General features: G+C 32.8%; 3 protein-coding genes and 1 long non-coding RNA gene across 6 annotated transcripts; 3 read left to right on the top strand and 1 right to left on the bottom strand.

The window, feature by feature from the left end:
- Nucleotides 1-19,291: 19,291 nt before the first annotated feature.
- LOC148603503 (prostaglandin E2 receptor EP2 subtype-like) lies at nucleotides 19,292-27,444 on the top strand. Its single transcript, XM_088552670.1, has 2 exons — nucleotides 19,292-20,290; nucleotides 25,493-27,444. Exons 1-2 carry the CDS (start codon nucleotides 19,478-19,480, stop codon nucleotides 25,760-25,762), a joined length of 1,083 nt encoding a protein of 360 aa, XP_088408796.1. The 5' UTR covers nucleotides 19,292-19,477; the 3' UTR covers nucleotides 25,763-27,444.
- A 665-nt stretch (nucleotides 27,445-28,109) lies between these two features.
- LOC148603502 (inositol hexakisphosphate kinase 2-like) lies at nucleotides 28,110-36,843 on the bottom strand. 2 transcript variants are annotated; one of them, XM_088552671.1, is made up of 6 exons: nucleotides 36,781-36,843; nucleotides 34,761-34,988; nucleotides 32,304-32,421; nucleotides 30,746-30,837; nucleotides 29,793-29,968; nucleotides 28,110-28,545 (listed from the first exon to the last, which is right to left on the bottom strand). In XM_088552671.1, exons 2-6 carry the CDS (start codon nucleotides 34,945-34,947, stop codon nucleotides 28,123-28,125), a joined length of 996 nt encoding a protein of 331 aa, XP_088408797.1. In that variant the 5' UTR covers nucleotides 34,948-34,988; nucleotides 36,781-36,843; the 3' UTR covers nucleotides 28,110-28,122. The 2 variants fall into 2 exon arrangements, with proteins under 2 accessions (XP_088408797.1, XP_088408798.1); XM_088552672.1 differs by lacking the exon at nucleotides 36,781-36,843 and adding an exon at nucleotides 35,134-35,221.
- LOC148603501 (CD209 antigen-like protein B) lies at nucleotides 34,979-44,954 on the top strand. The gene is made up of 5 exons (XM_088552673.1): nucleotides 34,979-35,033; nucleotides 40,113-40,201; nucleotides 41,346-41,439; nucleotides 42,354-42,567; nucleotides 44,817-44,954. The coding sequence occupies exons 1-5, from the start codon at nucleotides 35,024-35,026 to the stop codon at nucleotides 44,824-44,826; spliced, it is 417 nt and encodes a 138-aa protein (XP_088408799.1). The 5' UTR covers nucleotides 34,979-35,023; the 3' UTR covers nucleotides 44,827-44,954.
- Nucleotides 44,955-47,315: 2,361 nt separating this feature from the next.
- LOC148603500 (uncharacterized) lies at nucleotides 47,316-68,346 on the top strand. Of its 2 annotated transcripts, XR_015916616.1 has the most exons (5): nucleotides 47,316-47,429; nucleotides 56,892-57,014; nucleotides 57,481-57,610; nucleotides 58,384-66,731; nucleotides 68,174-68,346. It is a non-coding gene; the product is annotated as an uncharacterized LOC148603500 (long non-coding RNA). The 2 variants fall into 2 exon arrangements; XR_015916615.1 differs by having other exon boundaries at nucleotides 57,481-66,731.
- Nucleotides 68,347-72,089: the final 3,743 nt, after the last annotated feature.

The following is a 72,089-nucleotide window of genomic DNA, read 5'->3' as shown; positions in this document are numbered from 1 at the left end:
AATGGTCTAAAATTATTGACTAAAATGTTTATTTTTTCAATATAACTATCATGTGGGTGACTGTGACACATGCATTCCTGTCAAAATTCTTCAAATATTCTTGCAAAATGTATGAGTACTCACACTTTTAATTTCTATGAGGAACTGAAATTAATGACTGAAATGCTAAATATTTCAATATAAATGTCAAATGGTAGCTGCGACATATTAGTTTGAGTCAAAATTCTTTAAAAATGTCATTTTCCTGCAAAATGTATGAGTGCGCACACTTTGAATTTCCATTGGGGTCTAATATTAATGACTAAAATGCTAAATTTTTCAATAAAACTGTCATACAGTAGCTGTGACACATTAATTTTAGTAAAATTCCCACAGTTTTTAAAAAAAGTTATTCTCACTTTCTAACTTTTGACTTCTCAACTCTTTACATTACGTTGCAATATGATAAATTGAATTCTCGTTTGAAAGAACTTACTTGTAAATCTTTTTTTCCGATTCGAAAAATAATGCTGTTCTTGGTTACAAATCCACATAAAACATCGCAGAAGGTAAAATGTGCTACAAAAAAATGAGATATGCTTTATTTCCTGTCTGATAACATATAAGTCACCTTTGAAGAAACTATTTTCAACAAGAAGTTGGCATTTCAGTGGGCAATAACTGTGCTCCTTTCCTTGCCAGAGTTCAAGATAAGGGAAACTACAAAAAACGGCTTGCTCAATATTGGACCTACATCTCAAATTTGACAACAGAGATCATTTCAGCACTAAGATTAATGATAAAAGAGACGAATTCAATTTAAATATTATAAATTTATCTTACCTTGTGCAACAATATACCTTCATCTTCTGCATATGGTGTTTACATTTACAACTGATTTGCAACGCTAAAGCAAGTACTAATTACTCTGATTTTCTTGAACGCCAACAATATTTGCGTAACAGACTCCTGAATCAGGGATACATGTATGAGGACATACGTCTCAATAGTCTCTTACCAAATTATTTTTAGATATCAGTCCTTGGTTGAAAAAAACTCTTCTAAAATAAATAAGTAATGAATGTTTTTTGCAAATTGTTCTTTGTGCTGATGTGACAACTTATTAACCGATTATGATATAATATCAAGTAAGTGCTATTTAATCACCACCGGTATATTCATGCCGCAATGGAAAAGGGAGGGTTTAAAACCTAGATTTAAAACGATATAAAACCATTTCGTTTGAAATGACTGTACCAAATCAGGACCTTTGCGGTACCACATGCTCCGATGGTGTAATATATATTTTGCCAGATTCATTTGGACTTGAATTGATTAGTGCTCGGTAATTTTGTTGTTACCCTTTTTTTTACGATGTTCTTTCTCCTTCACATAATTTTCGATCAACTCCGAAGGGCTGTCTAGTATACAGCAAGAACGGTTCATAATTCCAGAGAACATAATTGCACGTGCTTTTATGTTATTTTTTGTATGTCCTTTTTTAGTTTTGTTCCCCTATATTTTTTTCTTTTTCTTCCTAATTTTAAATTTATTCACAACTTTCCTTTCGTAGTAGAAAAAAGCTTTCGTGTCATAGAGGCTAACTTTACTGCCTTTCATTTTTAGAAAAAAAAATGTAAGAGAAATTAGAAAGCGCAAATGTTTACATTTACATGTGTTAATTATATTCCATACATATCTTGTTTTGTATTTTATTTTGGAAACAGACTAATGTGTCAAGCAAACGACATTGACAATAATAATGCACGAATGATTTGATCAGTAAGGAACGTATGCCGATAAGCTAACAAAACATTATACAGAACAGAACTCATAGTTATTCTTTGAGAGGTTTAAAACAATCTGAAGAAGATATTAATTCCTTCATTTCATGTGACGTACTTAATGGGAAAAAGCGGTATGATTCACATGGTGTTCAAATGTAAAATTATTTGTAATTGTAGGCGACATTTCTGAATATTATCTTCTTTAAAACGTTTAGTATTGTGTGGTTTGAATGTAATTATTGGTGGGTTTTAAATCAAGATTCAATACCCAGGTGGAAGGTATAGCCTTCCTTCGAAATTAAAATAGTATATTTCCCTTCTCAGTCCTCAGACCCCAAAATATATATGATTTGTAGAGTAATCCAATTGTTTAGTGCAATGATCTGTTGAAGAGATATTTGTATTTAGCAGTATACATGCATTCCATTTTTTACAGTTTACAAAAATGTACCTATGTACCATGTACCGGTGCACCTGGTCCATGCTCCCAGTTTTTAATGGAGTCAGAGTTGTTCATTTACTTTTGTTTCTTTGTATGTATTATTTCAATTACTTTATGTTCTTTGTTGTGTATGTCTGTTTTCCATGTCGGGTCTTTGTCCCTGGATTTTGATTACCGCTATAACCTTGGTTCCCTTGATTACTTTTTTATCTAATGTTTCTCGTATTTATGACATATTGCTTTGACCTTTTATAAAGAAGCAACAAAATAATCTTTGTCGATAAGATGTATTTTGGGCAATTTTTCACAAATATGTATGCATATAAGTTGTTTTCCTATGTGATGACATTGTTAACATTAGCCAATGAAAACAGTAAGGTTGTATAGGCAACTTAACATGCTATATTTGCAAAAGATATTTCTCAAATAATGGTCTTATTTCATGAGTAAATGATTACTATGTTATATTGTAGAATGAGGCTGTCTCAACAACCCCTGCATATTCTTGCTATATACTGATTCGCATAACTCTGATTTTAATCAAAAGTGTAAGACATGGATGCTGAACTATTATTATTACATGGTTAAGATAGTCCTTTGTTCGCTCGTTACATCGTGAAACTTGCTGCAAACAATTTTAATTTATCAACATATTTTTGACAGTGACAGACACATTGCCTTGAATACGTCTAGCACTTAAGTGTAAGTCCCTGAAAGAATCAGGCAATGGGTGAAATGTGGTATGAAAAAAACTAACATTTTGATTGTGTAATTTGACTATTTGCTCTATCAGAATCAATGTAAACAGACAAGATTTTTCATATCATGCTGGTCCATTAAATTACAATTTCATTGAAATGCCCTGCAAGTGAACATTTTAAGAGCTAAAAACGCTGCATAAAAATCATATTTCTAATATTCTATGGAACATTTTCTATGCAAAATCAGTGATGCAGATCAAATAATGGTCTTTTCGAAAAGAGAAAGCATTCTTGTGTTAAATTATTTTGTCTGATTTGTGGGGTTTTGACCTGCATGTCTCTTTTTTTTTCTCATTTTGCCTGATCTTTACAAATTTTACACTTAATAAGTGGAACAGCAAACAACCATTTTCACTTTTTATTATGAATTATACGAAATTTCACAATTTGAACAATATTAATTACACAAGTAATTCACTGAAATGCTACTTATTTGCTAAGAAAATATTGACACTTGATGCATCAAAAAATAAAATAAAGAAAACAGAAAATATAGACTTGCACACAAAAGGAATAGAAAGAAATACTATGCCATAAAAACTGAAGATAAGGAAAACGAGATATCATACACGAAAACCGTGAGAGACTCAAGTACTCCTGGAAGGGAACCATGTTATGTTCTACTAGCGGCATTCGTCCAATTGCAATTAAGTATAATTCGCTAAGAGTTTAGATACAATATTGTACCTTCCCGACACAGTGTGTCAAGTTGAAGATTTTTTGTTGTTCACTTTTTGTCATTATTTAATTATTTCTTCATATGTCTGTAAAGCAATCGTGAGCAGAAAGGCTAAGCAGAACAATAGCCATCACACAAGTCCAGTATTCAGTATTACTACCAAAGTACAATTCTAATAAAATTATCGAAAAAAATAAAATCCAATTCATTTATTTATTCTCATTCTACCAAATATTCGTTGTTGATACAGGCTCACGGAAACATATCTAACATTCATTATTAATATTTTTAATGTACCATCCTGATTTCTTCATATTGGTTTGTGAAGAACGAAAAATATTGCAAAGCAAACCATTAATTTATCTCCGTCAATATTAAAAATACATTTCCATTTACTGATAAAATAAATATCATTGACAAATTACATTATGTTCAAAGTGTTTGTTTGTTTTATATCGACAGTTGTTCAAACACTTTCAAACTTATATGTATATCACAGAAGGATAGATACGACCATATTGTATATCATTAATAAGGTGTATGTTGAACATAATCAAAGAGAGAAAACTCTAGTTTATCTAAGAAATAAATCACAGAAACTCAATTTAATTATAGGCCATTTATGTCGCATAGTTTTACCCTTAGCGATAGCGATGGACAGCCCGCAGTAAAGCAAAAATAAAACGGAGTTACTGAGATTTATTTCGATTCTGATAAGACCAGTTTCTTCACATTTTTGAAAAGACGCGCCTATGTGTTGCACTAAATGGTGACTGCTTTGTACTATAATTCCGTTGTGACATTGTGACATACACTAAAATTGCGTAAAAATTATCAATGACGTCGCGAAAAAGACCATTTTCGGGGATTTGATACATCGCATCTACCCCAAAGAACTTGAGATAAAGGATACTACTGACACTGTAAAGCCAGCCTCATATCTTGACCTACATATAAAAATCGATGGTAAAGGAAAAATATTCACCATACTTTACGACAAACGTGGTGACTATTCATTCCGAATTGTGAACTTTCCTTTCATCTGTGGCAACATTTCTTCAGCACCTGCGTATGGAATGTTCATATCACAACTCATACGTTATGCCAGAGCTTGCCGAAACTACGCAGACTTTTTGTATCGCGCCAGAACTCTAACAAATAGGCTTCTGGAACAGGGTTATGTTACAACAAGATTGAAGTCATCATTACAGAAGTTTTATAGTCGTCATCATGACCTCGTGGATCGTTATGGTGTATCCATCAGCACCATGAAAACTGATTTATTTAACGGTTCATAGTTTTCCTTTCCTCGTTTGTCTATCCCGGACTTGAAAAAGCAAAGGACGCTTTGCCTACCGGTGCACCTGGTCCATGCTCCCAGTTTTTAGTGGCGTCCAATTTGCTCATTTGCTTTTGTTCATTGGTATGCATGATTTTAGTTACTTTATGTTCTTTGTTGTGTATGTCTGTTTTCCATGTCTGGTCTTTGTCCCTGGATTGCATTATTTTGATTACTGCTTTAACCTTGGTCCCCTTGATTACTCTTTAAGAAATGACCAAATTATAATTTGATATAAATATTATTTCTATGGGATAATTTCAGGGTATGACAGTCAAAAAATCTTGAAGTAAAATTTTGAAACAAGTAGAGCTAACTTAAAATGCAAATTTAGCTGCAAATGCTAATTATAATAAATATTAAGTATTGTCTACGGGCGTACATGGAAAGACATAAGGAAAGCACATTCACAAATTATTGAGGACAAAAGATATATATTCAACCCAAAAGATAACTTATCGAATTCTTTTGAGAGACTTCCACGCATAATATTTTAAAGGGAATACCATATAGAAGGACGGGAAAATAATCACTTCTGCAAATAACATTTTCGGAAGTTATGGCACATAGTGTGACACTTTCCCGATTTTCTCTTCGAGGAACAACGACATTGCATCAAGATCTGACAAATGTACGTACTAATTTCAAAAGAAATTTTGTAGTTTATAATATCTTTACTAAAATGAAACTATAATTGAGCAATTAGAGTTTTCCTTCACCTACTTGCTAATCAATCCATTCTTTGTGAACTATCTGTCAAAAAAAAACAAAAAAACAAGAAAACAAAAACAAAAAAAAAAACAAAAAAACAAACAAAAAAAGATACATGTATTTATCACTAATTTTGTAAGTTAATTATCATATAATATTATTTACAGCAAATGTCAATAACAAAGCGATAGACACACTAATCAGGAAGAACTTTTGATTAATAACTAATTGTAAACAGGGACATGTCCAGGATGTTTCGAAAAGAGTGTGGGAACAAAAGCGACAAGGGGCCGTCGTAAGATTATAGAAGGTTATTTAGTGTGCAACACGTGATTGAGGTTCTTTCTCCGTTTACTGAAAACTACTTCTTTCAAAATGAAAGACAAAAAAGTGATTAAAGTCCACTAGAAATGAACCGGAAATGGTATACACCATCATGAAGCCGCCATCGAATCGATTATGTATGTCGGCCATATGTTGTCGACCAAGATACCTAGTGAACAAATGAGGAAGGCTATGACACTTGAGACAATTCTGTTTAATGATTAAAGGAATGAGACTGAAAATAGTTGTTAGATGTTTATATGGAAACGTTTGAGTTAATGTGGATGATTTACATATTTCGATTAATTACCTAGAAACAAATCACAGGTGGATAAGGCTAAAAACCACTAATTCCACTTTCCATAGGCTTCTATGCTAATTTCACAATATTCAATGGCTTCTCTGGACTTTACCTTAACTTTAACCTGCAGAGGACTATATATCAGCATAATTCTACATATGTCAGCTCACAATCCTCAGAATGGCATGTGGGGTTAGCAGACTTGCAGTGCAGTACTGGTCACCGGAAGTGAAGGGTCTATAAATAGCATAGGAAATCCCAGTGTTTTCACAAGATAGGGGTATATTTAAAAATCATTATGGAGATTAGGCTTCACATCACAAGAAGCAAAATGCACCTATAAAATGTACAGAAATGTTTTTCCTTTCAGAAACTGTTTAAATTTTTTAAATAAGATGAGAACTTTTTTCACAGCACTATGAGGAACAGGGGTAATTTCTGCGTAGGACTATTTTTGCGTACGTTCCAAATGCTCATTGGTTGAATTGGTGGTCTGTAACCATAATGCAAACGGTAAGAATTATATTGTTTAAAACAAAACACACAAACAATGTTTAAAACAAAACAAAACAACAAACAACAAACTAACGAACATGCAAACAAACAAAAACAAAACAAAACAAAACAAAACAAAAACAAAACAAAAACAAAAAACAAAACAAAAAACAAAAAACAAAACAAACAAACAAACAAACAAACAAACGAAATGATTACACGATACGTCTGGTAATGAAACAGTTGCAAGTATAAAGAGTATTTATTCAGGAATATTTGAACTTGCCTGATGATGTATTATAATTCATAGTATTTTGTTATAATAGCATTGATAAAATTCAACGATATTTTGATACATTTTACCTTAAAAATTCTCAAATATGACGGTACAACGAGATCAAAATGAATCAGAACCTGGCGCCACAAAAATTTAAAAAAAATTACTTAAGTCTGAGAACATTCTTAACTTCCATGGAAACTCCAATCAGTCTTTGAAATTGATGACGTCATAAACAATAATCAGTTTTCAGACTTTTTTTTAAATTTGTGGCGATGAGGCCAGACGTATGATACGTTTAATATCAACACGTTTCAAATGCAAACGAAAAATAATGACAGTTTTGCGTTTAAAGTTTTAAATATTAAAACCGGGAGAAAGCACGGGCAACAGCGACTTGTGCTGTATATGTTCAGAAGATGTTGCTCGAACACACAATCAATTATGTTCCTGTCAATTTGTTCAAGAGATGTCATGATAGAGTCATAATTTCTTTTCATAGAATTTGTACTATGGAATGAAAGAGTGATCAAGGGAACCAATGTTATGGCGGTAATCAAAAGAATGTAATCCAGGGACAAAGACCAGACATGGAAAACAGACATACACAACAAAGAACATAAAGTAACTAAAATTTTACATACAAAGTAACAAAAGTAAATGAGCAACTCGGATTCCACTAAAACTGGGAGCATAGACCAGGTGCACCGTTAGGCTAAGCGTCCTCTGCTTTTATAGAAACAACCGCCGAGTTGCTCATAAAAAAAGTCAAGTCCGGTGTAGACAAACGAGGAAAGGAAAACTATGGCCCGTTGAATAAATCAGTTTTCATAGTGCTGATGGATACACCATAACAATCCACGAGTTCATGATGAACTGAATGTGTAGGAAAAAAATCATTGGACAAGGCAACACCAAGAACAAAACTTAAACAACACATGGAGAAGAAAATACAATTTTAAAGAAATGAAAAAGTTTGCAAAAATAAACAAACAACACTCACCCCACGAGAAACTAGAGGTCGGCACAGGTGTTTAGTAACGTAGATCTTTTTTTGTGCTAATCTAGCAGGGTAAAAGCTAACCATCTTTTCCGAAGCGCCGGGTGTCATTACCTTTTTTTGGGAGTTCATATTCCTAGTGTTTTTTTTTGTGTTTTTTTTTTTGTGTTTTTGTTTTGTTTTTTTACTTTTTTTTGTGAGGCGTCTTGTTTTCCATTCTCTACAGTTTTTATGTGTAACATTTTTATTCAAATTGCTTCATTGTGCATGTCGATCGACTCTGTTTCATGTGTTCACGCTTACTCCATGCTGTTGATATTGCTGACGCTTCGGTATGTTTTTACCTTCTTCAGGAAAACCAAAAATTATAAAAAAAATATTAATATTCAACTATGATACTGTCGCTGCATCGCCTTGATCTCTATCGATATATCTTAAGTCTCATTAGTAATAAAGAACGTAAAGCGTGTTGTCTTGGTGATTAAGTATTTTCATGAGTTAGATTTTATTTATCATTTCATCGAAATAAAATTTTGCTTTTCTACGATTTGATTGTGCCAGAAAGATTATCTAATAATTCAATTTCGAATAATGGAGCTTTGTAATAACTGTTTGTCTATAACCATTACGAAAACAACTTTGATAAATCAGACACGTTGCATTTAAAAATCCATTTTCGTATATTACATTGTTGCATATGTTTTGAAAATGTCGCTAAGGATAAAAGAAACATGCATGAAACCATATATTAATCTTCATTGTGAACAGAATTGAGAAGATTTATAACAGTTGTAATAAATAATGTTATTTTTTTTTACATATTATCACAAAGTCGATATCTACTTTGAAAAATCATGATAATTCAAAGAAAATTAAAAAAAATTACCTTTGATTTTATAAGAAAAGGTTTTAAATTGTCTAATTTTCGTTTCTTTTGAATAATCATTTGCAGTTACATCTGAAACATTTACAGGTATTTTATAGTCTATTTGTAACATTATGTTAGTTACATGCTTTCACCAAGCCCGTCTACACTTAATATATTTCTTTATTTAATACGAATAATATTGAATATTGCAAAGCAAAAAGGGAGGATCAGATACTACATTTTACATGGCGTCAATGATTATACCTTGAATAGGAATAATGAACAATGTCTGTTATCATAATCTATTCTGTATTTCAAAGCTTAAATTCAAAATCATCAATTGATATTGGTTTCCACAGATTCGTTAAACCAGACTGATAATTTCTTCCACTATTGTTTGACACAAAGGTATAGTGGCAATTAATTTGGCTATTATTCTCCCTAACAAAAAACGTAACCAACAAAATTCCGCAAATATTTCAATGACAAATCAATACCGATTATTTCATATTCCTATACTTCATCTATTGTGCCAAAAATTTTTAATTACAAAAAGCTATAGCAGAAACTCGAGATTGAGGACTTCAAGGCTAAACCACCTGACTGCTCTTGCAAAAACTCTCCATTCAAATATGGTCCTTCAGGTCACGTCTTTATGGCAGATTTAAGTATTATCGAAAACGAATCTCTGCGCAATATCCTTTCTAAAGGTCCCAAGTACCGTAAATCATGCTCCATAAATTGAAATTATAACTTTTTAATTCTGAGTCTCTGTCAAAGTGGGTAAAGGCCGTGAGATCTTTAATTTTGAAACGTGTGAAAGTTTAAGATATTCAATGAGTGTCAAAACTGAATCACTTTTCAAATACACCTATGTAGCAAAAACATTGTCCACTATACATGACACATATGTTATCGTACCAGCAGACAAAGCCCAAAACAACATTATTTTTGTTTGCAAAACGTATTATATCCAATGTTTATTATTTGAGGTAGACGTAGATAACATAATAGCAGTAATAAGACCTATACTTGCAAAGACGATGATTGTGATTTACCGTCTATGTAATTAATTCCTAAACTCCACAAGAACCCATACAAAAACGCCCCATAGCTCGATATGCAAAATGTATCACCAAACCTCACTCAAAACTTTTAACTTCTACACTCACAGAGAGTCTACAGTCCTACCACAAGACGTGCTACTCCCGTAGTAATACTAATGCAAAGATTATTATCAGAATATAAAAGCATTAATACATATGATTTGTCAACTTTTTATACTTCGTTTTCCCATAATTAGTTAAAATCCCGACTCAAAAAACCTTTGAATCGTTGTTACTCCAAAAATGATGGTACACCTAGATACAAATATGTAGTTCATGGTAGAGATCCCTCATACACTGTAAAAAATAATTCCAAAACATCTTCCAATTATACAGAAGAAGATATTTTCAAAATACTGGAATTTGTGATCGACAATACATTTGTCTGATGTGGTGGACGCGGTTTTTAACAAACGGTCGGCATTCCCATCGGAGCAAATTGTGCTCCTCCACTTGCTGACTTACTCCTTCACTCTTATGAGGCTAATTTTATAGTGTTCTGATCCTAAATAAAGATATTCAGTAAACTGTATTCTTTAATCTCAGTTTTCGCTATGAAGATGACGTATAACCGTTAAACAATCCTAATTTCGGGGATTTGATACATCTACCCCTAAGAATTTGTGATAAAGGAAACTACAGAAACTGTCAGCCTTATATCTTACATATACAAAGAAATCGACGGTAAAAGAAAACTAAACTTTATGATAAACGTGATTGATTTTTCATTCAGTATTGTCAACTTTCCTTTCATCTGTGGCAACATCCCTTAAGCGCCTGCGCATGGAGTTTTCATATTACAACGCATACTTTACGCCAGAGCTTGCCGGAAGTACGGAGACATTTTATATCGCCCAAAACTTCTTACAACTAGGCTTCTGGGGTATTTATGTTGCTTCAAGATTTAATTGATCATAACAAAAACTTTATTGTCATCAGAAACTCGTGGATCGTAACGGTGTATCCATCTGCACCATGAAAACTGATTTGTTCAACGTGTCATAGTTTTCCTTTCCTCTTTCGTCTACCCCGGACTTAACTTTTTATGAACAACTCCGCGGATGTTTCTAGAAAAGCAGAGGACGCTTACCCTACCGGTGTATCTGGTCCATACTCCCAGTTTTTAGTGGAGTTCAAGCCGTTTTTGTTACTGGTTGAATGCCATGTGAGCTATTGCCATCACTTGCTTCCATCGTCGTCGTCGTCTGTCGTCGTCAACAATTTTTCAATACTCTTCTCCTCTGAAACTACTTGACCAAATTAAACCAAAGTTAGTATGAATGTTCGTTAGGGTATAATACATAGAATTGATGCGGGGATTTTGATCCTTCGAAAAACATGGCTGCCGTTACTATAAATAGAACATAGAGATCAGACAGTAGTTTATCGCTTATATCTCCAAAACTGTTAGGTTTAGCTAAATTCTGACTTAGTTAAAGTGTACAGCATAATGAGATCTATTTGTGGCCATTGTGTTGTTGTAATCCATTAAGTAATGTTTGAGTTATTGCCCTTTTTCAACGTTTTTGCTATTTTTAATGTTGTTCCTTTCAAAAATCTTCTCCTCTGACACTAATTGACCAATTGTAACCAAACTTGGTACAAATGTTCCTAGCATATTTAAGTTACAGACCACCAATTCAACCAATGAGCATTTGGAACGTACGCAAAAATAGTTCTACGCAGAAATTACCCCTGTTCCTTATAGTGCTGTGAAAAAAGTTTTCATTTTATTTAAAACATTTAAACAGTTCCTGACAGGGAAAACATGTCTGTACATTTTATAGATGCATTTTGCTTCTAATCTCCATAATGATTTCTAAATAGACCCCTATCTTGTGAAAACACTGGGATTTTCCATGCTATTTATAGACCCTTCACTGCATTCCCACATGCCATCCTAAGGATTGTTAGCTGACATATGTAGAATCATGCTGATATGTAGTCCGCTGCAGGTTGAAGTCAAGGTAAAGTCCAGAGAAGCCATGGAATATTGTGAAATTAGCATAGAAGCCTATGGGAAGTGGAATTAGTGGTTTCTAGCCTGGAACTGATGTGGGAATTTTTGAACCGTCGAAAAACATATCTGCTGTTTTTATCGCATATTTCTCCAAAACTGTTAGGTTTAGCTAAAGTCTGACTAAGTAAAAATGTTCCGCGTGATGAGATCAATCTGTGGTTTAATTTTCGTTTTAATCCGTTGAGCCATGTTAGAGTTACTGCCCTTTTTCAACGATTTTGCTATTTTGAATATTATCTCTTTCAAAATCTTCTCCTCTGACACAACTTGACCAATTAATACTAAACTTATTATGAATGTTCCTTGGAGTATTTGGAGTATTCTGCATAAAATTGATGTGGCGATTTTTGATACGTCGAAAAACGTGGCTGCCGTCTTTAAAATAGAACATAGGGGTCAGACAGTAGTTTTTTTACATACATCTCCAAAACTGTTTGGTTCAGCAAAATTCTTTCAATAGCTAAAATAATCTTTATTGTTTGGACTACAAAAGTCTTCAGAGATTAAAGTCATCAGACGATTCCTTGTAAGAGTTATTGCCTTTAAAAGGGGAAAATGACTTTTTTTACAGTTTTCAACCAATATCTTGAAAAATGTAATATATAGAAAGAAACTTTTAATTGCTGAAATGATCCTTTTGATAAATTCTACCAAAGTCTCCTTGAGTCAATGTTGTTGGACAACGTCTTGTTAAATGTTAAATGTATAGTCCCTGATAGGCAAAATTCAACCAGGTGAGCAATTCAGGCTCCTGGGAGCCTCTTGTTATATATTATTATAGTTATTTTATGTTCTTTGTTGTGTTGGCTGTTTTCAATGTCTGGTCTTTGTACCTGGATTACATTATTTTGATTTCCGCTAGAATCGTGGTTCCCTTGATTACCCGTAGCCATTAAGTGGATATTTTATGACGGTAATTGTTTTTACCCGAGCTATAACCGTATTCAAACTATAAAACTGTATTACATTTTCAAATGAGTCCTTGAATTAAATGAAATGTAAAACATAAAAGCGATGCATTTCGGATATGAAATGTTGTGTTTAAATCAAATGTTCATTCTAAAACTCATATGGTTATAACTTCAAATGCAAACATTTCCTATTAGAAGTACAAAAGTGGACAAAGGAATATATGTGTATTTTTTTATGGTTACAAAAGCTTAGACTGTATCTAACAATCGATCGAGTTCTGTGTATGAACTGTGTATTGACTCCTATTTCTCTAGTATTGTTTTGCTTTATTTTGATATTTAGAATGGATAGCAATGAAGATCTTACATTCAACTTTAAACATGTCATTGAACTATTGAAGGCAAGGCAATATTTTGTGCTTTAATAGACGGACATTCTATGCTACAAAACAAGAAAAAAGTAGGTAAATATTCAGTACACGAAAAATTAATATATTCTTTGTTATTTTGGGGCCAGGTGCAACCTGTCTGCGTTTTGAGGTTTCATCGTTGTTCATTGAAAACCAATGAGTGGCCTTGAGATTACATTTGTTATCTCGGTGGCATTGTTGTCTCTTTGACATAGCCGCTATATCCATTCTTGTTATATCTTATAAAATTATCATCACTTAAAAGCTTTTCGTCAACACATAAAACAAAACACAAAGTAAGTCTGTTTCATCACACAACATAAAGCGATTGATAAAGACTTTTTTATGAAAAAAAAGTATCAAAGCAATGCTAAATGCCATTATGAAACTGTTTATAATTAAATCAATTGCCTATATCATTTGCGTTGTTTTCTATACAAAGAGTAATCAAGGGAACCAAGGTTATAGCGGTAATCAAAAGAATGTAATCCAGGGACAAAGATCAGAAATGGAAAAAGACATACACAACAAAGAACATAAAGTAACTAAAATGATACATACAAAGTAACAAAAGTAAATGAGCAACTCGGACTCCACTAAAAACTGGGAACATGGACAAGGTGCACCGGTAGGGTAAGCGTCCTCTGCTTTTCTAGAAACACCCGCCGAGTTGCTCATAAAAAGTCAAGTCTGGGGTAGACAAACGAGGAAATGTGAACTATGTCCCGTTGAATAAATCAGTTTTCATGGTGCTGATGGATACATCATAACGATCCACGAGGTCATGATGACGACCATAAAACTTCTGTTGTGATGACTTCAATCTTGTAGCAACATAACCCTGTTCCAGAAGCCTATTTGTTAGAGTTCTAGCGCGTTACACAAAGTCTGCGTAGTTTCGGCATGCTCTGGCATAACGTATGGGTTGTGATATGAACACTCCATACGCATGAGCCGAAGGGATGTTGCCACAGATGAAAGGAAAGTTTACAATTCTTAATGAAAATTCATCACGTATAATTTGGTCAATAGTTTTCCCTAACCATCGATTTCTAATTGTAGGTCAAGATATGAGGCTGACTTCACAGTGTCTGTAGTATCCTTTATCTCGAGTTTTTTTGGGTAGATGCGATGTATCAAATCCCCGAAATTAGGATTGTTTAAAGATAATACGTCATCTATATAACGGAAACTGAGATTGAAGGATCTAGCCAAACGATATTCTTTCTTTCTGATCAAATCAGCTATAAAGTCAGCCTCATAAGAGTGAAGAAATAGGTCAGCAAGTAAAGGAGCACAATTTGTTCCCATTGGAATGCCGATCGTTTGTTGAAAAACACGTCCACCACACTGGACAAGTATGTTCCAGCATTTTGTAAACATCTTTCTCTGTATATTTGGAAGATGATTTGGAATTATTTCTTACAAAGTATGAGGAATCTCTACCAAGAACTATATATTTGTATCTAGGTGTACCATCTTTTTTGGAAAAACAACGATGTATAATGTTTTTAATTCGGGATTTTAACTGAGTATGGGGAATAGAAGTATACAGTGTTGAAAAATCATAGGTTTTAATGCTATCATATTCAGATAATAGTCTTGAACTGATTGTCTCTAATAGATCTTTCGAATTTTTCAAAGTATAAATAGTTGGAAACGTTCTATCATCGTCAAATATTTTTATTTATTCATTTTGAATATTGTTGTTTTCTTTCAATATTCCTTACCAGTTGATGCTGATAACGCATAGCTTTAACACAACATAATGCTTTATCTCATGGTCTAGGACACGTAAATCGCAGTACTATTTTCAATAATAATCTGAGAACGTATTCATTGAAACATCACTGTGCGTGGAATAAATGAGATGTTTAAAGTTGTTAGACTACATGATATTAATTAAATACAAGTTGTTGTAGATACAAAATGTGCCGTACTGTCATACCTGAAAACAAAATAACAAACAAAATAAATTTTCTGCTTAAAACTTACAGAAGTACTCAAAAGCATACAGACAATCCTTAAGTATGCGTCAAATTTCATGAAAATAATGTGATAAGACTAGTTTTACGTCACCGCTGACATGCACCTGTCTACAGGTAGGGTATGCTGATCATTAATACTTTTGTTTGTTTGTTTGTTTGTTTGGTTTTTTTTTTTGGTTAGTTTTTGTTTTTGTTTATTTATTGTTTTTCACTTTTAAGTTAATTTGTTTTGAAGCAGTGGCATCGCTCTGTTAATATTGTTATTACTTTTGATATCGGGGCCTTTCAGAGCTCACTTAATGTTGTGTTTACCATACTGAATACCTCTCTGGTGATCATTGTAAAAAATTACTATTTTTTATCGGGGTTATGCAATTGTGAAGTTGTGGTATTTCACCATATCTGTTCCCTGTTCTATTATAAAATAATAGGTTGCGTAGCACAAATATGGGAAGCTGCTATATTAAGATCTGCAGAAGAACTAGGAGATACCTTTAATCAACTATGAGAAGCGTTTGAATTATTTCATTAATGAATTTAATAATATATCTCTGCCAACCTTATTAGAAATTTAGAAGGGCAACCCGTCAAGTTAATAAATAATGTGCTTGTTTAAAACAACTGGATAGAACTAATCAACACGATAATTTCTCAAAGTTAACGAAGAGATTTGCCTTTTATTCAATCTTACTAGTAATTATACAGGTATGCACTTAATAACCATCTTATTACAATTGAATGCAGGTTGTTTTTTTCCAAATCGAAGAAAGTAATTGAAAAAAAATGTTTCTCTCAAGTGCATACGTTTCGTACAAGGAACATTAATGTAATTTAAAAAAGCACATTTTCTATGACATGTAATTCGTATGCTTCGTTATTCAATATGGGTCAATATCATTACTATTAGTAATGATCCCTGTAGCTCATTGGCTAATTCTGAACTCAGTAAAAAAATCCTATAAAGTTAGGTTAATTCTGCAAATTTAGTCTCATTTGGTTGGAATAAAGCTATTTTGAGGCAGTCAAAACAGAAATTTCAAGTATATTTCTTTCATAAAAAGTACGTATTTTTTTAACACTAGATGTGTGAATATTTCAAAGTGCATTGGTGTATATTGTCACAAAAACCAGTAGCCATAGTATTATACTGTTTTCGTACAAATCAGAGATGCCCTTTCAAAACTAATATCTACATATTTGTTTTATAAAATACTATCCACTTGGAAACTTCCACAATAGGAGAACATCCATGGCCAATAGGGTAAAATATTAACACCCTTTTCGATTCATTTTTCTACATTTTAATTAGTTCCGAATGTTCGCGCGAAATTAGGTATTTTGAAAATCGGCCGGTTGATGTTCATGAGAGATTCTAATACGACACGGGACTGAAACATTCCGGGTAACTATCTTCATTTAAATGACATTTGTTTACCGTCACATATACTTAATCTGTCTATGTATAAACCCTTTACTACAATAAATGAATTTATCCATCAAATTTCAACTTTTAATTTTAAGTTTTACAAAATTAGTAGTTTAGCCTATTTTATGTGCGAAACAACTCGCCTTAATGTAACTGAAAAGTGCGCCATTAGATAAACGTCATTTCCGAAGTATTTTTCATTCACCAATATTTATTACCTTATTGAATCATATCATGAATCCAACTTATTATTTACTAAAATAGTATTTTAAAGCAACCAATCTATAAAACTCAAACAATTTTCTTTCCGACAACTACCATGAACAAACGTCAGTTTTGTCATGTCACTTGTTCCTAAAAAGGGGATATCAATATTTATACGTACAGCTATTTTAAAGATCAAATTCGAATTGCCACTTTTTTTACCGAAAAATGTGGTGAAGAGAAACTTTCTTTGCGACTTACATAAGGTAAGATTAAATTCAACATTGGCATTAATTAACTTGTTGTAATAATTGTATTTCGTTCGCCTTTTTGTCTCTCGGATGGTATTTCTGCAACGACTTGCAATTGTTCCAAGAACATCACACACGCCCAACTGTTGCACCTATACATGTAGTCCATGATTCAAAGTTTAGAACGAATTCCGGGTTTCGTATTCGATTTCGTCGTCTATTTAATTTGAAAAAGAGTGGTCTATCTAAAGACTTTAACCGGGCCAACAGTGGTATTTTAGATGTATGTAAAAATATACATAACATTTACTTGTATAAACAGCCCCGTGCAGGTCCGGGTGTTAAAAGAATAGGCCTGCAGCAGCGCTAAGCTTGTCGTATAAGGCGACTAAATAGTGCTCAGAAACCTAGCCGGGGGCTAGGAGCTCTGCCCACAGAGCAACTGGGATGTGTGCCCCAGGTGGTGGAATGGGGTACCCCTGGCATGTTACATGCTGGGGTTGTCAGGCTATAATACGGAAAACCTGACCGCAAACCATAGTGGTGCACCGTGTTGGGAAAGATGCCACGTTCCTCGCACGTTAAAGAACCCTGCTGTGGTATTCGATAGGAGTAGGAACCTTTGCGCTCCGCCACAGGAGGCTAAATTGCCCGACCTTGCCCATCCCCCTTTTTCCAGTGGCAATCGAAATTTGTCGACCCTGTTGTCCTTGTGACCCATCCTTTTTTTTTCATTTCATGTTCATTTTATCATCCATTTCATGTTCATTGTCTGAATATAGCTGAAATATTGCTGCTCGGACGTTAAACCCCAACAAACAAACTTATATAAACAAATTTGTGTTGAATACAAATTTGCTATATTGTCTTAACATTCGCATTTGTCTACTGATAATATTGTCCCATTATTACTTTTTGCTACATTCGCAGTTGACAAATAAGCGATAAGAATGTTATACGCAAAATTCTTGTTCTTCAAATGAATGCAAATCATTACTATAAACTACAAATATGTTCATATGTTTTAACAAATCAGTGAAATTGGCAACCATCGAAATTGATAGGCTTACAGTACTGGATATCGCTTTTAATGCGTCTATTCAAGAATATAAATAAACTAGTCCTATTAGAATCGGAATAAATCAAGGAAGCTCCATTTTGTCATTCTTTCACCACTTGTTGGTCATTTATGTCGCATCACAAAATGCGAAACTAATGGCCAACCCGTGGTAAATCAAACATAAAATGGAGTTTCCTTGCTTTACCTCTTAATTCATTTACTTCCTTTCGTTTCAATTAAATTAAATGAATGACTATTTATTTCTTGACGTAAATGGTTGTCAATAGGACTAATGGACATTTACAACAATGCATGTAGATATGTTAGACAAACATATTATATGTTAAAACCTGTATAAGCTGAACCAAGTTTGGTCTTTAAAATTGGTTCGGCTCGTGTGCAAAACACGAGTGACAAATACAGAAAACAACTTTGGTAACACTATCTTGACATCGGAAATAAAATATTTTTAAGCACCGTATAAGAGTTTTTTTTACTTTGGACAAACAATGGTGGTGCATTTAGTGTTTATATTAAATAATTCATAAGATGGTGAATAAGGCCTCCCTCAATATTAGTGGTATGGTTAAAGAAAATTACATTTTAAATTTAGTCTGTATAAAATCTGTTTTCGAAGCAAGTTCAGAATAAACATACAAAGGTGGTTAGTAAACATTGCATGTTATGATAAAGATGATGCACATATTTGCACATTTGTGAAGATTGTGATGCTTTAAAGTTGCAGTATAAATAAATAAAATATCATAAAATGTCAAAGCAACTAAGCAAAAACATAAATAGCTTTTTCATATTGTGTGTTTTTTCTGAATACTTTATTTTCGACTAGTTTATCAAGATAATTGAACCCTTGATATTGTATCGGTAAAGAGTACATATAATATTGTATGATGATTATAACTGCTCGTGTATACGCATTTAAGCGCTAACATTTTACATTGAAAAATTTTCAGCGCTATTGTAATCACTATAACTTCGGAAGCCATTTATAGATTTCAGCTGTAATGGAAATCGACGAATGCTTGTTCGGAATACATCAGGGGAGGACATCACAATTGGTATATATTCAGATGGTAGTAACTGAACAGTGCATTCTTCTTGACAAGCAGGGAATTCAATAATGGATGCGAATAGCACAGCCTTTCCTCAAAATGAAACATTAATTGAGAAACCAAATATGGCTTTATCAAAGTCTTTAAGCACGTTTGATACAATTTATATATCACTGTTTTTGATATATATTCCGGGAATCGTAACTAACATTATTTGCATTGTTATTCTGAAAATTGAAGAGAGAAAAACTTCAATGCCAACAAATGTTCTTTTACTTTGTCTATGTACAACTGATTTGGTTGCCGTTTGCTTGTCATGCTTCTGGCATTTAAGTGGACGACTTGGTTTAGAAGTAACACATGCATTGTGCGCCGTTAAAGGGTTTCTTCACCCTCTAATGCCACTTTTGACTGGAACAATAAGCCTCTTAATGGCTGTTGATAGAGTAATGGCCTTCTGTCAACCGTTCTTTTACAGAAGGAATATTACTAAAAAAACCTGGATAATCGGATTTAACATTATTCTTTTTCTTTTGTGTTTAATTTCCGTCTTGCCTCATCTAGGATATGGATCAGTGATGACAGAAAGTTACCGAAGAGGGAAGATTACTCGCAGATGTAGCGTTTTTACGTACCAAACTGATCCCAAAAAGAAGGTTTTTCATTCAATATATACTGGTGTTGGACTTTTCCTTATTGTAGGGATCATTGGATGTAACCTTTTAGTAGTTGTGGCTGTCCTTCGCCTGCGGAAACGGACTGTGGCTATCCAAAAGAATAACGACAAACAGCGAATCCCTTCGAAGTCGACAGAGATAAGGTTCGCCGTAATTGTTGGAGTCTTGGCATGCGTGTTCGTGACATGTTGGCTCCCGTATAACGTGAGTATTTTGTCTTAATTCAATATCGATTAGTTTTATTTTGCTTAATTGTTTTGATCCATCTTTTTTGGCATTGTTGTGTTGTAGTATTTGCATACAAATATTTGTTTTCAGTTTACGCGTTGTTTCATATCGTGGTTACTACACTATATCAAAATTAATGAATATAATCGATTATATATTTTCTGTATTTGTATTTTTTAGTCGATCAATCATCAGTGTTTCTGTTTTTTACGCAGAATTAACTTATACAACTTATACATGGGGAGACTCTTTTCATATGTGAAAATATGCAGATATAAATATCTAAAGCGATAACACTATACTCTATGATCATAACTGCATCTGCATTGTTCAAATACGGATTGAATAAAACTAAACCTTTTCTGGTAAAATAAGTTACACAGATAATCGTCTTTTTAAAGGATAAATCAATTATTTACTTTTCTCGTGTTTCTACATTGTACCTTTTGAATGTTGAAAACCTCACAATTTACCCTTTCAAAAACATCATATAACCTCTATCTGTGTATTTGATAGCTCGTTACTAATTCTTATATCGCCTCATTAGACTTTTTTCGGGTTTTCTTATTTCATTATCTCCTCATTCCCTTCCCACCATCTCAAGAATAATCTCCTCAGTGCCTTTATTAATTCATTGGTAAGAATGCTTTTTTTCTCCTTGCTTCACCACCTCACAATTTGTGATTAAATTGTTCGTCACATGACAACTTCATATCTACTTATTCCTTATCTGTCTCTCATTCACATTTATTTATAGCCTTATCTTCTAATTATTACAATCATCATTTTGCGTTCCCGTTCATTAACTCCTTATTTTTACATATTTATTTATCTCCATATTTCAATTTCATCATCTCTGAATTCTACCACCATTAGCCCGTCATTCTAGTTCAACTCCGTTTTCCCGGTTTCGTTGTCTCCTAGATTTTTTTTCCATATTTTCTTAGTCCCATCTGCATTTCCTTTTCCTTGAAAATAAATCTCCTGATTCTACAATCATTTTTTCCTCTTTCCCATTCATAACCTCTCTGTTATAACTCAGTCATTAGGTTCCGTATTTTTTTAATAATATATCTCTGCTTTTTGTTCGTTTTTTTTTTTATTATTTCACATTCAATATTATCTAATTTCATCTGGTTTTTTTTTCAATTTCCCAATCCAACGATTCCCGATATTCATTTAATATTGTTATTCCCATTTACTACCGTTGTCCTTTACCATGTACGTATTTCAAATTTCATTGTAACTTATTTATAATCAGATCGTTTTCCATTTCGCGGTCTTTTGTCCCCATTCATCTAATATTTTTCATTTCTAACTGCATAATTTCGCATTTTTTGATACTGTTAATGTTTTTGGATTGAACGACGATTAATGTTGGAGCTTGAAATTCATATATTCTATCTATCATTATCAACTCAGCTCATTACCTATTCAAAAAGTATACTTCATTGTGCTTGTAGTAGTATTTAAAAGAGAAATGAGGCTTCTTTTTGAAAAGTATTTAAGGTTTTTTTATAAACTACAAAGACTGTTTTTATAAACTGTCGATCTAGTCTACTTTTGTCTTCATGTCTTGTAGTGATTTATTTTGAAGTCGACATCCACTTGTCAATTGACAAACTACCTTCTCTTATCCTTCATTCATTTATTCATTCAATTATTCACTAAAACTCATTTTTAGGAACATCACCATTGAATATTTCCTTTTCCTAGACTTCTTACAATTAGGCATCTGAAAGAAGGTTATGTTGCAACAAGATTGATGTCATCATTACTGAAATTTTATGGTCGTCATCATGAACTTATTGTTTGTTACGGTGTATCCATCTGCACCATGAACACTGATTTGTTCAACGTATCAGTTTTCCTTTTCTCTACCCTGGACTTTTGATGTGCCTTTTTACCAGAGGACGCTTACCCTACCGGTGCAACTGATCCATGCTCCCGGTTTGTAGTGGAGTCCGAGTTGCTCACTTGCTTTTGTTACTTTGTATGTATTATTTTGGTTATTTTATGTTCTTTGATGTGTGTGTCTGTTTTCCATGTAAAGACTTTTTCGCTGGATTGCATTCTTTTGATTTCCAAATTTTGATGTTATTTATTTCTTCAGTAATATGAATCATTTTTATCATCAAAGGGGAATAATTCTATCATTCTATTGCAACTTTGAGCTCAGTTTTCAGCTTCCTCTGACACTTCTTAGACAAATAAAATGTGTCAATTCGTTTTCAATAGACAATAAACTATGTACCCATACAATGTATTATTAAGTTCGTAATTTTTTCTGAGCTTGATTCATTATTTTTTCAATTTACCCAATTCATACCTATCTTAGCATTAAACAATTCACCATGTCATATCCTGTACAGCCCTCAGTTCCAATCGAAACATGATCAATTTTTCACAAGTTTTCTTTTATGCATGTGTTTTATTTCAGTTTATTAAAACTTATATTTATTTCATAATATTTACTTTATATCATTTCAGATTTTAAGTAATTTTAAAATGTACTCTTAAACTATGTTCATTGATTAATTTCAGTGCATCGTTTTAGGCAGAATAATACATCAAATACCATAGCAAATTTACACAGACCAAGTTTGCATTGAGTTCGAATAAATTGCTTAAATTTACATAACTTCTGCAAATATTATGCAAAAATACACTTCACTTGCCAACACCAATTTATTACTTGTAATATTGACAATATCAATGCGGTTTGTTTACATGATTACCAGCAGACATGTTGACATGGGTAATCAAAAGAACTACAATACCAGCGGTAATCAAAAGAATATACATTTGTAACCAATGATATAGAAAATGTACAATAAATCAAAGTAAACGAGCAACACGCACGCTACTAAAAACTAGGAGCATGGACCATTTGCACTGATAGAGAAAGCGTGCTATGCTTTTTCTTTTAAACACCCGTCGAATTTCTCATAAAAAATCACATCCGATGTAGACGAAACAGGAAAGGAAATGTGTGTTACTTTAATTACCGAATAACTTCATTTGTAAATGAATTGTTATATATAAGCCATTTGTTTGATTACTGATCGTAGAAACATCAAAGGAGTGGGTAAATGGATTTCATTCGTAATACAGCTGACATGAAATGGGTGAGGAAATACTTCCGTCTGTTGTCGACTTGAATTTTTGTAATGAAAGTTGATGATTAGCTTTGTTATTGTTATTGGTGTCAAAAGTTTAATAGTGGCACAATAGTTCATTTATAAATTTGGGTCAAAGTTTATGCAAAAAAACAAAACAAAACAAAACAAAACAAAACAAAACAAAACAAGTTCTTAGTGCAGATATACTGTAAAATGCACGAAATATTAAATCAGAGGTAACTAACTCACTATGTTCTATAAGAATGGTTAACACTCGGGCAAAAACCATTTTCTCCACATTCGTTTGCAATTTATTTTGAATTTTTTTATACTGCAAATTTCGATAAATATGATCAATATGATGTAAGAAAATCTGATAATCGTTACTTACCTTCAAAGGCAATGAGGCCGTCCATTGCACGATGCATGAATACTGTGGAGACATAAGTTACGTTGCTTTTGGCGGAATTTACCAAAAATATGAACTGTAAAATACCGATGTAAGGAGACCGGAGACAGTAATTGTAAACGAGACAGAGATTATTCATATGCCGTTAAGGATAAGCGTAGACATGCAACGATGGGTTTGATGGGTTTGACTTTATTAAGTAGGTAGTGAAATCCAAGATGGCAGTGTGTTTCCCTTTTGTTTTTTTAGTGTATGACCTTGTAGTAAAATGTAAAAAAAAAATAGTTAAAAACAGCATTTTAGTACATGTTTAGTGGTTGTTACCCATCATTTTTAGTGCTGGTAATTTTGATGGTATTGTCATTCTTTAATATGTTATTAACCAGCTTTCAGTAACATCGAACGTTCTTTAAGTGGGTCTAAATATGTTTAACATCACCAGAAGATGTTAAAATTTACATTGAATATTTTGGATAACTCGTATAACTTTATGAGCATAAAACTCACAAAACTTTACGAGCATAAAACTCACAAAGTTCAAGATCAAAACAGATTCAGACGCTGAATTACGTAGGCTGTGGGTGATTGTACCTTTATCAAAGGCACGCATAAGCAAATGGTAAGGAGCCTGAATTAAAATAACAAAAGGGGTCTTTTTATCAAAATTAAAAGTAAAAATTAACTGTGGAAAACACAATTTAAAAAAAGTCAAAATATAGTAGTACGGCGTATTGATGTATATCATGTAGTGCTGTACTAGCCTTAGACCAAGACCTAAACATGAATTATTTTTTCTCGTTTTTTCCATCTGGAGAAGTTGTTTGTAATTTCTTAATCCAAAAGCTTTCCCGAGATACTCTTTTACATTTTGACCAGTTTTTATTATGTTTTATGATCGTAACAACAATGTTGTGGAGATCCTCCTGGGTGTGTCCGGTGGATCTAAGATGGCGAGTTAGAGGGAGGTCTTGTTTAAATTTATAGCCACTGCGATGACCATTCATATGCCTGTTGAAAGGTTGTTGTTTCTCCAACTTACTGCATACTACATCGGCACTGGCGAAGGTATATTTTCGATTTTGCAAGTCACGTCGCAAAAAATGGCAAATTCCTTTCCAGTGCAGTAGCTTTTAAACGTATTGGTGTGCGATATCTGGGTACAGGTCTTACATCTTTTATCTCCACATGGTCGACACTGGGCCGTTGTATTTTGTATGGGCTGAGATGAAATCTTTGCTCTTACTAGGGTATCTCTTAGGCTCCTAGGTCTACGGAATGCCAGGACCGGAGCCCCAGGAAAGAGCTTTGAGAGCTTAGGATGTTTTTGAATGTCTTTCCAGTTTGAATGCAGTAATTGAGAGATTTTCCCAAAGGCTGGATGGTATGTAAGCACATAAGGAACCCTTTTGTTCTTCTTCTTAGGTTTGTAATCGATGAGATCTTTACGGCTGACGTTGTTAGCACGTTCAGATCCCCGATCTATATCTGTTGATTTATAGCCACGCGATAACAAATGACCATGGAGTTCATCTAGACGTTGTTGGTGGTATTGTCAGATGAGCAAATAAGCCGAATTCGAAGTGCCTGGCTGTATATATGTTACTCCACACATGCACCTGTCAATAATTTGTCTTTTGTATTTTTCAGGTTTGGGTACTGTACAAACTTCTTAATATTCCAATGGAATACAGCGTGGTGTCTAAAATTCATTTACTAGGCGGCTTCAACTATTCAACCGACCCTTTCGTGTACCTCATAATAAGAAAATCGAACAGGAAATTGCTGACCCGTGTTTTCTGCTGTCTTGGAACACGAAGCAATCTAGACGTTTCAGTTCGAAGTGACTCCACCAACAAAACTTTTGCAACAGCAGCCTCAAGAAGTCATTTTGATTCGACCATTGAAAGCTCAGATTGATGAGTATATGGCAGACAGTAGAGAATCACTGACTACAGAATCAATTGAACAATTTGAACTTTTTGAAGTCTTACATGTACTGTAACGTAGATGATTTCATATATACAGAGTTATGTTGCTACAAGATTGAAGTCATCACGTCAAAATTTGTATGGCTGTCATCATGACATCTTGGATTGTTATGGTCGCTCCATCGATACAATGACGACCGATATACTGCGTCATACTTTTCCTTTCCTCTTTTATCTTCCATGGACGTGAAACTATATAAACAACTCAGTTGGTGTTTCTAGAAAAGCAGAGCAAGCTTACCCTATCGATGGACCTGGTCAGAGTTCGGTTGCTCATTTACTTTTGCATTTTTATGCTTGCTATTTTGTTTAATTCTTTCCTTTGATTTGTGTGTCTACAGTATTACTTTATTTTAGTCGTTTGCCATGGGTTATTTTTTTTTTTGGTATCACTTAGAATCTTCGTTCAGTTGATTTCCATTGTATTGGTAATATCTTAAAAAAACCTAATATTTTATTAGTTCATCGTCCTTTTAGTACGCCACTCTAGTATGCTCTGATTCATATGACTATTGTTATTGATGTGTAATTACTCTTGGCGTACAATGTACTTACAACACAATTTTAAATGTTAGAAAAATATTTAACACTGCCAGAAAAATATCAATCATTCCCGGGGAAGATTTCATAGTCTTGCACGCTTAGCATATTTTTAATAGTATATCTCACCCATCGGTGAGATTTTTAGAAGCTTATAACGCTGAGAAATCTGAGACACTCAAGAGTAGATTTAAAGTTCTCAGGCGAGGCGCTTTCCCGAGTAACAGAATATTGGAATCTTACCCGAGGGTGTCTTAGCATTTTTAGCGCTTCATGATTCTTTTGTGATCAACTTCAATATGTAGAACTCATTGAAAATTTGTTGGTTATTACATGTACAAGATGTCATAATCCTTTTAATGTCACGCATTTTATATCATCCATGAGTTGGAATAACAGGTTCTGTCTCGAGAATAGATTAAAGATCGGGTTATATTTCACTAGTTTGAGAAATTCAAGTTTTTTTCACGAGTGAAAGAAAACCCCATCTTTTATCTTCAACGAGTATAGATAGTAAGTACATGTTTCTTCTGTGAAAACATTTATACTTTGTTCGCTTCTTCTTGAGAGCGCCGCCATTTCCGGAAATAGTATATAGTGACGTCAAATTTACTTCTGCCTTTCTTTTGAATATGTTTACAACACATTTTTAAGACATTTCATTGGTTGGCCGAGCGCGCGTGACCTCGTCTTACACGGGTGGTTTCAACTCGCGAGTTACCATTAACAGAAGAAGACAAAATCTCATATTGCTAAAATAGGAATATTCCTTACGCTTTAGTGAGAAATATGATGCTTAACACAACCGATATTCTGTCTAGTACATAGTCAATATAAATCATATTTCCGATTTTTTAACGTTGTTTTATCAATTTATCAATGATGCCAACATATTAATTTGAAATGGAAATATTACATTGTTCATAGTATGTTCACTCTTAATCTGTCAGTTCTTGGAAATACGGTATTTCAAGTACATCATGCATAATATAATAGTTGTTTTGTTGATAATATATGACGTCATCTGTGAAATATTTTTGCAATAAATTGCTTGCAGTGTTGCATATAGAGCACCCTTTTCTTTCTTGTGTATAAATATATGTTATGCAAATACCAACGTCAATGAAGATCTGCAAATTTTTGTAGGTCACGGTCACGTGGGTTTATGAAAAAAAAGCAAAACCATATTATGGTATCAAATCAATGGACCAATTCAAATATACTTTCTCGTATACATTATTGCGGCGCCGCAGCGTACTCATAAAAAGTCTCGACCAATCAGGAACGTCATGAACATTAACAATCCCAAAAATGCCACAGATTAGGAACGTTAAGCTCAATTGAACAGTAACCAGGAAGCCCAGGTAGAATTTTCGTTCCACAAATTTCTCTAAAATATAGGATCGGCTATGATATTGACCAGGGAACCAGATTTCATCGAACAGACACTCCATTATTCCTGTACAAGTCCAACGGCAGAGCCGTATTTTATTGTGCAAGTTCACAGAAGCAACAGTCAACACGGAGGTATGTCACCCTACTTGACCACATTTTACTAAACCCTACACCCCCCTTTCGCCACACTATCTCCGTCATGTTGTCTGTCTTTGGTTTGGTGCGGTCGGGCTCATTCGTCTGTTTTTTTGGATGATGATTTTGAGAATATGGTTTTAATTTTGTGAGGTGTTTACACATGTTAATATATTTAACGTCATTAGCAACACATTTTAAGAAAGTATATTTACATTTTTATGTAACAAAATTATCCATAACTGCTGCTAAGTTCGTCATTCCAAAATGGATATTTTCCTTTATATGTTGAGGTATAAAATCTAAAGAACAATCATGAACGGGTACTGCCTTTTCCATATCAATCAATCGTACACTGGGGCATAACGTATGACCTTTGTGTACTCCTGTTACGGTATTGCGAACACGTGCATCCACTTTATAGTCATAATAAAAGAAGAGGGATGCTGCCAAAAACACAAAATCTGATTGGCCAGTTATTGCACTATGAATATTTCTAAGATTAGTGGTCAAATCTCGTATATCACTTTTAGAACAGCATTCAAAGAAGTTTTTCAGAACGTTTATGACCTGGTTATCGTTCAACGACATCCCATAATGTTTGTTGTATTTCGTCATCTTGCCATTCTCTTGGTTGCAAAACTGAAATATATCAATTCATGCTGGAGAATAACTATTGAAATTGAACTCACATCTGGAAATGACCCATTCAACTTGACATGCTATTGTTTAGCATAGCTTAAGCAATGAGCATTTTATACCGAAATGGAGAGATAAGGATTCCAATTTATAGTCTCAGATTTTTTTTTAATTATGGTACATTCAGAAAACCATATTCGTTTTAGATAAATGTGTCCATACAAACTGAGTGTTTTTCAGACATGAAGATAGAAAGATATCACAAATTTGGATCACTTAAACATGACATATATCTTTTAAACAAATTTCCTGCAGAATTCCTTCGGTATACAATGATTTGTGTCTTGTTTGAATTATCTTTCTTTATGGGCATCCAATTCATAAAACATCAAACCAGAAGGTACACATATATAAGGGGTCAATCCACCCCTACATACATGTGTCACTTTCAAACTTCGTAGGGATATTTTCATCGAACTATATGCATTTCACAATTGAATGACGGGAATAATTACAAATATTATAGAATAACTGTAATGACCAAACTAATAATGTGTCAGTCAACCATTTAAACTGAATATGCAAAAAGAAAAAAAATATCAATACATGAACACAGCTTCACATTCCAGTCTTCAGCATATGTAAAGGAGAAGTTGCTCTGCGTGCGGTGATATGCTATATATATATATATATATATATATATATATATATATATATAAGGGTCTGAATATTCCCAACCATGTTAGGACTGTCAAATTTGCGAAGCAAATTTTTGTCGTTCCCTCCGCGGGACTCGAACTCGTACCGCTGTGACATCTATGGCAACACCGCCTGCACTAAGTCCAGCGCCCTAGACCACTCGGCCAGCTAGCCTAGGAAATTGTTGGGAATTTTTCAGACCCTTCTATAAGTTTACGTTATCTTCTCTGTATCAATTTGATCCGATGGAGCAGTGTAGTGATTAGAGTCGTCACATTCTGAGACGTTATATATGTGACGACTCTAATCACTACACTGCTCCATCGGATCAAATTGATACAGGGAAGATAACGTCATATATAACTGTCTTAATCACTAAAGAATATTTACATTTTTGTTGGCTATGTTCACGACTTTAAAATCACATGTAGTGATTGATTGACTTACATAAGGTACAGGTATGAATGGTGTGATTAACTCAGTTACTCAGACAAAAAAATTTGGATTTGGTTTTGATGTTAAACTCGCTTTAAATTGATATATATACATACTTGCATTCCACACAACCGGAAGCCCAAAGTACGACTGGTTGAATTATTATTCTTTCTTTCAAGAACCAGACGTTTCTGCTCGTCATCGCATTGTCCATGATAAAATCTTCCTATTTTTATATCTAAGGCACATGGTTTGTCGTAGTATGCAATCAAATTATCTAAAACCAGGAATTCTGAAGTGTCAAGGAAATAAAAATTGTAATATAAGGGGAATTAATCGTCCATAAGGGAAATATCATTAAATTTTGTTTTATATGAGGAGGCTATAATCAAATTTGAAACTCTAAATAATTTTTATATCAAAAGAAAATTTTTGGAGCTTTGGGCCGGAGAAAAATAGCAGGACCTAAATGTCTAAATGTTCTCAAAATAAAAAGGCGGAATAGAAAATTTTATCATACCTCCACCGCCCCCTTCAAATGGTTGCTACTTTCTTACTGTCAAAAGCTGAAGGTTGTTTAACTTTTATATTGCCAGATTATTCAGCATCGTACCCGAAAAAAAGGTCAAACAGAAGTACTGTAGCGTAAGAGAAATGTTATTTTCTTAATATTTTGTAGGTTGAAAAATTGATTGGTTGATAGAAAGACAGTAGTTTAACGTCCTGTGCATTTCAAGATGAGAACGATTATCAAATCAAACAGTCCCTACATTTTACTAGACCGACGTACTGAGTCGAGTTTTTAATGTCCTACCACACAGAAAGAAGGCATATAACCCAGCACAGACACTATATTCTGACTCCATAAAGTGACTACAAATTTATAGCATTTGATATGATCCGATCGGGAAACGATACAATGGTCACTCGTACTGCAAGCAGGCTACCATGAGATGCCCAAGGCAGTTTCAAAATAATGAAATACAAAATAAATTTTTGTTTGTTTGTTGCAGTTATACCTGATTTTTTACTGAAGCATCCCATGCTTATGCTTTATTAAAAAGGATACTCTCTGAGTCTTTGTTCTTCCAAAGAGATCCGCATTGTATATGGTGGGTAAGGCGAGATTTACTCCAATCTTCGGTGTCACTGAATGTGTCCCTGTAAATGAAAAACAGAATATAGTACCGTTTATTCGAAATAATATAAAATTATGAAAACGCAACCTATTAACAAACGGACAAAAACGATTCCAGGAGTGTTTCCACTTTCGAACGACACAACATAACATAAGTTACAAAGGTAAAATCCTGTTCATACTTAAGTAGTATAGGTCGTACTACTAACATGGTTATTAATGGTGTGGCTCCTTTAGCCCTTCAAATTCGAAATTCGTAAGCGATATCTGAAATTTTATTTGAAAAACGCACAAAGGGAATTTCATAAGGAATAACCTCTTAACAAAATTTCAAAAGGAACACAGGAAGGTAGTGCAAAAGAACCCAAAAACAATAGGGTCCTACGCAATGACCACAAAACATATGGTGTTAAGGTGTTAAGGTGTTAAATTTTCGGAAAGATTAAACAAGTTTTACTCAAGTTATCGTAAATAACGTCAACAACGACGATGACAGGCTCATACGTCCGAAAAACAAAACTTAAAAAAAAAATAAATAAATAAATAAATAGCCGTTTTCATATTTACGGAATGCAAGCAATTTTAGCAAAGGACGCAACCCACCAAATACACGAGAACCTGGTTGGCCGCCTCATAGGGGAAAGGAAGAACAGTTAACATTTTTTCTTTGAAACTTAAACTGTTAAACTTCGGTAAGTACTGAAATGATGAAATGATTTTACATAAACTATTTAAAAGTACCCAAGTACTTAGTTTGAATTTGAAGTGTACTTTTGTTCATTGCTCCAACCGAACAGTAAGGTCTCATTAACCACACTTCCAGGTCAAATGGCCACCCGCCCCCCCCCCCAAATGTGGTACCAAAAACACACTGAACCGAGATCTATGCATTGTAAGTGCAATATTTGTGTTTATTATGATTAAAAGTAGTAAAAATTAAGCTGAGAATGTCGTGTTTGTATTTACTACAAAAGTATATGAATATTATTTACATGTGTGAGTAATTTGCCTCCATGCTGTCAGCAGAAAAGGTAAAAATGCGGATTTTCAGTGTAATTATTTATTCAAGTAGATTTTTTGAAGAATTTCAACAATCATCGTATCATTAACATAATGATTTTGAAAGCCTTATTTTCCAAGTTTTACAATGGTTTAGAACTTTAAGATGTCATTTGTCCTGAGAATTCAGTGTGAAACTTTGAAAATTACTTTTTTAACATGCAAAGTAATGGAAACGTTAGAAGTGGTTAGTGAGACCTAAGTCAGTCTGTCGGGTTGGAAAGTTACTTCTCTTTGCTAAAAAATTTTTGAAAAAAAAAACGAATTTAAAGTCGAGAATATGTAAAAGGTCTATTGCGTGTAATTGGTTTACCTGTTGTTGATTGATTGATTGATTGTTGTGTTTTAATGCCACATCACGGCAAGAACATTTAATGAAATGAAAATATTAAAAGCAAGATCAAAATCTCTTCATAAAATAATGGTTTACCTGATGTTAATTTCATTTTTACAGCTAGAGCTATCATGACTATTTAGCATTGATACAGGAACCGATGCATGCAGTTTTGTATTGTTGCCTCGTGTAACACACTTCACGTCAACCTCTCCTGAAAAATAAAATAGACTAACGTCAGTCCAGAAAAATAGTCCAAATAGTTAGAAGGTACAATGGGAGATAAACCACTATATATCTTTTTTTCCTCCCTGTATTGACTAACAAATACCTAAATGATGAAGGGTCACATTTCCTATATTCCATGAATCATATGAACCGAAACCGACATAAGTGTACATGTTACGACGTATATTGTTAGTAACAAGACTCAGGGAATCACTTCCCCCTTTTTGAGAATAAATTCTGTTAAATTTGATGCAACATTTTGGCAACAATTAGTTAATAATGCATATGTGATTTCTGAAATACTAAATATATTTTGTGACCTCAAGTAAACAAATATACGCGAATATTTTTTCACAATAATTTAACTACTAACAATGTTCTGACTTATTTTATGCTTTTCCTTTTTTCATGTTACTCTCTTTGGTAGATTTAAGATTGTCGTAAATTGACATTTGTTTCTTCCGATTTCCAGCCATTTGTTTTTTGTTTTGCATACACGTAAACTAGTACGTACGTATTTGAAGAAAACTCTTAATATATGATAATAATGCCTATGTATTCTATCTCATTAAGTAGCTGTCTTTGTAAGAATCATGCAAAATCTGAAAAATGTGATACACCCTAAAAAAAGCTACATATTTTTATTTTTGTGATTAAGTTTTTTATGGGTCTATACTATGAAATGTGTAATTATTCATTCAAATCTGCCTGCTCTTAGGAGATAATCAACATTGAAAATCCAGTAGATTCTATTGTATTTGAGCGTCATTTACAGAGTTATCTCCCTTAATTTTGAAATCTACAGTGCATTCTATACCATTTTTATCTCCTAAGAGCATGGGTTATATGAAAAACCACATGTTAATTTCTGTTTACTATGACATTTCAAACAAAGTATCAAAAAGAAAAAAAATTGTAGGCTTTTTACCCATGAAGCACATTTTGCATGATCCTTAGCTGGAGTGCTACTTAATACTTTAGAAGTGAAAATCATAAGCCGACTAAATCTTTGTAAAAGTGAAACTTGTAGTGTAATTGTTTTTTTTACTGAAATAATGACGCACGTTTGGTATTTCTGCGTCATTTTGAATAATACCATTCCTTCCCATGTATATTGTATATTTGTATGTGTGTAGAAAGTGAGAAGTTACAAACTGAATATTCTCTGTCGCCCTCTGTTATGCTATTCATAGAAGTAAACTTTATTTGTTAACTCAACCAAAGCGAACACAGAGAACTGCTTTTATCATTCATCCAACAGTCATACGAATATATATTGTAGGTCCTTTAGATATAATTGTAATAAGAAAGTGCTTACATAATCAACGATATAATTATGTCATTTCTGATTATTACAATAACGTGTAAATGCATTTACATGTATATGCATGTAATTCAATTTATTATAGCTTAAAATGAAGCCAAGACACCAGACATCACTGAACACAGTTCTGTCAATATCAATCAACGCTGATCACTAGCAAGTTGATTGTACACCAAAATGAAGTATATGAATCATGTACATGCAGGTATATACGCTATCTTATTGATTTTACATGTATGTGAATACAACAGATGGTGTTATTATATTCATGGTTTATAAACTTTGCAAATCCAATGGCTTTATCAATTTCCTTTTTAGTCATCACTACATGTATTTATTTGGGGAATTCTTTTTAACTACGTTTAGCTTGTGCGATAAATAAAACTGTCTATTCCTGACTGGACAATGGGGTTATCTTCCGTTCAATTTTCATGTGTCAGGTACATTGTACATGTTACAAAGGCAGACAAAGATGTTTGAAAACCTTGGGAGAGTGAAACTATGTATATATACATGTAATATGTTACAGCGGAAAATATTCAGGAAGCAATAATAGCATTCATAGCTATCATAGTTAAATGAGTTATTAAAACAATTCGTTATCTATCTTAGTATCAACATGGCAGTATAATATCTATTTCCATGGTATCAATAACACAAGTGAATATAATACATATTTTATCACATTTCAGCGCACCCCCTCTCTGTGAATCTCTAAATCCTCAACTGATTTATCTCTGTGAAAATGATACGTAATATTTTGGTACGCCGTAAAAATGTACACCATAAAAGGGTCTGCTAATCACATGTCAAGGTAAAATATATCATAAAAAAAGACTGATCTGCTACATGTTAGTCCTCATTATATACATGTACTTGTACATTATCAAATGTAGTTTAAGTCAATGTGATATTGATCTCTCAAAAAAAAATCAATACTACTACATGTATATAATCTACAAGTTAACTTGAGTGGAAATATACATTCTACATGTACTTACCCCTATAACATGGTACATATGGCTTTAACAACTCCGGTACATTGTTGTAGAATATCCTCTCGGACTCCTCGCACGGTTTACAAATCAAATTTTCTGTCAATAGCAAAATGCACTTGTGTCCACCAACCTGGTGTTTGAAAGTTTGACATATAATGTCATTAGTACCAGCCGACCCGAGAGAATCCATATCCGCTGTGATACATTAAATCTGGGTTTATCTCCCTTCAACTAGAAAGAATGGAAGCTTTTTCTAAGTATTTATAATGGTAATCGGTTAGTATGTATAGTCAATCATTCCTGTCGATTCACGGTCAGTAGATCAGAGAAATTAACCCATTACACACTAGTGGACATTTTAATGTATAAACCTCACCTGGCTGTTAGTCAATACACAAACTAACTAGACTGAGTTGACATATTTACAGTATTTATACAAAATCCCACACGTACTCCCGAGAGGAAAGATTACAAGTTTGAATGTAGTGAGATAAAATCAGTTTTTTTCGCTTGTGATTTTCTATCTTTAGGGTTATAATCTATTGGCAGTTGTTATCTTCTTCTAGTTATATACAAATCGATCGAAAATCAGGAGACTCCGAGACATACGTTTTTGTAGGCAAAAAAGAAACTATAACTTTTCTTGTAGCTGGATAATGTAAAAAAATGTTAGTAAATGAATGCTGCGGACAGGTATCAAAAAGTGCTTTAGTTTTCGAGTTTAATGGGCCTAGAGGGTATACGGCTATATCATATGTCACTGGCAAGATAAATAAATGTATTTTTTGAATATCGTTGTTATCAAACTGAAAAAAAGGTAAAGTTTTCTGCTACTTTGCATTAATTAGAGGAGAAGTCAAGGATCAATCGACCCCAATACACTTTGATAAGTAACTTAAGTGAAATCGTTTATTGTAGGTATTGGAAAATAAGTAACATGCAAAGATCACATGTATAGAATTTCAAAAATATGAAAAAGAACTTTCTTGCGACAAAAGTTGACTATTTATACTTTACCACTTTTAAGTTAGAAAAGAATGACATTCAAAAACTACACTGATTTATCTATTCATTGACATATGTATAGCCGTATACCCTCTAGGCTCATTAAAGTTCGAAAAATCCTTAGACGTCCGCTGCTCTAATTCTCGTTATATTATATGATGTCATTATAGTTTCGCAAATACATGTAGAAGTTTCAAATAGTTTTAATAGAAGAATTGAAGATATACATGTAATAATCTATCACTTCCGGTTATTATGCATGTATGTAAATATACATATGTACACAAAAATGTATAGCATGTACATGTATAGTAGATGTTTTGAAAGAAGGGAATTCAAAATTATTCAGACAATATCAAATTAAAACTTAAACAATGATAAAAGATTGTTGAGTCAGTTTTATATGTACGTACATTTGCATATGAACATTCTTTTCCCAAGTTAAATGAAATATTCTTGTTTCGTTGACTACTTTGATTTGGATTTCATAAGACTAAATGACTATTCAAGCGAATATTTCAAACATAATTCATAAATCAAATTAGATTTTATTTTTGGTTTTTGAATAATGAATATTAAAAAAGATGTAATGAATACAGTGAAACCTATCTAAACGGAACCCTGAATAATCCGAAAACTTGTATAAACCAGACACTTCTTGAAGTCCCTTTGTATCAATTTTAATATATTTTAACCTGGGGTAAACCGAACAAGTTTAAAGTCCGAAAGGGGTTCGGTTTACACAGGTTTCATTGTAATATGCGTTTTTCACAATACTGACATACACCTTAGAATGTAATTTCGGCACTATTAGTGCGAGATGCCTCTGTATGTAGTAATTAAAGAATGATGATGATGAAACTCCGCTATAAGTTACCATAACGCTAGTGGTACAGATACTCGAATCTACCATGGAGCTAAATTTGCTAATTGGTGGCCAGAGGAAAAGATTTCCGTGGGTGAACCTGTGGAAGGATCATTACTGCATTTCGAGCATCTTAACTTAGCGTTTAGTCACCTTGGAGCATGAACTCTGTGCTGTTCTTTGTCTTTCTTTCTTCTTATTCATTGGAGCCTGCGTGATTTTAGTTAGATTTGCAATTGATCAAACATGTCATGAGTTAACTTTTAGAAAATTTTACCCTGAAGCCAACGATACGTACATCGCAATGTAATGTTCTTTACAGAAGACAAACTCAGAACAAATAAACTTAAAAATTGCTTCATAAATAATTAACACTCAACAAATACATGTAATAAAGATATTCATTAAAATATAAAAACTGTTACATGTTATACAACCGTATGTTAAAGTTCCCTAGACATATATATCTTATCAAGAAAATGGTAGTTTTCATAACAAGAAATAACAGACACTTGTCTAGAATTTATTTAATTAAATTTGTACCGAAATTTACGATAAAACACACATTCATTCAAAAATGTCAAATAAATTTGATTGAATTGCAGATACAATGTAATGGTTCTATGCACTTATTTAGTCAAAGTTTTCACGAAAAACATGCATCAGAATCTATAGTGAATCGGACAAAATAGGAAAGTGAATTGTACTACACCTTTTAGCAGAAATAAAATAATCATCAGAACGGATTCTGTTTTAATTGATTTAAATATAGTAATAAAGCTTGTCTTTGATGTATAGGTACGTACCACAAGGCAAACATTACCTTCTGAATAATGAAAACTCAATCAATTTTAATGACAATCTGATAAATAATTAGCAATTTCTTTAAAGCCCAGAAATTAAATTCGTTCTCTTACTACTTGTTTATGCCATGTTTCAGAAAAGTAATTAGCAACTTCAACAAGCGAGCCAGATTATATAGATATATATGTAACTTATGGTAAAGAAAACGAGAAAAAGTGGCATTTATTTCTGGTAGACATTAGTCATGCATAAATACAGATTTACTTGTTTTTTAACTATTCAACATCTTTCTACGAATTTATTTCTATTAGTTTATGGAGCACAAAGATATTTTAACTTTCAAAACATCAAAATGGCGGGTATCACAGATTTTAAGGATGCGTCTTCTTTAATTGAATGTGCAATGGTCATGCAAAACTCCTGTTGCTTGATAACTTATGAAAGAGCTAAATCCATCTGTATGTGTGGTCCGGGTTGTTTCGTGCCATTTGTGAAATCTAATGGATCCGTTACTTTACAAAAATCATCGGGTAAAGTATTTTTTAATGTACACGTAGATCATAACATATGTTTAAATTTGTATATTGTATTTTTACCGAGCGAAATGTATTACAAGTACATGTAGATATAATATTTGAGTTACATGTATATAAAATGGAGACGTGTGAATCATAACATGCCTGTGAATTTTTCACATCCAGTACAACAGATCCTATGATCTAGAGGAGTGAATCGTGGTAAATTAAAAAGTACAAAGACCAGACATGGAAAGCAGACATACACAACAAAGAAAATAAAGTAACTAAATTCATACATACAAAGTAACAAAAACAACCATCAGATTGGCAAAATGCTTTTGTCACACCACTGTTCAAAAAAGGCGGTCGGGGTAAACCATCTAATTACAGGCCAGTATCTTTAAAACCTATCTGCTATAAATTACTAGAGCACATAATATTTAGCATCGTTATGAAACACCTTGGTGCCAATAAGATCTTAATAGATACGCAACATGGATTAAGGAAATCTCATTCATGTGAATCACAGCTCTAACTAACAGTCGACGACCTTGCTTCAAGCCTGAACAAAAACCAACAGGTGGACGGGATACTTTTGGAGTTTAGTAAAGCTTTTGATAACCTCTCTCACCAACGATTATTGACAAAGATCCAGCACTACGGTATCAGAGATAAACTCAATATCTGGATAAGAGATTTCCTAGAAGAACGAAAAAAAGAGGTTGTACTAGAGGGCAAACATCCAGCATCATCAGATGTCACATCAGGTGTCCCTCAAGGAACTTGCCTTGGCCGCTATTGTTCCTTCTCGTTATAAATGACATGCCAGAGAACGTATCATCAACAGCGAGACTTTTTCCAGACGACTGCCTCTTATACCGGAACGTGAAAAACATGGAGGATGCAAAGCAACTGCAACACGATCTTGACACTCTGCAAAGATGGGAACGCACCTGGCTGATGGAATATAATCCCGATAAATATGAGGTCATAAATATCACCAAGAGGTCATATGTACGTTTCGACTACAACATCCATGGCAAGTTTTTTACTCATGTACCACATGCCAAATACCTGGGACTTACATTTAGCACCAACCTGAGTTGGAATAAACACATAGATAACATAACAAAGAAAGCCATTCCACCTGTGCTTTTCTGCGACGAAACATCAGCAGTTGTAGCAAGCAAGTCAAAGCCCAGTGTTATACTACATTAGTGAGACCAAATGTAGAATATGCTGCCACAGTATGGGACCCTCACACAAAACAGAACACCAACAAACTGGAACAAGAACAGAAAAGAGCAGCACGTTTTGTGAATGGGGACTACTCAACCTACAGTAGTGTCAGTAAGATGATATCAGACCTCAAATGGCCGTCATTACAATATAGACAACAAAACATGATAGCAATAATGATGTACAGGATTGTCAACCATCTGATTGCAATTCCATCGCAACAATACCTCACACCAGTCATTACCTCCACAACCAGAGGCCAGTCAATGAGGTTAATCATACCCCACTCAAAAATCAAGACGCATCAGTATGCCTTCTTCCTCTTAGCCATCAGGAAATGGAATGCCTAGTTTTACCCACACTAGAAGTGGGAATCCTGACAGCAGAGTAGACGAACTTCGATTTTAACTGTATCTACAGATTCTTTTAAATGTACAGGCCTTTGTCACTGTATGTAAATAGTGTACATAGCCAAGTTCGACAATACTCAGACATTTGAAGGATGAACTTTATAGGAAGAAGAAGAAAAAAAAGCTAATGAGCAAATTGGACTCCACTAAAAACTGGGAGCATGGACCAGGTGCACCGGTAGGGTAAGCACCTGGTAATCAACATTTATGTTACAACAGAATGATTCTTTTTTCATGATTTCAAAAAAAAAGAAAGAAAAAAAAAAGAAAAAAAAATGTTATGCAATGCATTCGAGCAGCGGCAGAAAAATAAAACAAGAAAGGGTTCGGCAATATTATTTCATGTGTCGAAGTAATCCATGGTAGTCAAGTAAATTTAGATTTTCTTCCAGCTTCTTATTTAATGTACATGTATATGTATATTATTTTCAGAGTATTGTCCGTCAGAATTTGATATACCTGAATATTAGTTCCAAGGCATTGTTCGTCAGAATTTGATGTACATGTATATTAGTTTCAGGGTATTGTCCGTCAGAATTTGTGAAGAATCTTGATAATTGTTTCATCTTTGATTTCTCTCCGAAATTATGGAACGAAGCAACGGTAAGTTTAGTCCATACGTGATACTAATTAAGTACACCTCTGTCTTGAAACCAGACAGAAGCTTATGAGTAGTGATTCATACTTTTCCTAATTCAAATTTTGTTTTGATATTCGAAAATTGTACAAATGTATGTCGCCCACGAGAGATTTGTTATGTTCTACTACAAAAATGGTATCATGGGAACATTTTCCGCCAGAATTTTTATACTTCTACCAGTCAAAATATGTCACGATGTATTATAGCAGATCCAAGTACATGTAGATACATGTAGGAAGAGTTGTTTTAGTACCTACAAATGTGTTTGAATAGCTTCATTAATAATCTTGAGATATGGCGAATAACTCCGTGCCTGGTTTTTAGACAGAATCATACTTAATTAGTTAATACATTAACATAATAGCGTTATAACGTTATGTTTGCTTTCCATAGAAATGATCTTTAACTTGCTAAAGACTTATTAATATCAAGTTGAAGTTTATACTAGAAGATCTTTTCAGGATATTTTATTATATTGGACAAACAACGCATGTTCTATGAATTGATGGTCGTGAACGTATCATATTTGACACTTCATATTAAGGAGGTAGACCTAGGGTAAGGGACATAACTTTTGAAATCAGTGATATGTTTGTATCATATTCAATTTCACCAAAGCCTATCAAGCTTTCATTTGAAGCAAAATGAAATCAGTCCAAGTTACTTTGATGCAAATAGTTAATAAAAATGTTCCAATAATTTGTAAGAGTTGTACCCTTACCCAATGTCTACCTCTTGAATCAGGTCATTAAACATCAAATTCCACCTGTGTACTGGCAGCACATTCTTGGACCAGTAATTTTTGCGTCAGTGGCTGAGTTCTATTTAGGGAAAGCGAACAAGTGACTAAAACTTGAGCCGATGGAATGTTTGAAGTAATAGATTGCCATGAAAATCAATAAAACAACTCATTCTTATGTCAATTTCAAGATGAAGGTAAAACATAATTTTGAGTTCATATAAACTATATGACGTACATGCACTGTTTATTCTATAGCGTTAACTTCCATTGTAGCAATATGCAATAAATTATATATACGGGTATGGCTATTCTGTTAATGTATCAACATGAAACCAGTAACTCGTCATTTTCTTATTTTAATTTAGGACACTTGCTTAAACAGGAGCACGATATTAGTTGAACCTAAGTCAATTCAAGATATTTCCTTTGTAAAGCAACGGTCAATAGCATATAACCATGGTACGTGATCTGATTATTACAACTTAGGAATAAATTTTATATACAACTGTGATCGATATTTAAATTTTCCAGGATTACTTTTTTATTCTAAGTTATCAGAAGTCTGATTGTGTAAATCTAAAGGCAAATGTTGTTAAAAGGGAAATCAACAAAGCCAGAATTTCTGGAAACAATAAAGAAAACAAAAACAAAAATGATAATAATAAAAAGGAATTACAAAACAATACATCAACAATAAAAAAATAAATAAAACAAACAAACAACAACACACAAAAATCAACACCCAAAAGCAAAGGCACGAACAAAAAAAAAAAAAGTAAGATAAAAAATGTTATCCCTCAAATAAAAATCGTCATTTTATCAACCGATGAAAGTTACTGTGATACTTTCTGTTCATTATTTGATACCATTTATGTGTTGGAGTAATGTGGTAAAGAGAGAAATGACAGATGATATTTTACTAACCTCTTATCCAAAGTGTCAGAAGTGACAGATCTACAAAAAATAACAATCTTGAACTGTCATAGAAATGTTCTAAACATGTCCTTGAACTTTTCTGCTGACGGATTTATGTCAATTTTTGTGAGAGAATGGAACAAATCTCGTCTGAACTGTTTAAGTTGAACTAAATCAAGTTTACAATTCTACACACATAAGTGCATTGAAACCTCTTTTTAGGATAGCTTCTGATCATGAAAAAGTCATTAATTTGAAGAATTTCATTTCATATGTAATTTTCATGGGACCATTTATTTTGCAGGCATTTCAGCTACAAATATCCGTGTTAATGTTTTCGAAATACAGTACAAATTATAATTTTTATTTTCTATATTGTATTGTATTGATTTTTGTTTAATAAATGATTCATCATATTAATTGTTCCATTTTTTTGGTTCCGTTTATCATTACCATAGGATTTTGGTTAGGTGGCATTAATCCTGTTGGTTCCATTACGGGTTGGATATGGGGAACCAGTTATGAAGCTATAGAAACTGCCGACTGGGGACCTGGACAACCCGAATTACCGCTGGAAAAGACCTGTATGCGTATTAGGGCGAAAGGGGAATTCTTCTGGAGGTCAACCTACTGCACTAACGAGAAGAAGAGAACGTTCATTTGTCAGCGGCCGTAAGTATTTTAACTAAGACGGTATTAAAAATTAATATCAATAAATTATTTAACATTAATTATATGTAATATGAAAAATGGGTATATCAAAAAGTTTAAGATCGCATGTTTATCGGAAACAAAATAGTGAATCAATGTCTCTAGACACGAAGAATATTTCTTATCTAATGGTAATAAGAGTAACACGGATTCAATCCATATATTACACAATGACGATTCTCTGATACAAGAATCCTCTGTTCTACTATACATTTATATTTAATATGCATCTCATCAAATTTATCACAAATTTGTTAGGGTGACGTTCAGTTCGACAACCGGAAGTGCGTTTAGGACTCAAAATATGACCCGTCATAACCAGTGACCTTTGTCCGGTCTTTTTCGATGCAATTTGCTACTTAAAAAATGACGCTGAAATGACTTGTCATCTTAATTAATAAATAGTTCTAAATCTTAGCGACCATTTTTTAAAATTATTTTTACACTGCAATAAAACAGAACTGTTTTAGTCCTTCAATTTCTTTTTAAACCTTATTTTTGCACCAGGAAGTAATAATCCAACGTAATATAAGCATCATATGCTTTTTCTCGAATAAGGTAGACAAATATTCCCTTCCGGATTTATTAAAATTTGGCACATTAAAGTTTATAGTTTTGGCTATTATTTCATATTTGAAGAAATAAATAATGGGTTTTCAACTGACTTTGGAGTCCTAGACAATTTCAAAATCTGTTGATGCATGTCGAGGTTGTTAACGATATGTACAGCGAATGCATGATTTAGCTTTGAAAATGATATGTCGATATTTATTAAGTTGTGGTTGCTATTAAACGCAGTCACAATACCAAACATTTTGAAATATTTACCCATAATAACAGCAAGATTCTGTCAATTTTGTAGGCTTTGCACATAAAGGATATTGTAAAAGTCGTACAGTCCGTTCAGTCGCATAACGGTACAAAAAAAAAAAAAAAAAAAAAAAAAAAAAATAGTGTTTACATTGAGATATTGAGTGTCACAATGAACGACGAAAGGTTGTTGTTTTGAAGACGGATACATTTCCGTTAATAAAAAGATTTTAAATAAGGTACAAAAATGTTCTTTCCTAGAAATCATCGTATTTAGGCTTATCAAAACTCTCAAATCATAGAAAATACCAATTACTTGACTGAAGAAACTTTTCGGTTTTTACCAAGCGTACTAATAACTATGCATTTGAAAGAAAGAAAATTCACTAAAAAATAATTTCTACCAATTTACCTATAGTACGTGGGTTGAGATCAACACCCCCCCCCCCACGGTGCACCCCTAACTCATCAACCAAAATATGATTTTCAGGTACCCTTATACCTCCCAAAGCCATTTATATATATATATAAATTCTGAGAGACGTTGTATATATATATATATATATATATATATATATATATAAGGGTCTGAAAAATTCCCAACCATGTTGTTAGAACTGTCAAATTTGCTTCGCAAATTTTTGGTCGTTCCCACCGCGGGACTCGTACCGCTTTTTTGGCTTTTTAGCCCTGTAGGATACAAATATAGGCTTATACTGGAAAAGAATCCGAGAATATTTTTTGGCGACAAATTTATTTTGAAATGGGAGGTACAAAGGTACCTAAAAATCACCATAGAGGGGGTTGCACGGTTGACTCTCCCAGCCCATAGTCTACTATTGGTTTCTTACCTGATGGCATTTTAGCTGAAATGCGTTGTGAATGAAACGAGAAGAGGAATAATATTTTTATGAAATAGTAACAGCTTCTGAATTTGCGAAAAACAAGATTCGTCGTACAGTACGGATAACACCACCCCTCAGCAACCAGCTGTGGTTAGATGTTTCCGGTTCTCCAACTGTTTGAATGGAACATATGACGTAGAATATTTTGTGTGTATGACGTCATAACTTGTGGCTTGTGCATTTACGTTTTTTTTTTTAATTTAAATATTGATCGCAGGTCTGTCTTACCTTTAACTGAGACAGTTTCATATAGTTTTTCCTACAACCAGTTGAAAGGAATAAAAGTTCCGTGAAATTTAACTCCGCCAAACAATTTCCACACATTATTTGAAACAGATCCTAATATAGGAGTCCTAAATATAATTTTTACAGGAGACAATATTTTTAAGTCTAAAATTATCCTTTGAAAAAAATTATGACCTGTGTATACTTACAACATGTTTTAAGATTTCTTCTCATAAAGATGCTACATTTATGTTTTGCTTCATATTTCAGAACATTATGAATAAACTACGTGTCTTCAGCGAAAGTTTCTATCAACAATGTTGTGGATGTGAATATATATATATATATATATATATATGGACTATTGTTTTATCAGTTATATACCATTTTGCTAACTGCAATATCATTTTTTAGGCTTGTTTGTGTTTTATCCTGAACGTTTTATGGTATAAAAATGATGAAATTCATTGTTAAGTTTTGTTTTTATTTTGATTTACAGTAATATAATGTATTGAATTGGAGCAAGATACATCGATTAAATATACCTCCTGAAAAGTAGAGAGATATTAAAAGTACTATTCTATATAATTTTCAGTCATTTACAATAGCGGAAGTAGTTCATAAGGCACAAAACCCGCTAGAACAATCAATGCGTTTGTTTGGGGTCTCTATACACTTTATGATAAAGTAACAATATATAGTCATATATAATGAGAATGGATATAGCGAGAATTTCATATTGAAAACAACCCCCCCCCCGTGATTAAATATGTCAGCTCAAGGCTACCTATGGTTTTAATGAATGACAAGGAAACCATCACACCACGGACAGGGTGCAGATGGCGCCAAAACCTATACATTCATATCACTAAAAATCAACTGCATCAAAAACTATAACTCTTTTCCAAGTACAAAGTTTATGTACACTCTGTGTAATTTTATCTCAAAAGTGTAACAACCGATAGATAAGCATTAAGTAAAATGTGGGTTTTTTTTACATGCAAGAATTGCCACTGTCTGATTTGTTTTTATAACAACTGCAACTTAAATATTCAATTGATTTGTTATCCCCGTGTGTAGATTAAACTTCGGTCTTACATTTTTAAAGTATGTATTTGACTGATATTTGAAGTAGTTCTGATGTTTCATAGGATCGTATTTAAGGATGTGCAATATCCGTTGATTAATCACCCCCCCTCCCCAAAAAAAACCAAAAAAAAAAAAAAAACAAACAAACAAACAAACAAACAAACAAACAAAAAAAAAAAAAACAAAAACAAAAAAACAAAACAAAATAAAACCAAAAAAAATCATCAGTCGAAGATATCACAGGAGAAGAATTGAACGAAGGGTGTTATGACCAATTGCTATTCAGAATACACAATTAACACATTTATGTCAAAGGTTTAAGTTTTATTTTTGTATCCAATGAATATTGAAAGCTTTCACGAATTTATTTTTGCATAACTTTAGAAGTTCAAGTTCATATATTTATATAGGCAAACTTCACAGTGTTTGTTGTATCCTTTATCTCAAGTTTTTGGGGGTGATGCGATGTGAAAATTCCCAAAGGTAAGATTGTGTAAAAATAATACGTCATCTCTATAGCGGAGACTCAGATTAAAGGACCTAGCTAAACTATCTTTCTTTTTTTGGATCAGATCGGCTTTAAAGTCAGCAACATATGAGTAAAGGAAAAGGACATCAAGTTAAGAAGCACAATTTGTTCATAGGAATGCTAACTGTCTGTTGAATAACGCGTTCACCATACTGGACACATTTGTTGTCGATAAAAAATTCTAGTATTTTGAAAACAACTCCTTGAATACAATTGGGAGATGATATGGAATTGTTTTTTTAAAAAAAATATAAGGAAATCTCTACTAAAAACTAAATGCTTATATCTAGGTGTACCATATTTTTATTTGGAGTAAAAACATTGTATAATGATTTTGAGTCGGGATTTTAACTGAGTACGGGGAATAGAAATACAGAGCGTTACATGTAGTGCTATTGTAGTCTGATAGTAATATTGAATTAAGTATTACCAGAAGGTCTTTCAATCCACATCGAATAAATAACATTACGGAGGTAACAAGTGTCGTAGTAGGATTGGGGACCCTCTTTGACAACTGCGAGAACAAAAGTTAAAAATTTTGAAAGAGATCCAGCTATGTAGCGTTGTTTGTATGGGTTCTTGTGGAGTTTAGGAATCAACGGTAGATCATAATGGTCGTTTGTGATAGAAATACCAAACGAGAATAGCATAGATTAAGGTAGAATAGAATAAACATACAAAACATAAAAACATTTCACCCAATACAAAACCACTTCAATTACAAACACAATAAAACTAAAATCGCACAAAAGAATTAAAACTTCTTTCAAGACATTAAACAGAGAACAATAATAAAAAAACCATGGCATATTTCCAGCATTACTAATAAGTGAGTTAAACGTAGATATTTAAGTTTTTTCATATGAAAAACAAAATATTTTCAGCGCAGTTCCCTCCCATGCATATTTGTAAGGGTTTTCTATCTACACATTTGCTTATCATTGATTTTCGTTCGTAAATTTATTTTAGTCAAAGGCGACAGTTGTTTTCAGTATAACAAAGCGATGAGTTGTGTTTCTGTTTTTTGAAATATTATACCTGGACAAATATATTTTGTTAAGTGCATTTCACTTAAAATGAAATAAATATTTCCTTTTTTTTTCTCATTTCACTAACATGCAAATTAATATAAGTTTTTTGTCTAAAGACATGTGAATGATGTTTTTCACGTAGGTGTTTTTTTCTTGCAAACTAAATGTTGATTCAAAATTATGAACTTAAGATTTGAACGCTGGTTAGTATGAAGGCTGTTAACAATTGACAAGGTAACATGTTTAATGTTATTATATTATATTATATTAACCCTTCAAATGTGTTTTTTTTTTTTGCTTTTGGAAAGGATCGAGAAGTAAGCAAATTTGTGTCTATTAATTTAATTTCATTATTTACGTTGCTTACAAAGAGAATGTCATATAAAATATCAGCTATTTCAGAATAGGATTTCAGGTTTTGGAATCTTACTTCAAAAACTTTGATTTTAGTTACAACGGATGTTACGAATATTTACGAATACTTAAAAAAAATATGTTCGCAAAGCAAGAACCACTTCTAATGTATAAAATATACTTCTAACGAATTTTTCAAGTGGGTATTATTTTGCTCTTTGCAAAACAACAAAGGCGAATTTTGCTTATTCGTGGTCAATTGATAACAATGTCCCAAAAAGCATATGGTGATTGTACACAGACAAACTATGATGTGTACTTATTTCTTTGAGATTTGTTGCCATGAGCTAGTCAAGAACTCTACCCTGTTTTCTATGGAATTCATGCTGGTTATTTACTCTGTGCTGTTCCCTTTTTTGGTATTTCCGGCATTGTTTTTTTCCGCAGATTTCCAATCGATTGTCTGATTGATGTCGCTATTTGTAGGTGTTTAACTCAGCAGCGATATCATGTTTGTCAGAAGGGTAATAATAAAGCAGAAAATTTGGCGAATTTCTGATAATTTGTAATGTTTTAGTTTACAATGAATTGTTTTTTTTTCAACTATCTTCGCCTTGAAATCACAAATCAAAATTTTACTCATATGAAAATGTTTTTTTTTAGCAATTTATAGATGTAATTTCTATTTGTACCTCACATATGGACACTGGTTTATTCATAAAGTGGTAAGGAGATCAGTAATGCACAGCACTGTTAGATATTTTCGTAGAATGACAATTATTGTTTAGCACTCGAGTGGAGTACATAATTAGCAAATCCAAATCAAGATGAGCAAATACTGTTATCCGTAATCTTTTACAACATGTTTTTTTTGTCGAACGTTATATTGATTGTTTTACCTCTTACATAATCCTATTTTTTTGGGGGGATTTTATACATCACATCTATCCCAAAGAACTGAAGATAAAGGATACAACAAGCTTGGTTGATTCAGCCTCATATCTTTACCTACATTTAGATAAGATAAGATTGGAGAGGATAACTATTGATCAAACTATACGACAAAGGTGATGGATTCAGTATCCATGTTAAATTGAAACGAGGTTGAATTTATCATTATATTACAATTAATCTCAGCTTGTTTTCAGTTTATTTCTAAATGAATTGTTTTGATCGCTAATAAAACTTTTTTCAAATACTTGCCATTTAATTTATGTCGTTCAGTACTAGAATTTTGATAAACTTATTTCTCATTCTTGCCTCCAAGATCGAAATATTTTAATTTTTATTTTTCTACACGCAGTTTGTACTGTAAATATGTTCATCCACTATCTTGTTTCTATGGTTATTTTCGACCCGTGCAGGTCCGGGTGTTAAACGAATAGGCCTGCAGCAGCGCTAAGCTTGTCGTAAAAGGCGACTAAATAGTGCTCAGAACCCTAGCCGGGGGCTAGGGGGCTCTGCTCACAGAGCAACTGGGATGTGTGCCCCAGGTGGTGGAATGGGGTACCCCTGGCGTGTTACATGCTGGGGTTGTCAGGCTATAATACGGAAAACCTGACCGCAAACCATAGTGGTGCACCGTGTTGGGAAAGATGCCACGTTCCTCGCACGTTAAAGAACCCTACTGTGGTATTCTCCCGGAGTAGGAACCATAGGGCTCCGCCACAGGAGGCTAAATTGCCCGACCCTACCCACTTCTCCCTATTTTCAGTGGCTATCAAAGTTTGTCGACCCCATTGTCCTAGTGTCGCATCTCTTTTTCATTTCATCATCGTTTCATGTTCATTTTGTCATCAATTTCATGTTAATCGTCTGAATATAGCTGAAATATTGCTGCTCGGACGTTAAACCCCAACAAACATCTATGGTTATTTTGAGATTTTACCTCAAAATTGAAGAACAAATCATTTCCCGCAAAATATCTGGATCCCTGCCAATTCAATATTTTTGGTGGCATTTCTGATATTGGGTACCAGTTGTGACGTTTCATTTGGAACTTTCTTTCACTCGAAGTAGGGTAGAAGTATAGCGGGAAATCATGGTATTTTAGCTTTTCAACAACAAATGGAAATATTTCGATATCGAAAGGAAGAACTAGAAATAGTATTATTATAATTGTAGTACAGAACAAGATGAATCGAATAGAAAGTTTATTTGAAAGGAATTAATCAGTAATAGACAAATTGTTAAAACTACAACTGAAAAAAGGCTGAAGTGTATACAGTAGTTTTAACTTCATGAACGCGTGCCATCTGCACCATGAGAAGTACATGTAATTTGTTCACCGTGTCATAGTTCTCTTTTCCTCTCCCGTATACCCCGGACTTGACATTTTATGTGCAACTCGGAGTTTGTTTCTAGGAAAACCTTGGATGTTTGTTTTACCGGTGGACCAAATTCATGCTCCTAGTTTCCATACCAGATGTAAAATGTAACAGAGCATGACCACTATACCCAATACGAATAAGCGAAGCTGTTTCCGGCGAACAGAACTGATTTGCATATTGAGGTGGGGTTAAACAGAATGATTTTTGAATGAAGTAGCTCACATACCATCTGTGCAGGAATTCGGTATGATTGGTGCATATCTAGACTATAATAGATTTTCCGAAGATCACTTCAGTTAAGAGCTTGTCAAAACTTGTTAGATTTTTTGTACCTCTCACAATTTTGCTTCTGACAAAGGGTTATGTTTCGAGTGGATTAAAGTAATCACCACAATCAGTGTTATGATAAATTCGTGCATGGTTATGCTGTAACCATCTACAACATGAAAACTGATTTTTTTTCGTTTTATGATAGTAATCCTTTTCTCTTTCCTTTATCCTGGAAGTGACATTTTAAAAGAACCTAAGCGTGCGTTTCTAGACAATTAGAGAATTCCAACTCTTTCTGTTTACTTGGTCAATGCTCCTGGGTTTTATTGGCTTTTCATTTCCTTCTGTATCTTTATAATTGTTATTTTTGTTAATTTCATGTTCTTTATTGTGTGTATCTGTTTTCCCTGTCTAGCCTTTATCCCAGGAATATATTCTTTTTATTTTCGATCGAACCTTTGTTCCCTTGATTACTCTGTCAACCCTATTAACTCACAATTTAGCGAGAGACTCTTTAACAAGCTTTTATTCTGCTTACTAATTGTAGAAAGAAAGAACATCAAAACAGTCATAATTCACGTTATCATATGAAAACAAATGAAATTGAACCATTGTATTCAAACTTTAAAAAATGTTATAACTAAATTTTAATGACTTTGCATTTAAATATGCATTCATAGCAAAAATATTCATTGCTATCTATATTCAAGAATTGTAAATATCGAAATAGGTATTCTGATTAAAAGAAAAACAACACATTTTAATATTAAATACTAACTGTTTTGATTTTATGATAGTCATAATCAATTTTTTTCAATTCAGAAAAAAAATAACACTGCCTGTTCCTGCTACAATAATTCAATTCAACTCAAACTAGATGACTATTCTAATAGACAGTAAAACGTGAAAAAATTCTCTTTCATAAAGTGTAATTATAACTTGGATAAGTAGTAGAAAGTTGTAAGTGTCACCGTCTCTAAAATTTGATACTTAAGCGCAATGTCATGATTTTGTTGAGAATGTATATTTTCATTACTGATAAAATTGTATAATCTTGCAAGAGTAATCAAGGGAACCAAGGTTATAGCGGTAATCAAAAGAATGTAATCCAGGGACAAAGACCAGACATGGAAAACAGACATACACAACAAAGAACATAAAGTAACTAAAATCATACATACAAAGTAACAAAAGTAAATGAGCAACTCGGACTCCACTAAAAACTGGGAGCATGGACCAGGTGCACCGGTAGGGTAAGCGTCCTCTGTTTTTTCTAGAAACACCCGCCGAGCAAATTGAGCTAATTTTTTTTTTACAAAATACAATAATGGAAGAGAGAGAGAGAGAGAGAGAGAGAGAGAGAGAGAGAGAGAGAGAGAGAGAGAGTCTTTTTTCAATTTTACCCCTTTACCGTAACAAATTACTTTTGTCTTGCCTAACGAAGGATGGAACCACAATTGTGACAACCATTTGACAGAATCGATTGAAATTAAATCAATCGATTAACACTTAAGTGTAAAGAATTGTTGTACGATGACGATACTTCCCAAACATAGTTTTGTGAAAAGAACTATAATTTAAAAACATTGTATCAAATTGATATATATTTGTGTGCAAAGAAAGATAATAGAATAGAAAACTATGCATGCTGTTGGAGTATTATTTCACTACAAATAAGTTGTATATAACTTAGAGCGAGTATTTCGTTTGTTTTTGAAATTGTAAAAAGAAATAACATGTTGTTTGTTTTCATTAGATTTTTCAATTCTATTATTATCCTTCTATTTTCTCTTCAGAACTATCTAGGAAACATGATAACCCCCTTTTTGAGCTGTACCTGAATCAAGAGTATTTTTTATTTTCTGGTATACTCAGCAAAAATACTGAAGACCACTTTAAATTCTGGGTTTATTTAATTTCATATCAGAAAGTATTACAAAATAAAAATTACACAAACAAATACAAAAACAAACACTTAATACAGTACACATAACAATATCGCATATCGTATAGCTCTGGATACCATTTCTCCTTAAAATATATTAAAATCAATACCATACGTATCTCAAGTCACTAGAAAGCTATGCTGCATACCTAAGTGTACAAATCGTGACATGCTGACGAATGATAATCTTGTTCTTTTAAACTTGTCCATATAAAGTTCTACATGAGAACATGAGCTATCCTTAAAATAGAAAACCGACGCATTTTCTCGCTGTGTGCGTCTAATACATTCAGATGTAGAACTGTGTGATCACTGTACTAAACGTCGTAGTTTACTTTTTTTTAAATTGAACCAACAAATCTCGAATTGTACGGTTGGCATCAGTTTTGTACGGTTAAAAGCTAGGTTTGAAGCTCCATCGATTTACGTTGCTATAGTTAAGCATCAAGATTGTCTTTTGGTATCAAAGCGAACTCAATAGCAACTGAATAGTAACAGACAATGTCAATATTCTATTGACTTTGAGTGACAAAAAATAAACTAAAAATATGTTTCAGAAGAATAAAACGGCGACATCTTTGTATTTGTTTTTCTCTCGAAATCAACAGAAATTAATCGATCGCGAATATAAATGTGTCAGTTCCGTTCTAATGTGAAAAACTGAATACTCAATATCTCTGTTGTTGTATATATGCGAAATATTTCTACCAGTCTCATTCTAGATTGAACTACGTTTTGTTAGATATTTCATTTTTTTCACGAAATCTAACTTAATATATATAATCAAGGTTTGAAAGCTTCAACCGAAAATATTTAGTAATGCACCTTTCTAGGATATTCGGAAACCGTTTGCACAACGTATATTAAACGTTTTTTGCAAGATTACCAATGTGACTTAAGTTCTTAGAAGTTCTTTTTTCAACGAATTTTTCCATCATCAAACCCAAACAAAGAACATATACTGAAAAACGTAACAAATGCACCATTGTATAACCTGTATAAAAATAGTAAATACTTACTAAGATCACCAAAAAGGTCTCCAATATGTGTAAACCCCTCTTTAAAGGGCTCTGTGTGGGTCCGGGTGTCGAAATAGGCCAACAGCAGCGATAAGCTTGTAAAAGGCGACTAAATAGTGCTTAGAACCTTGGTGCAGGGGCTAGGGTGCTCTGCCCACATAGTAACTGGGTTGTGTGTCGCAGGTAGTGGAACGGGTTAATCCTGGCATATTTCATGCTGGGGTCGTCAGGCCATAAAACGGAAAACCTGACCGTAAACCATAGTGGTGCAACGTGTTTGGAAATATGCCAAGTTGCTCACACGTTAAAGTACAATTCTGCGGAGTAGGAACCATAGGGCGCCGCCACAGAGGGCTAAATTGCCCGATCCTATCCACTTCTCCCAATATGCAGTGGCAATCAGAATTTGACGATCCCATTATCCAAATTATGTGTCCATCCCATTTGCATTTAATCATTATTTCATGTTCATTTGATCATCCATTTCATGTTAATTGCTTGAAATATAGCTGAAATATTGCTGCTCGGGCGTTAAACCCCAACAATCAATCAATAAATCAACCATTTTAATCTCAAAGGCCCTGACAACAAAAGGTAATAATAGCCACGGTATCAGAACAATAACAGGTCTTCAAGTAAATTCAAATAACGAAATTTAGACACACAAATGATCAACCTTGTCAAACACTATTGACATAAGGGCAAAATAATTAATTAAAAGAACCACAAACATGCGCCTTTAATAAATTATATATCGAACATGAATTTGATCTTAAACTTGATCTAAACAATCTGATGCGATATAGGCAAGCACAAGGCTAAAACAAAAACTTGAAGATTAAAAAAAGAAATAAAAAGTATATGTAGATGAACAAACTAACGCGACAGCACGTTAATTTTTTAGCAGAAAATGAGTACAATCGAAAATATTAACATTCAATATAGCCGGACTTGCGTGAGAATATTCATCTACCTCAAATTATGTACTAGTAATTATATTGACAAGAACAAGTATCTAATGAAACTTATAATTATCATAAATTAATTTTAATTTAGATCTTTTGCTATAACAATCGGTCAAGTTTTGTTTTCAACTTATTTGAAGAAAATAATTTCTGGGTAAGAGTTTCTTGTTTAATACAGACCTATATTTTTACACAATGATAAAAAAGATACAAATTGATTTCCGAAATTACTTAAGCAACTCAGCAGGAATTTATGGAAAGCAGAGGACGCTTACCCTACTGGTGCACCTGGTCCATGCTCACAGTTTTTAGTGAAGTGCTCCATTACTTTTGTTACTTTGAATATATCATCTTGGCAATTTTATGTTTTGTTGTTGTGTGTGTCTGTTTTTTCATGTCTGCTCTTTGTCCCTGGATTATATTCGTTTGGTTTCCGCTGGAATCTTGGTTCCATTGATTACTCTTATTGTCGATTTTGATGATAATGAATGTACTCAAACTTTCGGAATTTAAAATCTGTTTAATAGATTACAACAAACAATATTAAAGTTTATAAGTGTAAGGCCTATAATACATAATACTTTTGTCATTATCCATGTTTCTATTTTTCTTAAAGATGGTGAAAATAATTTGAAATTTTACTTTAACTTTAATTAAAAACATATGTCATCCAAATAGATTTCATGAAACTTATACCCTAAGGTTTGCGATTTTTTAAAGGATTTATTAAAATTATTGCCTTACTTTTTGTCATGCACTATTTAAATTTAATTAAAAGTTATAAGGTATGCTGTAAAATAATATCTACGATACATTTGATAATTCATTGTAGCAAATATGCAATGTTATTTAGGGTATTAAAAATAGTACATACAATGACTTCACAGTACCTGATATTTCAAATTCCTTTCTATAATTTATGAAACAGATTTGAAATAATAACAATGCAAGTCGCCAGTTGTGTGATATTTATTGCTGTAGTTCTTACCGACGTTGAATCAACTTAAGATGCTGACGATATTATAATCAAAGTTCAACCAGGAGTGACAAGTCGAACCAATTGTAGCAAAGTATCCAAGGTTTAAGATGGGGAGACTGGTTAAATATTAACATTTCGTGTTTAAGAACGGGGTAATGACGTTCTATATTTTGCAGATGCTCTAAAACATGTATGACAAAAAATTGTTCTGTTACCAGTTACTTACATCGGATATGTCATTTGCATTCTTTTTACCCTTAAATGTAGAAGCAACGCGTTTGTTATATTCAGTTTCGCATATTCCCGCTAGTCGAGACATAATTGATATAACAACATAGCTGTGCCTTGTCAAGTAGTACTTGAGTATAAATATTTCCGTCCTTCACAGACGAAGCCTACATTCATATTACATTCCATGTTTTTGGGATAATTTGTAATGTTGTTATTTCAATATCGCTTTTTTAAATTTTAATCAAGTTACTGACGAAATGAATAATTTAAATGATATCATTACAGTTTTTGTATCAAATACGGAAGTCTGATTTTAATCCTCTACAAAAGAAAGGTTTTTTTTTTTTTTTTAAATTCTTCAATAACCATTTGTACATGTAGTTAGATATCTGCTGAGTGCTTATACGTGGTAAATGAGTTATTTTTTTTCTAACTGTCTGTTTTACATGAAACAAAAAATCATATTCACCCTTAAGGACAAGAACTGAGTTTTTAATAATTTGCTGGTAACTTTATAATAAGAGTAATTAGTTAATTGATACTTAACTAATGCATTTCAGTTTGACTTGATTGAAAAAAAAAAAACCACTATGAATTAGTATTAGACAAATCCAAAGGAAAGACAACAAATATTTTCCAAAGAAGAAAAGAAACAGTGCAGTAATTAAATTAGGCTGGTTTAACCTATAGGAGGTCGAAGTTAAAGGTTAGAGAATTAAGTACGAACAAATCTGCAGGATCTGAGATAGAGATAATCATAAATAATGGCCGTATGCGCATGTTTTATACAACAAACTTAAACTGATTAACAGTTTAGTTTGTTTTCTTACTCGGTACCATTCGGCGATTTCGGCTTCTTTAAATTCCAAGGAGTTAGATGTAACTTCATGTAAGATTATAACTAGATTATCAGATAAAAAATCTAAAATTAGACCTTAATAATGTATTGATAACCTTTAAAGGGTTATTTCCCTTTACTGGTTTGTTAGCTTACATATGAGGGTTAAGCCTTTTCTGTCATTCCATCGTTTTGTAATCAATGCTAATATTAATCAATGGAGTTCAAAGTTGAAAACATTGTCATATATTGAAGGCTTTCTTGAACCAAATACAGGCTAAGAGATAAAGCGTATGTTTACTATCATAGGTTTGTTTGTTTGTTTTTTTATAATTTGGTTATAGGCCTTGCTTGGTATACATAACATCATATGCCATGCATTCCACCCTCTCCCACCATTCATCATGTTATTCAAATCGCATTGGATTTTATTATCATTTTACGGTTTTAAATATAAATGTTTTGAATTTGTGATCATTTCATTAACTATATTCTTTGTGTTCCAAAGTCTTTTTCCCCATTCGTTTCAATTTACAATTTACTAACCCTAACTCGAATCCTTATTCACCATCCCATATCTCATCCCAGTGTACCAGAGCTTTAGAAATTAGATATGTTTAAATATGCTTACTGTTTATTTGAAAGTATATGTACATGAATATATCGATAAGTTCAAATCTATTTTCATGTTAGAAATTGTGATAAAAAAAACAAAACATAAAACAACTAACATTATGTTAATATAATTTGTTTCTTCTTTTGCAGATTGCGCTTGTTATAGTAGAATACAAATGGCATATAGAACGCGCGTCAACTAAAGACAAAACACCACGTGGGTCACCTAAAACACGACAAGCTGATATTGATCTTCAGCGAAGTTGGTATTTGGTTTGTATTTTTCCGATATAAAAGTACATTCAGTACAGGTTTACTTGTAAACATGTAGTTAACTTTCTTAATTAAATTAAACCAAGAGAGGGAGAGAATCTCTTCTCGATTTTTATTTAATCTGAATTTTAACTATTAAAACACTTAACTCTAAACAGAAGATCGATTGATATTTAGTTTGCTATTTCCGAATACATTATTATTATGCATACATATAATAATTCTATGTTTTATCCTTTGGAATGGAAGACTTAATTTCGTGTTGTTATAACAAAACAAGGTACATTCATACTTTTCTAAGCAGTATTATACGTATTTCATGTATGAGCCATATTCTCTTCCAAGTAAATCCGGATTTTAAATTCTAGACATGTCTACTAAACTCAGTTATTTCTTTTATCTGATATAAGAGAACTTAATTTTTTCAGTAAAAAAAGCTTTTACTTTTTTCACAACATTGATTTAGGACTGATAACCATGCGGGATTTTCGATGAATATTGATGCGGCATAGGGACGTGAATACTCTGAGAAGAGGATAGTAGTGGGCGTCGGTGATGGACAAATTCAACTAGACCATATGGATATAACAAACGTGGTAAGAAATGTGTAATTTGAATATGTAATAGTGATAAGAAATAAGTTTTCGGAACAAAATTCATCATACCGATAATATTAGACACTTTTGTAGACAGACCAATTATCAGATTTCACGACAAAATGTTTAATACACACTAGCTCTATTTTTTAACAAGTGGATGGCATTACTGAGTTAGTTCATAATTTAATGTAAAACATGGTGATATTAAAACATTGTATAGTAAGTTGGATAAAAGATAATAGCCCTTCTCTTGCACTTACCCTTAGTCAACTTCAATATATTTCCATGTACATTAATATCTATCTATTACGCGTAAAACAGTATTCATAGGTATACCCGTGTACCCTTTCACCATTTTGCAGCACTAACATTACAATAATACTTATTATAATTACATGTATTAAAATTGTTAATAAAGCGCCTGATATGATATGATTAGAAATATTGAATAATTTAATAAAGCAGTCTATTTATCCAAATAGACTTGATATGGTACAAATTCACTTTAGTTGGACTCATTTGAAAGTATTGTGAATCTGTCAAATACTGGATATTTTGCGTTTCCTCTTTTGAGATACTCCACAATGACTTTGATCTGAAAAATTAAATAAATGGTATAGTTTTTGAACAGAATAAGTTGTAGTCTAGGAAAAGTTTTTGGTGATAAATTGATTTATAAATAGGAGGAGGCATACACAATTGAATTAGTAGTTTTTCTGACTATTTTTGTCATCTTATAAACATTTTGCTTTTTACATATTTTTTTCAAGGATAAGGATAACTCAAAACGCTACATGGGATTTAACTTCACCAATGAACAAGTAAAGATACCGGCGTTAGGGTAAAATACGGTGCTACATGTACCTGTCAAAACTGATCTGTGAATAATCCAACCCCCTGTCTATAGTAGACATTTTAACAGTCTCTTAAAATCAATTGTATATCAAACTTCGGTACACAACGCACCTGTCTAAAACGAAACAATTTAAAATTGAGGATTCAGTTTTAACAGGTTTCATTATACATCAAGTATACACTGATATAACATTATGATCTTTTTTTTTTCAGAAGATATTAACAATAAGTATTTTAGAAAAAAAGGTTATGAAGTAATGACAAATGATTGGTTCCACTTTCAAGCAGTATTGATTTTCTTTTATGTATAAAATAAAGGTTAAGATAATATGTAAATGAAAACCGGCTTTTTTAACGAACGTGAAGCACTCGAAAGAGCGGAATTCGTCGCTTCTGCCGGGTGATTCCTCCTCGTAGGATTAATCTAGGGCTGTAACTTAGTACACGATGTATGGTACAACCCTAGATTAATCCTACGAGGAGGAATCACCCGGCCAGCGAAAGCTATATTTTATATAGCCTAGCTGGCCGAGTGTTCTAGGGCGCTGGACTTAGTGCAGGCGGTGTTGCCATAGATGTCACAGCGGTACGAGTTCGAGTCCCGCGGAGTGCACGACAAAAATTTGCTACGCAAATTTGACAGTTCTAACATCGTTGGGAATTTTTCAGACCCTTCTATAAGTTTGCGTTATCTTCCCGGTATCAATTTGATCCGATGGAGCAGTGTAGAGAATAGACTCGTCACATTCTGAGACGTTGTATATATATATATAATTAGTAATCGTACCGCTGTGACATCTATGGCAACACCGCCCGCACCAAGTCCAGCGCCCTAGACCACTCGGCCAGCTAGGCTATATAAAAATATAGCTTTCGCTGGCCGGATCATTCCTCCTCGTAGGATTAAGCTGGGGCTGTAACGTAGTACACGATGTATGGTAGTACAGGACAGTTCATTTTAGATGTTATTATGTTCGGTCAGCGTTTAATTTTACATATGCAAAAGACACGGGTAGATTAATTCAATAGAATCTCAAATCCAAATATCGATTAAAAAGAAATAGATCTGAGTATTTCCACTATTATACTTGTGGTAAATCAGATGTAGAATATGAATAATTTAGAATAAATGACAAGTCGAATTTGAAAACAAAAGAAATATTGTTATCCCTTTTTTTGTTGAAATGATATAAAGGAGATGAACGAATTGATTTTACTTACAAATCTCTACACATGTAAAAACCTGTTTTCAATCTCACATGTGCATTTTTGTTACAGTCATCTATCCAAGTATCGTTTTGTTTGTAATGTTCACCCTGGTAAAACAGTCATCTGAAGAATAAAACGAATAATCAGTTATGAAGAAATACACAAAAAATTTCAAACAAAACTCAATTGAATAGAAAATGGCAAAAACTCACTGTATTGTTTTTACCATGTACTCTTTATTCAAAGCGTTACAGTATTTGAATTCGAAAAATAATAACACATATTGAACCAACTAGTACAGCAAATCGAAATCTATGCTTAATTTTATTTCGAAGACGTGCACCGTGCACGACGACAGTATATCCATACTAACACAATATTAGTTATATTCACCTCAGGTAGAAATACACATACAAGAAATATAGGTGTCATTCGTTACGTGTGTATAAAGAATGCTCCGATAAGCGTCCAACTTTCGATACTCATTCTACACGCTGCATTAAGTCTTTTCAGAAGTCCAAAGAAATGTTAAAACAAAGGAAAAATTGAACGATTAAAATGTAACATGTATATGATAGTTAAACAAATATGTTTTGATTTCTGACTATGAAATAAAAAAAAAGACTTGACTGTAATGGAATGTATAGGAGAAAAAAAAACGGTTTGTTACAGTTTGGAGCTTGTTAACTAACCAGTTCCTCCTGTTGATTCTGTAGTGTTGAATTACCAATAACATGTCCACAACATTGTCCTTTTAATATTACTGTTTTACAAATAGATGGCAGATGTTCAAATTTAGGACACCTACAATTTAAAACTCAAATTATTTCAATTTTGAATGATCATGTATGAAAATCAATAGGTTATACAAAAAAAAAATTCCACAAATTATGTAGATTTCAGTCGTATTTTAAATTTTGAGCAAACTAATCGGTCAAAATGTAAGTGGAGTAAGTGTGTACGGCAACAAACCTTATTAATGGCTATTTTACTTTTCATGACATTGAGTACATCGCTAGATATTAAACATTTATAATTTAAAACCAAACATGAAGATCTCAAGTTTCAATTGAAAACTTCTCATTTGCTAGTAGAAGCTACCAACATCTCCAGCCTACGGAGTAGACACTTTACAATTCGTGATTTCTGAGATTACCCAGAATTAACGTACCCTTATGGGAATTAATTTACCGATCTTGTGACTTCTGAGTTTTGTTGCTAGGCATATGAAACGGAAGAAATATTTTGTCAACGTAAAAAATGAAATAAAATAACATCAAATCTTTAAAACGGTCAAAATCGATTTTGACACCTCTTAGAAGTTTTGGCGTCTGTGCCAGATTTTATTGCAGACGGTAGAAAGAAGTTTAAGAAATTGTTGCCCAAAAACGTATTTTTTATCCTCATTCACGAATAAAAATCATGTATTGATCCGTTACCGTCTTACATGCAATTTGTACACTGGTTTTCTTAAAAAGGCGAAGATGCTGTCAAATTAGCTTCACTTCTAAGAGAAGAGGGGATTTCAAAAATGTTTTCGCAATATCAAAACAGTAAAATATTCTCAGCATTTAAACTTACTATGAAAAACTGTTCAGTGTAATTAAAATTATGTTGCCCCTTGTTTTCAAAACAATTACATTTAAACACGAGTAAAATTTATCACTCTTTAATAGTATCTGGGTTGTATGAATACGTTTTTTTGCTACTATGACACTCTATCATATTTATAATATTGAGTATAACATTGACCGAATCGCACAGAAAATTAAGCAGAAATGTAGCTAAAAATCACCCAATATGTGATTTATGGTTGGCAAGCCTACATCTTTCTGATATTTTGTATGAAATGTTAAAGTAAACATGAATTAACATGAGGGGTTTTTTTTATATAACCCCTGTTTATAAGAGATATAGATTATAAATTGACTAAGTTCCTAAAGCCTAAATATCATAACAACTGTTAATACAATACATAAAACGGAAGAGCGCCAGTAGGGAATTCAGCCGACCCATATGGTATTAAGTTGTTCAATACGGCTTTTACTCGTCTACTATGTGATATTGGCCTGGTTAAAATCCATATTGGCTTAGTCGAATATGACGTATTGGACAATTTAGTCAATAAAGATATAATTGTGTAAGGTTTTCCGTATTGGCTGAGTTATTGGGCCTCGGCTAGCCAATATGGAAAACCTTACTTAATGATACTAAAATTTGTACTATAGAATTCGAAATGATGGATATAACTATGTAAATGACACTGCAATGCTATTAAAACTATTTAATATATTTAACTCAAAATTCAAATTTTGAGCATGTCGGTTGGGCGCAAAAAAAAAAAAAAAAGAAATAAAAAATTGATGACCAATCGTGATGAATTTCACATCTTCTAGTGGAAAGTATCAACATCTCCAGCCTAATGAGTAGACACTTCACATATGATCCATTACTGAATAGATCAGCAAGTAAAGGAGCACAATATGTTCCCATTGGAATGCCGACCGTTTGTTGAAAAGCACGTCCACCAAACTGGACAAATATGCTGTCGATTAAAAATTTCAGAATTTTGTAAACATCTTCCTCTGTATATTTGGAAGATGATTTGGAATTATGTCTTACAAAGTATGAGGAATCCCTACCAAGAACTACATATTTGTATCTAGGTGTACCATCTTTTTAAAAAAAAAAAACGATTTTAACTGAGTATGGGGAATAAAAGTATACAGTGTAGAAAAATCATAGGTTTTAATGCTATTATATTCAGATAAAAGTCTTGAACTGATTGTCTCCAAAAGATCTTTCGAATTTTTCAGGATCCACATTAAATAAATACCAGTTCTGGAGTAACAAGTGTTGCGGTAAGACTTCTGACCCCACTTTGACAGTTGTGAGTATAGAAGTTAAAGGTTTTGAAAGAGGTTTGATGGTACATTTTGCAGAACAATCTATGAAACGTTGTTTGTATGGATTATTGTGGAGTTTAGGAATCCAGTAGATAGACGGTAAATCACAATCATCGTCCTTGGTAGAGAGACCAAAAGAGGATAGCACAGATTTGTGGTTTTCCACACTCTCTTCTTTGGAGAGTGTGGTAGCAGTATAGGTCTTATCACTGCTATTATTTTCTACGTCTAGCTTTGTTAATAAACATTTGATGTAAAACGATGTTGTTTTGGGATTTGTCTGCTGGTACGACAACATATTTTTCATGTATAGTAGTAGACAATGTTTTTACTACATTGGGGTCTTTAAAAACTGATGTAGCTTTGGCACTCATTGACCTACTTAAAACTTTCATTCGTTTCAAAATTAAAGACCTCACGGCCTTTAACCACTCTGACAGGGAGTCAATCTCTTCTTGTTGTCGACGGCATCCATAGGAACTTTAAAGTTTTATTCTAATTTATGGAGCGTGGTCCACGGTACTTGGGACCTTTAGAAAGGATATTACGCAGAGATTCGTTTTCGATGATTGAACACAAAAGTTAGAAGGTAACAAATCTGACTTTATGAAAAAAATGTATGAACAGATTTATTTGGGCAAAATACACTCATTAAGACGTTTAGGTTTCCCACGCGCACGATATCTAAACCTCCACCAGACGCTTGCCAAACGCACGATAAACGAACGCTCTCAGTGAGTGTTCAAACGCATGATAGACAAACGATAAAAAATAATACTAACAAATAATGACAAGAGAAAAAATAGGAAATTCAATTAATGAAAATATATAATTATATAAATTAATGCAAAAATTATAAAAATAATAGTTGAATAAATCTACAAAAATAAACGAACATTTCTATCGTGCGTTTATACGAACGCTCCTATCGTGCGTTCATACATACGCTTCTATCGTGCGTTTAAACAAACGGTAAAACGATGTGTAAACGCACGATAAACGATGCATGAACACCAAAATGGAAAACGTGGACATTTCAAGGTGTGAATAAGTATAAAAAAGGCATGACGTTTTTGTTAAATGACCATTTTCCTTGATAAATCAATTTAATTCGCACATAAATTTAATTCATACTCACTTTGCGGGACATTTGTAGGTACAACTGTATCGCCTAAATGTATCAAACAAAATACCAAATATAATCAACAACAATATTTATAATATAATTAGCTGAAATATATGAAGTTCAAGTTATCAAATTACATGTAACACATTTCTCATAATTAATTAAACTTTTCTCTGGTTCTGATAAGCTTTAACGAACCTGAGAAAAAAATCAAAAGTATGAGAAATGAGAAAATATATATGGGGTGACAACCATACTTTAAAAACATAATAAGTGTAGATACAATGATAACACTATATATGCAGATATGCAGAGGAAAAATGAAACAAAATAGTTCAAATAATGCTACAGACTCAAAACTTGTTTACGTGTTAAGGAAAAAAAATCAAAACGCAATTCTATTTGTAGTATATTCTTCTGAAAGACAAATGATGAAAATTAGTGTAATACATATAAAAAAAAATAATAAAAAAATTAAATAAAAAAATTAAATAAATAAATAAATAAAATAAACAAACACCTGAGAACATTCATAAGGAAACGCAAAATTATATATACTATAAATGTAAAAGTTGAAATAAAATTCAAAGAATATTTACTTGAATAAAAGTGTAAGTCTCGGTTTGCATACATTACCATGCTGTATATATATGTTACGGCACCAAGCCTCTGTATTATGAACGGAACTCACAAACCTAAATGATTTAATGTCTGTATCAGCAAGAATTCCCAAACAGTTTTGAATTTGAACTAATCTTTTTTTTTTTCAGCAATTTATGTATGTTTTTTTACTTATATATTCCGTTTCAGTGGCTCTTTTCACAAAAAATCCTAAGAGTAAAATTAGTCGTCAGTGATGATGTCACAATACTTTGATTTACTATGACGTCATAACTTACGACTCATTGTACACTTACGATTTTTAGTGAAAAGGACCACAGCATTGTAGATTTGGAATTTAACTGCTGGCTATGTTACAAATAACACGTGTGTAATTGTCAATATATATATTAATACGAGAATATTAACCCTGGGGCATTTAACGAATAAGCAAAACACATGTTAACTTAGTGCAAAAAAAAAAGAAGAACATGACAATTAAGATACTATATCCGCGGTACCTTCACATGTTTTTATCATTAAATCGTCTTTACAGTTGTTATTAATACAACTGAAACTGTAGCTATTCTCACCATACAAACCATAAGGACTAATTTATAGCTATTTGTGTAGAAACTAAAGAATTGGCGACATTGAACCATATGGGGTTTGGCAGGTTCTTTTCTTCACAAAATGTTTAAATATGCAACTGCAAATTCATTAATACAACTTTCAGCATATAAAATTTGATATTGAATTTATATTATAAAAAATGTGGTAGAAGAATTATGTGGATTTAAAAAAAATAAAAAAAACATAAGAATTTTGCTCTTTGTCTATATTAAAATAACAAATTTGCATTTATTACAAAACTGATTCTTTAAGGGCCAAGTTCACCGTGTAGTGTTTTATTTCCCGCAACTGGCTAGGTATTATGTTATACCATCCGGAAAGTTGCGTGTCCGTCACACGACAATTTGGGCACGGATAAGAGAATATTTTCTTTACTTTGCACAGTTTGTAAGTACTTTTAAACACAGGTAAAGTTCAATTTTCAGCAAAATCCAAAATGTTGTTTTTTTGTTAAAGATCATTTCAAAAATATTGCCGTCGTGCTTTTTCATCATCACGTGGCAGGGTAGCACCTAATGTTCCATTAATGCCTTATTTTAATGCTTAGGTGATCCTGATGAAAGTCATTTGAATATTTTATAGCAATCATATTTTGAATATTGCTTAAAATCATGTAAGTACTTAATGACGTTACCCTATATCAAATTATGTGGTAAAATGCATGACGGAACAAATTCATATTGCGGTCAAATTTACATGATCAAAGCTATACTCATTGTCATCAATTTGTACCTTAATTACTTGATACATCTATACATTTCCGATATCTTCACATTACAACAGAAGCGATAATTTGGTTACTGATGCATTAAACATAGTCGGGGTGCTGACTAAGTCATAATCCGTGCAAAATGTGATACACATCGTTTTTTTTCTGGTGCTTCACTTGTAATCAATGACCTAGATATTGTGCTTTATACTCATTTCTTCTTCAAGTATTCAACTAGATATAGCATGCGTGGGGCAACATTCCAACAGAATTAAAGTCAAACCAAAATCACATCAGAATGTTTTATATGTTGCCAATAGACAAATCAAATTAATCTGTAAATGATTTCTATGTTGCCATTTGATACATCAAACTAACTTAACGCTTTATTTTGGTGTTTGAACGTTTACTGCCTGCAGTATCTAAAAAACATGATTTTTTTTATTTAATCTTATTTCTACTTATTTTTTAGTTTAAAGATTATCATCGATGCACTTGCCTTTTAATTTTGCATCCATTTATATACTATATGAATATTTTATATTGAGTTTTGCAGTTATTTTTTATTTGTATTTCATTAATTGTACGGCTACAGAAAGACCCTTTGTTGGAAGCTGAATAGAAACCGTAAACTACGTCGCCAAACAATAGATATATATACCATCTAAATTTTATTTTCTCTTATAAACATATAGAGAGTTTAGTACACAATAATTTATTTGTGTTACGATTACATTAATTCTTGCATTAGAATTTGAAAAAAAGTACATCGGGTAATTTTCGCGATATTCTTATTAGTCGTTTTTATTCGTTTGTAGCGGTCTGTCAAAAATACAATCACAAATTACAAAATATTTAGTCCTGGCTTCTGTACTCAGTACAAAATCGCTAATCTTTGCATTCCCTAAAAACACGTTACTGCATTTTGATTATCATATCTACGCCGTTCAATCTTAACATCATTTCTTGTTTAAGGTAAAAATGCAGTCATCCTTTTAAACTGGTGTATAGTGTTCATATGACTATCGAGCAGAATATAAACACGTGGAGAAAGATTGGGGTGAATATATTGAATACCATGTAAGCTCATAAGATAATTTACATACATAATGAGGCAAATAAATAACAGTTTCATCATACATTCAAAACACGCTGGATGTTAACAAACTAAATAAACATCAACCAAGACAGAAAAAAAATCAATTATTTTAGAAAAAAAGAGAAAATGTTGTACCCTGATCACCTGTAGGATGAGGTCAATAAACGTTTTGAAGTGTTAACAATGATAGGGTCAATACGTAATAGGCACGATTGAAGGATACTAAAGGAAGCATAAATTTCAATAACACATATATCAGATCGAGACCAATAATTCATCAGGCAATTCACGTTGACAGGACGATTAAGATACATAAAAAATCATTGGCCAACAAGGAGATCTGTAGATACATTAATATTGCATTCAAAGAATTTCAGATAAATCTAATGTTTGCCGTTAATGCTTAGCGTCTTAGTGTTTCATTTTTCTAATTTTGGTGCAAATTGCTTAACTGCGCCTTTATGAGTTTTGTATCGAGATTAGTATGTTTCTTTTAAGAAATTATCAATTTACCTTAATTCCATTGTATTTTTGAAACTATTCAACGTTGTTAGAATTAGTCTTCTCTATCTGATAAGATCATATGGTAAGATTGCGAGTGATTAAATTAGCATAAATCGACATTTATACTTAAATACATCACCTCGTATGGTATCACAAGTCATCTGGTCAATCTAGGTTTCCGTTAGCCTACGCAAAATGTTGTCTGGAGGTCAATAGTGCGTGCACGTGTGTTGAAAGAAAATGGCATTATTTGACAATGAGAAAAATATATCCTTTACTTTCCGATTTATTAATTATGTTCCGATTTGAAGTTTTATCTATACCCCCACTTTGAAAGGTTATTATGATTTTTTGTCCGTCCACAATTTTCATTTTGCATTCTCCAACTAATTAACATAGTTTATTTTGAAAAAAAAAAACATTTTATAGTTATGCATATTGTGGGAATCGAATTAAGACTTGGGCAACATCGACAGTTTATATTGAGACAATATTGTTTTTTGAAGGGATCGGAGATGCCTTTTGGTGAGCTTTTCGATTTTAAGCTTCGTGTGCCTTGCTTGAACATTTGTCACAGTTCCTGAATTCATTTTCACATCTCCTGTAGATCATTTTAATTTCCGTTTACTGGATTTGTTGTCAAAACAAAACTTTATCTGGCACTTGTTTTCAAAACACCTTGACCATTCTAATGAGAACAGAATAAATAGATTTTATGATTTGGCATACTCACAATTGCATAGCTGGTGTATATTGTAATAAAAGTTTTCCGTCCTTCCGTCTATATTCATATTTCCGTTTAGCAGGTTACCATCTCTTATTCGTTACTCACTCTTCATCACTGAATGGATTTTAATGAAAGGTTGTACGTTCACAGATTCTTTCTTACATAATCCCATTGTAAACCTCTTTTTTTCAGATTTGGATATGAATCAATTAGGAGGTTTCGCATAGATAAACATTTACTTTTGTCGTTTATGAATATAGAGGAGCGCATCTTGTTACCGTTTCTCCTCATACACATGTCACATATCGAAGAATAAAAATTAATGAAACTTTCGTATGTGTGCACCTCATATTTTAACTTTTTACCAGATTCTTGGGGCATAAAAGCAGCGAAACATTATCATTACCTGACCGGGGGTGTATTTTTTTTCATCTGTTACTACATTCGTACGACATTGAATTTAATGAGACTATTACAGATTATAATAACATATTATTGTGTACCCTATTTTTAAGATTTAGATATGAATCAGTTTGAAGGTCAAATATTGTACGTTATAAAATGGGGACGTGCGGGTATTAATTAAATCATTAATTTGAACTGATGTTAAGTAACGTCATAGGCGTATTTGTTGCTGATAAGAATCAGTCATACGCCTATTAAACAGAAATTTCCCATGTGGGTGAGATATGAATAGTTAATTGTCCAACGTTTATCAGTTCTGTCAACCAATAATGTACAGACTAACCTTTCAGATAACGCGATAGATAATTCACAGAGGAGCAATTAAAAGACATAAGATGCAAAAGACTTTGTTTAAACATGAAAACATGTAACAGAAATGATTAATCAGGATTTATATCACCAATAGTGTGTTTGTTCCTACAGTATAATAATAAAAACGGCGGCCAAGGTAGTTGTGAAATCAAACTCTACATAATCAGTTCTTGGCAGGATAACATAAGAAACTTTTTTTTTAAAGTTTGTCTCTCATATGAAAGTTTTTTTTAACGAAGGTTTTTTTGTTAGAGTAAATAACATGTAAAACCAAATATCAAATCGGGCAATCACTGAAATTAGAGTTAGGGCAAATACTGGAAAAGCTATCAGAGATCAATACCAACTTTGATCAAGTCTTTCAACATGTTTAGATCCTCCATTAGCTAACGCCATGAATGGGTTTTGCTACGCTATTCTTTGTTTTTGTAATTATTAAACAGCAAGGGAATACATGTAACACCATAAAATCATTCAAAAAGTGCAGGTATTTTATTTAACAACAATTACAGTGACTTTCCCACAACCGTGACAATCATTTGTTATCAATCTGCTGAACCAGAAAAGGGACAGATAAAACCATTAGGGCATTAAAATTGACCAGTTGCTATTGAAAGAGTTGATAAATACATGATTGATTGATTGTTGTTGTTTATTGCCGTTTCGGCGACCAGGGGCATATCACGGCAAGAACATTTAATGCAAGGAAAATATCAAAATATTAAAAGTCTCTTCATCAAATAATTAAATTAAAACAAACAGCTATTTACATATAAAAAGGTACATAACAAGGAGAACCTAATACATAAAATACATATAGAAACATAACTTCGATAAAACATTTAAAATATTGAAAAATTATAAATTGAAATGGTCTTGAACAAATCAAACATAGAAAGGGCAATCACATGGGATACACTCAGGTGGAGGATCACCAACAAGCAAATGGCCATGTGTAAATCTTGAATGTCCAATGCGGCATCTAGTCATGACCAATTGCTCTTTGCGATTGCCCGACCCGGAGTTATGAACGCCTAGATCGGGTTTTATGGAATTGAGTTTGTTGTGTTCAAGACCGTCCCATCGGTCCTGCCACATCTTTAAAATAGATTTCCTTATTAAAGGTTTAAAATCGTTGTATGGGAAACTAACGTCCTTTATTATTTCATTTAATGCCTTCTTGGCAACCCTGTTTACAGCTGAATTCCCCTCAATACCAACATGACTGGGTACCCAGAGAAAACAATCTCTATATCAAATTCCCGAAGTCGATGAATAAAATATAAAATTTGTAAAATAAGAGTGTTTTTCAGTTTGTGATTCTTAATTGCCAAAAGACAGCTCAAAGAGTCAGAACAAATAATAAACTGTGACAGATTAGATTGAGTAATCAATTTAAATGCTAACAGGATGGCACGAGCTTCAGCTGTGAATATGAAAGCGCTCGATGGCAACCGTTCAGTTACAGTTCTGTCACCATGGACAGCAGCACATGCAACGCTATCGCCATCTTTTGAGCCATCTGTATACACCGTCGAAAAATCTGGATCATTTGCTTTAATTTCAGAAAATTTTTGTTGTAAAAATAAATGATTGGTATCGGACTTTTTATATTCATGCAGATCAAAAATGAAAGAAGGGTGTGGAAAAATAAATGTGATGAATACACATCTGTTTTCAAAGCCATTTCTGGTTATCTAAACTTAAAGCAGATCCACTATTATTTTTTTTCTTTGTTGAGATGAATTCATTTTTGTTCAATTAAATTTTCTTTTGTATTTTTTAAACAAGATTGAAAAACATGATTTTGAAAAGTATAATAATTTATTCATTTGCATCTCTCAAAAACTTTATGCATACATATCATTATAAAAATAAAAGCTCAGTAAATGTTCATTTCATCTATGAAACTGGAATAGTCCTACACAGGCAAAACTATTTCACACAATTTACACATTAACTTCACATTATGTTCACCTCAATAGAGCAAATACACTTAATGACAGAGTTTACCTGAAGTTCTGGTGAATCGTGCCTTCATGTGCAATTCACCTGAATTGTTCACATGAAGTTTGCATTATGTGAATTTCACGTGAAAATCATGTAAAATTCATGTGAAATTCACGTGAATATCATATGAATCTCGAGCTCAAATAACGTGAATTTTACATAAGAGATATTTACTTGTGTACTAAGGGCCCTTTTTATAAGAGTAAATGATTCCTACTATAGTTAAAGAACAGGTGATATACAAACGGCAAATAGTTGGAGATTCATATGAATTGTGTTTTTTATACTTTCATATTCATTGGTGTTATAGATTTGGAATGAGAACATTGACTATAATTGAATCTAAATTTCGTATTATAGACGCAATGATTTCCATTGAGTTTTTAGATTTGAATTTCATGTAAGTGTTATTGACATTGAAATTTCTTTGGATTACGTGCAATTTATATAAGTGGATTTTAAAAGTGCAATGATAGTTATAGTCATAATTAGTTTGGATGTAGTGCATGTGTTTTCATTTGGATTAAAGTGCTCTTCTATGGGAATTGCAGTTTGTGATAAAGTGCAATGGTATTTATTAGGTAAAATGTAATGATTTCGGGTTTAGTGCATTATCAAAGTGTTTCTGGTGGGTAAGTTGCATAAATGCTACATTGTTCAGCGTCATATGAAAATGAGTTACACTTTTCAGTAGCAACAGAATTGGTGCAACATCTTAACCGAGACATCGCCGTATCATCACCAATTAATACGGTTTGTTTAAATGATACCTTCATTAAATTTGCTTACGATGATACAAAAAGAATTCCTTATCTTCTTGGCAGAAGCATTTGGTGGTCAACAAGCAGACAAACAGTATATACACAAATAAGTTTATTTTCATTTTTTTCAAAAGCCACCTATATATTTGCAACAACATTCATTTAATTATTGCTCAGTGAAAATGAACCAATTGTTAATTACTTGTGTTTAAAACAAATCAACGGTTAAAATTCAATTGTTTGAAGAATAAAGCTTTAATTTTGCATACATGAATCGAAATAAAGTAGGGTAAAACCTGAATGATGTTATTGATACATTTTAAAACCGATCCTCAATTTAATCAAATACATGTGGCTGCTTTCAGAAGGTTCATCAAACCTATCAAATTCAGTACTGTAACAACAATCGATATATAGATATTTTGTTCTCATAAACCATAATTTACAAATGTACAGAGCCATAACATATTAATGAAAAAAAAATTTAAAAAATATATAAAAAACAAGACAAGAAAAGACTCACACTCCCATTTTACTACACACACTCGCCTATTCATAAT

The sequence above is a fragment of the Perna viridis genome, chromosome 11 (genome assembly GCF_037379345.1).
Source record: "Perna viridis isolate PV_CMFRI_1.1 ecotype Kerala chromosome 11, ASM3737934v1, whole genome shotgun sequence".
NCBI classification, from domain to species: Eukaryota; Metazoa; Mollusca; class Bivalvia; order Mytilida; family Mytilidae; genus Perna; species Perna viridis.
Note: the sequence above shows the minus strand (reverse complement) of the source record. Positions and strands in the feature narration are given on the sequence as shown.

What these genes read in the sequence shown, in the direction of transcription:
- LOC148603503 (XM_088552670.1), top strand. Translation starts at nt 19,478, where the DNA reads ATGGATGCGAATAGCACAGCCTTTCCTCAAAATGAAACATTAATTGAG. An exon ending in CATGTTGGCTCCCGTATAAC is followed by an intron (nt 20,291 to 25,492) that starts GTGAGTATTTTG and finishes TGTATTTTTCAG; the next exon opens with GTTTGGGTACTGTACAAACT.
- LOC148603502 (XM_088552671.1), bottom strand. Translation starts at nt 34,947, where the DNA reads ATGGATTCTCTCGGGTCGGCTGGTACTAATGACATTATATGTCAAACT. An exon ending in GAAGAACAAAGACTCAGAGA is followed by an intron (nt 29,969 to 30,745) that starts GTATCCTTTTTA and finishes TTGACACTTCAG; the next exon opens with AATTCCTGGTTTTAGATAAT. An exon ending in TCCGGTTGTGTGGAATGCAA is followed by an intron (nt 28,546 to 29,792) that starts GTATGTATATAT and finishes GATATATTTCAG; the next exon opens with TTTTGCAACCAAGAGAATGG.
- LOC148603501 (XM_088552673.1), top strand. An exon ending in AATTATGGAACGAAGCAACG is followed by an intron (nt 40,202 to 41,345) that starts GTAAGTTTAGTC and finishes ATTTTAATTTAG; the next exon opens with GACACTTGCTTAAACAGGAG. An exon ending in GTCAATAGCATATAACCATG is followed by an intron (nt 41,440 to 42,353) that starts GTACGTGATCTG and finishes TCATTACCATAG; the next exon opens with GATTTTGGTTAGGTGGCATT.